The sequence below is a fragment of the Ixodes scapularis genome, unplaced genomic scaffold (assembly GCF_016920785.2).
Source record: "Ixodes scapularis isolate PalLabHiFi unplaced genomic scaffold, ASM1692078v2 PGA_scaffold5__190_contigs__length_132052651, whole genome shotgun sequence".
Taxonomy (NCBI): Eukaryota; Metazoa; Arthropoda; class Arachnida; order Ixodida; family Ixodidae; genus Ixodes; species Ixodes scapularis.
Window position 1 is genome coordinate 62,949,750 of NW_024609880.1, and position 72,089 is coordinate 63,021,838.

Sequence of the window (72,089 nt, forward strand, 5' to 3'; positions counted from 1 at the left end):
TCGAGCGTCGCGCGCTCGGGGCGAGGATGAACTGGCACTTTCGAGAACAAGAAAGCAGGAGGAAAATTACGTCTGGTGTGAGAATGAACGCGAATCCTCTAGAAGTCCGTGACCAAGCGTTTCTTTATAGACCCTGCGGGCGGCAATATGACGAGTCGTACAAGGTTTTTTAAATGATAAAATAATATTCTCCCTTTTAGTTTTGTGCGGACTAATAGCATGAACAGAACATATGAGAGAGTTTGAGCAGCAACATTCCCATGTGTGTTTTTGTTTTTTAGCTGATGAAAACACTTAATTTTTCCCTAACACCGGTTGACAAGGAGACGTAGTGCCGTTTTCAACGCGGCAATTCACCAAGTAATTTTTTTTCTAACACGATCTGAACTAGGGTTCAGATCGTGTTAGATCACATATGTTTGCACGAGTTGGGTGCCCTTATTTCAAAGGCACTACTTGAGAACACATTAAAATGAACGCGATTACTAAATTCTAAATCGAAACTTGCGACGCCGGAGTACGCTCAGCGATTTCTTCAGTTTCGTTTGGGCTACATCAGTTTCGAGCCTATCTCTACATGTGCAAAGCCGCGGTTACTTAGTTGTTCATGATTCCGAATAGAAAGACGATTCGGCACTAGCTTCATTGATGCAAAGAGGAAAATCAGTACCTCACAAAATTTAAAATACACACGTTTATAGGCAGCCGGCAATGCCCAGGCGGCGCCACGAGAGTACTGCATTCAGCGCCACTAGCGGAGGCGTCTCTGTTAAAGGGGTGGTGCAATGATATTCAATTGGAATGTTTTTCCCTTTACACGAGCTTACTGGCACTAGTGGGACTCAAGGATACTCGCACGCAACACCACTGACCAAGAAACTCCTTTGTTGCGCTGTAGTTTCGAAGACAAAACCGAGGTTTTTTTTTTCAATCTCTCCTTCGCAAAACCTGATGACGTAGCTGGGCGGTAGCAGTACCTCCCAGTGACGATATTAGAATGCGGTTCATAGATTGGACCCGAGCATGGCGTCGTCACTCGATTTGGGCTCGTGATAATCGATAGCTCGAGAAGCATTCGGGTAGTGTCCCGTGTCCAATCGCTGCAATGACGACAACAGCCGAACCATAACAATGTCTGGAACTCAGCGCGTGTCCTGTGCCTTGCCAACTCCAGCGCATGGCTATGATCAACATTGGTGGCATATAATCGGTTCCAGATCACGTGGCCGCTTGTTCTGGCTGCGAGTTGAGGGGGTGAACTCTGCTCGTTTTTCTTTATTTTTTTCTGCGACTTGGATTGCGTGTGGTGAAAAACGAACGGGTATTTCACAGGTCATTAACGTCAGGGATCCGTCCTAAGCGGTATTTGCGCAAAATACAAAAATCGTTGCATCGCCTCTTTAATGGGGCGGCCAGTTTGCCCGCCGGGCCGTTGCGAACGGCGGCGACCCCGATTTCAGCAGTCCCCGTGTGCACCTGCGTGCCATGTCCCTGGTTCTTTTATGCGGTTTTTTAAGGCCATCGGGAGCCTTGATAGGTCCAAGTGTTGAGAGAATATTCTAGAGTCGACAATTGGACACCAGTTTGAGTTGTCTTCACTACTTGTGGCCGCCCGATCGGTCTGTGCTTCACTCGTCTGTAGGAAGTGACACAACACAACGAGAAGGCAGCGAATGGGTTTATTGTACATCCCGGTTTCCCAGTTTCGAGAGCCGGCAGTCCGGACCCGCCGACCCTAGTTGTCGCCCGTCGTTCAGAGCTCACAGTCGGAGCCCGTGTCCAGGCCTGCGGATCGCACTTCCCACGCCAGTGCTGCGTAGGCTAGCTGTTCCGGGCTATCACAGCCAGAATCTCGCTGCGTAACCACTCCGGGATCGTCGTGGACTAGGCCAGTATGATCAGGGTTCGCCGCTTCCGCCGGTCCTGATCCGAACTTCGCTGGTGGAATGCTCCCGGGAATCGCCATGGACCAGACTATCCAGAACGGCTCTATCGTTCCTGCCCGGCCCCAGCCTCGTGCAGCACGCTCTTCCTCTTTCCTCGCCGGCTGGCCCCCGCTCGCGCCTCGCTCGCCGTCCTCTCCTCCCGACGCCCACACACACTAGAATAAAATTTCGGTAATTATAACCGAACTTTGCATGCTACAGAACCGTACGCACATTGCAAAGCCTGGTTAAAATGGCGACAGGCAACAAAGTGTACGCGTAAGAAGGATATTTACGCTTCGCACGAGATTTTTCTAAGCAAAAACTTTAGCATTCTGCTTTCTGCACGCCGTCACTTTTGTTACCAGACTTAGCATTCAATTTGGTTGCTGAAACAAACAAAACTTTGTACAACGAAAATCCACTTTTTGAAAACTCGCAGGTTTGGAAGGTTTTGGTTGCGACCACGCGTGCCCAACGGCATTAGAAGTGCCGGAACGGGCCGACGGGCCTTTCGCTTGAAGACCTGATCGCCCGATTCTCGACGTCACAGCGAAGCAACAATCGGCCCGATTGTTCCTATCGTATTTCCCTATGCGGCTGTCAAAGCGACTCGTTATACAACTTGTATAAATATGTTATTTTGCCGAGTAGTCCGCAAAATGAGTTCGTCCGACCACTTTCCAAGCCTGTACGTAGATTTTCGTTCACTCCCCCCCCCCCCCCCCCAACAGTTTCTGTAAAATTCACTTACTTGTTGCGTCGCACTGCAGTAATCCGGTACTGTCGCCGTGTCGCTTCCCGAGATCTCGAAGGGAAACTGGGGAAGTGATGAAGTTCGACGCTTGAGTCACCTTCGCGACTGTGGCCGTCTTTTATGCAGCAGTAGTAACATTATGTTCTTTTTCGACCGCCGTAAGTTGCAGGTTTCTGCCTTGAGTGTCTGTCTGCATTAAAAAAATATAAACAAACTCCACAGCAACACTTTCGCAATGACACAGCGATGGGAAAATAATTACAATATTTTATATTTAAACTTTTGGCGAGCAATTTTTCTTACAATATTTTGCCACCAAGGGGGGAGGCACAACGGAGCATGCGCGTCGCTTCTCCTGCAAGAACGACTGCCGCTTCCCGCAGTAATTGGATAGAAAATGCCGTACAACTGCGATTCACCCACACGATTACCAGCGACCTCCGCGCGTCCCCGTGCCCCGTTGTTCGGCAGCACCATGAGCTGCAGAGTGAATTATACGACAGTATAATATGCGGGACATTTTGAAGATTTGGGAATTTCTTGCGGGACGCGGGACACGAGCCCTCAATGTGGGAAAGTCCCGCGAGTCGCGGGACGGGTGGTCACCCTATCCTACGATGATTTCCCACCAACGTGCCCAACTATCCCTTCTCATATGATAGTTGGAAAGGTTGCCGCCATCTATGAGCGACGGCGGAAAACAAACTGGTTGTGTGCCTGCCGCTCTCACTTATAGATGGCGGTAGCCGTCCAGGTAGGTTTGGGTCGACATAGCGGACCGATCCTGGGGAACCTAGCCCTTAACAACTCCGCTGTAAAATCGCATCCCGTGGAGACCAGCGCAAGCTTCCTTTGCGCGGATGTCTTCCCTTCGTTCGTTTAGTGTTCGCCCTTGTGACAAGGAATGTCGCAATCTCGTCGGGGTGTATGCTTTTCTTCACGATGGCGTGACAATACAGCAGTCACACCACCATCGATGCGATACGCTGTGTGAAATACTCGAGTGATCCCACCGCCGCGCTGCCTCACCGGACTCGGCCTCCTTCCCCGCTCTCTTTAATAAACGAAGAATTCCAACTTGTATGGCGCCTTCAAATCGATATTTATTTATCCGCGAAGCTGGTGCCCTCGCCGAGTCTGGTCGTTATGATCAGTCGGGGGGAAATCAGGTAAGTAGCAATTGCCTTGTCTTACCAATGTTACACATTCTTCTGCCATCACCTAAAACAACATGAAGTAGGAAATCTACCAACATCTCACCTCGTGCGAGATAACAAAGGTACCTTAGCCGCCTCGGGACGATGTCATCACGTTCAAGGAGCAACCAGCTCGCGCCCGAAACCGACGGTGTCGATGTCGGCATATCGGCCAAGTCGCTGTGCAGCACGGTGTAAGATAATAATCTTCAGGTGAGGACAGCGCGCTCATCGCGCAGCGCAGATTAAGTTCGCTTTTCACTCTCTCTCTCTATCTCTCACTATGGTTTCAAGTGGTGCCGGCAGATGACTCGTCGACCCGTGGGCGGGGGCAAAGACGGCTCGTGCCGCCTCATGCTCCACACGCGCAGAGCTCCAGTGAGGTTCTCGCTCGTGCATAAAGACCACGGTGTACCGGGGTGTCATGGCAACGAGATATCTTTTTTAGATGCGGAGCATCTCTTGCTCGGGTCTACGTCCCGCGGCGTCGTAGTCCGCACTCACACTACAAATGCGCAACTCTCCTCCTTCCCTCTCTCCAACAGCTGCGCGTTACTCTCTCCGCTCTCTCTCTCTACCAGCTGCGTGCACCTCACTTCGCGTGCGTTGGCTTCTACTCACACCGCGCGCGCATGCGCAACTCTCCTTCTCTATACTCTCCTTCAAGTGTGAATATAAGCAGCGGTAGCGCGCTGCGCGCGTTCTTGGGGAGGAAGTGGCCGAGTGGGTTAACGCGTCTCAGCTCGGAGCGTGGAGCGAAAGCTTGCGCTGGGAACCTTCTGGGTTCGATCCCCGCCGCCCCCGCCCGTTTCGATCTGGATGAGTTTCGTACGGGCACGCGTTCGTGTGATCACTACTGCGTACGTGATACACGTTAAAAACCCCAGGTTAGCGGTTGTACTGCACTGGCTAAATTTTTCATCTACAGCTAAGAGACCGATTACCCGTTGAGGCGCATCTCCATCAAGGCTGTATAAACATAAAGAGCAAAACCAAACTGCGCGCGTTCAGTTCACCGCTGTTAACTCCACTTCCCTCCGTTCTTCCGATAAAGTGTGATGGAAGCAACAGTCCCGTCAGTTAGTGGGTTGGCGCAAGCAAGCGTCAGCACCACCCCACAAACAAACAGCAACGCTACGTCCACTGAAGACAAAGCTGCGCAGCGAAGGGCACGCGACGCTGAGCGCAAACGCTTGAAGCGAGCGGCAGACCCTGAACTACGGCAACGAGAAGCGGCGTCCATTCGTCAACGTCGAGCGGCGGATGCTGAACTACGACAACGTGAAGCAGCGGCGGTTCGAGAACGTCGAGCAGCAGAACCTGAGGTTCGGGACTGTGAAGTTCAACGTAAACGTACGAAGCGAGCGGCGGAACCCGGCCTTCGAGAACGGGAAGCCGCGTTGGTTCGTGAACGTCGAGCAGCAGAACCTGAGGTTCGGGACCATGAAGTTCAACAACGTTACTAACACCGTTAATAAACACCGTTAATAAACACAGTTAATAACGATCCGCGATGCTCCGCATCACCCCATGGTTCCCCTCAGGAAGATGGTGTAATTTTTCGCTCTCACGCAGTTTCGCCGTTTGGCCGCCGGAGACACTGTCAGCCGCGGGCACGGTGGCCGCGGAATAATGCAGCCTTTCGGAAGCTCGTCAAACGAACACTATCTGATTCCTCGCGCCGCGCGTTCAGCCCCGCCGTGTCCTCACCTAAAGGGTGTATCTTACACCGTGCTGTGGAGTCAACGGACTACGTGTTGTCATAGCGCTGCCGGTTCCGCTAACTCCTGGTGATATGTTACAGTCCAAGGGCACTCTACCTAAGCGAGGTAGTGACGCGTTGACGCCAAGCGCCAAACGTTCATAACTACGGTATGCTTGGCCCTAGGAAGGCGGATGACGTCATGGGCAAGTAACTGGCAAGATGATTACACCCAGATGCACCGCGCTCTTCGATGGCTGATATTGAAGCGGTCGCCAGAATCGAACATATAGAACGAAAAGTACATCCATCCGTTTGAAATAAGAGTATGCAATTGTCATTAGCAGATAGAGTTGATCATACGAACGTGAGAGTTATATTTTAAGTTTCGATTCAGTATTCTTTTCATTTTGGTTATACCTTGGCTTTCATGGAATTTATGGTCCCTAATTGTCAGGAAATAAAAACCGAGGACACCTAAGCACCTCTCATGAGTTGTGAATGCAAAAACATGAATATCATTTTTCCGCTCCCTTAGTTCATCTGGGGTGTACTGGCGTGGACGGCCACCTTTCGCAACTGCCGTGTTTGCGGCCGCCGATGGTATACAGGGTGTCTCAAATAGCGGCCAGGCTCATTAAATCGACCGCAAAAATCGGTTTCTTAACCTATCGCGCTACGATTTTGGGCAACGTTGCCCACAGATGGTGCACTTTTTCTATAAAATTTGCAAAGAGCAAACTTACCTGAGGAAAAAGGAAAAAAAGATAAAGGCTTAGCTTCTATGGAAACGGAGCGAAGCCGCCGGTTTTCAAACAATCGGGCGCTGTTTGGCACGGGCGACAAGAGATGGTGCAAGCGTTCGCAACGCCAACTGCGCCAAGAGCAGGCGTCAGATAGCGCCAGGAAGACGGCTTCTCTGAGGGGTGGCATTCCTTGGAACTATGACGCGTCCAAGCCAATAGCTATCTAGGAGATGTTTCGCTGGGAATTTCTTTCACGTTTTGTTTTCGGTTACAGACGCCACCGGTTCCTCTCCATGGGAGAGTTAATGCTTTCGCATCAGAACAAAATGTTGGCCCAAAGATTAGAGCTACATGTGTCGGTTGTCGTACGGCGCGTATAGGAGCATCGCATTGTAAAAATTAATAATCAGGCGAACAAAAACGAAAGTATATTAGCTATAGCTAGAACCGCCATAGACCTGATTTACTTTACTGTTTCGAAGGGTTAAAAAATGCAAAAAAGCTGTCAATCAAAATCTCGAATCATCTAATGAGATTTTGCTTGGGATCCCCAGTTGGACGGAACCGCGAAACTGAAAGCAAACTCGCACCATGCAAATCAGGCGTAAGCTGTTCACGACCCTTCTGAGTTTATTGGTTATCATACAAAATCTGCACTTGAAAGTCACTTTGCCGGAAATGTTAGAATAGCAGCCGCAGTTTCGCTAAAAAAGAAACCTAATACTAACGTTTTCTTAATGCTTCTAAGTCATCGCACATAAAATGTTCTGTAAATGACCCCTAATGGAGGGTCACGCACGTGGCTACGAAGTTCGACAATAAGAATTGTTCGTTGTAGAAAACCGTGCGTTTCGCTCAATTCTTTTCTAGGTTTGATGAGGGAACAAACGGGGCAGGCTCGAGAGTGACCACTGCGTTTTGTGGGAAAATGTTTTTAGTATAACTCTTGAAAAAATTTACAACATACAATTTTTTTTTTTTTTTGCTACTACGCATTAGCCCTTTATGCCGCCTAACTGTTAGGTCCTTGTTCATCGATTCAAAATTATCAAATGACCTTTTCTAAATGTCAGCATATCCAGGGCTGATATAAGCCTCTCCGTTCTTTGGATGCATCTTTGAGGAAAGAACTTTACAGAAGCGATGCTTGCATTTCTTTGTCTAGTTTCTGCTTTGCTAGCATTTTCCGATGCAAAATTATCAAAAGAGAAGAGGGAAGAACTGCAAGCGAAGAGTTCCGTGAATGCTTGGTTGGTACGTATCTTGTTTTGTTGAAGTCCGCTGGGTTATAGGCTGAAATGGCATATGATAAACAAACCTCGCCATGTATTTCTTTTTATTTGATAAACACCCTACATTGATCTGGGAGACCGGCTTTAGAGTGCGTGACACTAGAGCGCTGACGTTAGAGCGCGCGACACAAGGGCGCAGCGACAGTAGCGCGCTTGACAGTAGAGCGCATGTCACTAGAGCGCATGACCAGTTGAGCGCGCGACATGAGAGCGCACAACCAATAGACCGATCTCACCAGCCAGTTTGACTCCGCCACCGCTGCCGTAATGCATCGAGGGAGCTTTAGTCTTTCTGCACGTGCGACAACCTCGCTGGAGCTGTGCGCGTGTGGAGCATGAGGCGGCACGAGCCGTCTTCTGCACTGCTGCCTGCCTCCTGCGAACTAAAGTTATGGCGGCGTCACGCATGCGCCGAACGCTTAGTGAGATCGGTCTATTGAGCGAGCACCGCAAAATGTGTGATGTACCCGCGGCTACACAGACAGAACAAAATTCTGAAACAAATCACATTGGTGATTTTTGATTGATTGAATATGCCTTTCATAAAAAAATAAAAATAAAACGGGAGCGACTCCTTCTGACCAATTGTTTACTGACATCGGAGAGAATAAGGGAAAGGGGAGTGTAGCATATGTACCGGGAATGTTTGCAATTGGAGATTTCTTCACGGTGCTACGGTGCGCATCTCGGAGAAGTTTACTTTTTGCTAAATCTGGTCTATTCTCGAAAGGCATTTGGGCACCGATCTATTTGGTGGTTATTTGGACGTCCCTCACATAATCTGAAAGAATATTGTGACGTCCATGACCGTAATAAAGACAGCTCACCACTTAAACAACTATCAGGAAAAAGATCATCGAAGGAAAGCTCAGAGTAATTTTATCGAATGCAGAGCTTTCCAGCCCTTCGACGTATGCAGGAAAACCTCCCCTGCAAATCTGTGAAATATATTTAAAAAATGTTTTGTGTACGGTGTCGACGTCACCATCTGTTGTTGATATATCGCAATGTTAAGGCAATGCCCGTTCTGTATGTCTCAGAAAAGAGTCTACAAAGAAAAAAGACTTGTCTATCACTTTGTCCATTCTTTGCATTCTATAGAACCATAGCTTCTCCCCCTTTGTTCTTAGAAAGCGGTTCAATCTTCTAGGGCCGGACGAGAGTGCTTTCATTCAGGAATGTACGAATACCAAAGATTTCAGAAATATATGAATATGGAAGAAAAAAACCGCAGCACAGACAGAAATAAGTTCGAACATAAAAGTTTTAGATGTGAATAGACCCTGAAGTTCAACACAAGGATTAGTGCCGCGGGTGGTAAATTTAAAGGATTAATTGTAGGATTCGTAGGTCAGCTTTTTTTTCAACAAAAACGTCCCCAGAGAAATAGCGCCAATGCGTCAATATCTCTCGCGGCCAAAATCCGAGGAGCGCACAGGAGACGGTGACATTGACCGCATTAGCAGGCCGCGTTTTTGCACGATGCAAATGTGTGCACACACACTTGTTTTGTACAATTGTCATGTGTGACAGTATGAATGGTTGGCGTATGACACTTGGCCTGACAGCTCCTTTCCCGAAATTGATCTTGAAAACCCCAGAATACGGGGAAGCATGTTACATGTTGCTTCTTTCTTTTTTAGACATTTTAAAATAATTTACAATAAATATGAGTGAGGTTGGTGGTGAACTTTATCAATTAAGATCAAAGACCTAATGAAGCTTGATCAGCTGAAGCGTTTTTTTTTTCTGTTGAAATGGACGCTACAAATATTCATGTTTTTTTTTTGTTTTTTTTTCAGCTTTTTGTAACACTTTTTGGTTTGTCAGATGCCAAAATTTCGTCAACTCATTTCGCAATGTCCTCTCTGAATGCTGTGGCGTTGATCCTCGCCTATTTCACATAAAACACGCGATGTCCGAACAAGTGCTGCAGAACCCAGGGATCCTGGGTTCAATCCCCACCCCTGCCCGTTTCGATCTGGATGAGCATCTATACCGGCGTGCGGTCGTGTGTCACTACTGCGTGGTGCACGCTAAAGACCCCAGGCTAGTGGTTGTACCGCACTGGCTAAATTGCTCATCTACAGCTGAGACACCAGACGCCCACTGAGGCAGACTAACTTCCGGCTGGGTAAACATACACACAACAATTTGGTTTTTGCGAACAAGTGCATCGTCGGTCGGGTCGGGCTGCTGGCGGTGGACTGGTTGTGCGCTCTCGTGGCGTGCGCTCTAATGATCTCTCGAGTCGCGCGCGCTAACGTCGCAGCGCTCTCGAGTCGCGCGCTCTAACGTCGTGGTGCTCTACTGTCGGCGCTCTTGTGTCGTGCGCTCTAGTGTTGTACAGCGCATTGATCTTTGGTTTCCAACTGGAACGTGTTCTTTTCTGGTCTTCTGTATTTATCTTGTCCCGTAGAGCGCGCCAAGTAATGTCATAGCTTTGTAATTCTGTGCTTCACCGTAATCCTGGCGGTATAATAGCAGTGGAGGTTGATAGACACCCTGTCCAACTTTACCTCTCCGCTCTGCAGTCGGCATGTAGTCGCAGACGACACCAATCAAAATTTGGGTAGCCGAAAGGTCAGTCACGTCTGCGTCCACTTAAACTTGCCATGCATCGGTCACTTCGAGGGTTGGGTGGTATAAAAAAACTATCCACACCGGTGCGAGACGCGCTGCAAAGCACCAGTCTTTAGAGACGAACTTTGTCATTTAAGTATTGAGTTGTTTTTAAGATAGAGACATGTCAGTGTCTCTATCTTACATGCAAAATTATGAATAAAGTAACTTGCAAAGTAATGAGCGAGAAACGTTTGCGCGTGTGCGTAACAGACTCTAACGCTTATCAAAGAAGTTGTACGGTAAATTTTGTCAATGTGACATTTCAAGTCGCATTTCAGTTCCAGCAAAGCATTAGAACAACATGCTCGGTATTGTCAATTCTATTATAGTCTAACAACTGCACTGTTACGTTCCCGGTAAGACCTGTACACCATAATAGTACATTATTAATTAGTGCCATCAAAAACATCAAGGCATGTGTGTTCCTAGAACCGTCATATTTCTGTAATTTTTTCTTAGGGACCACTTCTGCAACATATTTAGTTTCTGGTCACCATCATGAAGACCCGTAATATTTCCGACGATGAGCGGCGGACTCACAGTATCCACCTAAATTAAAATTGCATTGTTTAGACTGATGTCTGTTTCCGTCAGAGGTTGCATCTCTCCAGTTCTGTTTGTAACGTTAGGGGTCCCCCAAGGGAGCGCTTTAGGTCCTCTTTTGTTCTTGGTGCACATAAATGATATTGTATCAATCATTGACGCAGGTGTCCATATACGTCCTTTTGCGGTCGATTGCATTATTTTTAGAGAAATAACTTCGAGCTCGGATCAGTTATTGCTAGATCATAGTTTGCATTCCGTTGTATCATGGTGCGATACGTGGAAAATGAAGCTTAACTCTGCTGAATCAACACTTTTACGTATTACAAAAAAGAAGCAACCCTTTGAATACATTTATAATATCGCGGACACCCCGGTTACTGTGGAGCGAGAATGTAAATATCTTGGTTTAATTATATCGGACACACTTTCTTGGTCTCCTCATATAAAACATATCTGTACCCCGGCATCCAGGAAGTTGGGTTTCATTAAAAGAAAGTTGAACGACACTCCGATTCAGGTTAAGCTACATGCATATTATTCATTAGTCAGATTCAAGTTGGAGTATGCAAATATCGTTTGGGATCCATTCGCTCAGAAAGATATCCGGAAGTTGGAGATGGTGCAACGTCGAGCGGTTTGGTCTATTCACGGAAAGTATAGAAGGCTGGATTCACCATCTCAACTTATGCAGGCTAACGGAATACAGACTCTTTAGGCCAGAAGGAAACTAGCGCGGTTGAAATTCTTGTTTCATCTTCAGCAAGGACAGACTCGCATAGACCCATTGCCATATATTTCCCCTTTAGTGTCAAGAGCTACGTGGCACAGACATCAGTTTTCACTAACACCCATTTTTGCGCGTACTAATATGTTTAAGTTTAGCTTTTTCCTTCGCACTATTAGCGACTGGAACGGTTTACCTCTCGAACTATTTATCGACACCAACTTTGTAGAAGGTCTCGAGCGTCTTGATAACTGGCATATTTTGCTTTGTACATTGGTGCACCTTCATCTTTTTCGCAAGGACATTAGGATTGTATAAACCTTCATCCTACATGTGGATAGGTCATTTTGTATTAGTCAGGGTGTCGAACCGGAACCGAACCGAACCAAAAACCGGAACCGAACCGGTATTTTTTTCGGAACTGAACCCGAACCCGAACCGTTATATTGTTACCGCGATGAACCCGAACCGGAATTGAACCGGAAAAAAAAAATAACGGTTACCGGCTCATGTCAAAACGGTTCGGCCACGCGCTGTTGACAATGAATGTGCTATCAATGCCATTTGTTTTTTAAGTGCCGTCAACTGACACACACCTCGCTTACATATTTTTCTTCCCCACTCAGTCTTAGGAATATAAACGCTGCATCCATGAATCTTGACAAACGCTGCATCCATGAATCTTGACATAGGAACCAGTATTGCGCTTGTCGCGGCTTGCACGGAAAAAAGAAAATTGGAAAACTGTGCAAAAAAAAAAAAAAAAAAAGATCGCGTCATGGGATTTTATTTTTCTACAATCTCGTAAATCCTAAATGCTGCTGTGTGCTCATTTCATAACACGTTTCTAGAACGCGCGAGTTCTTGAAGCTTGCTTCCATCGGAATGAGAAAAGAAAAGGCTGTAGAGTTTGATAATAATGCATCCGGTTTCGTATAGGCACTTAGAAGCTAACATATTTGTGAGACAGCGAACTCTTCTATTTTAATATTTATCCTATTACGTCCTTCTGGCGTTGCGTTCGGTGAAGTGTTTTTCATATTCCGTATCTTGTTTAATTAAGGGTCTAATTTGAGTTACCGAAGGCTAGTTCAAATGAAGAAAGCTGTATTTTCTCCCCACTGTTCTTTCAATTGCTTACACGCCGAGGTGGCGGGATAGTTAGCGAGTTCTACTTGTAAGTGGGTTTGTAAGGAGGTCGCAGGTTTTACAGCTACTGCGTCGGACCCAATTCGATGAAGTCCGAATGCGTAAACGTCGGTGAGGTAACCTTTGAGTGCACATAAAGAAACCATTCCTGGTAGAAATCCCTGAGCCTTACACTACGATGTATCCCGTTTCGTATGTGCTGATTTCAGATGTTTTATTTGTAATTTATTTTGATGTTGCAATTTGTCATTTATAATTTCCGAACCGGTTCGCGAACCGGTTCAGCGCCCCAAACCGGTTCGCGGATCGAATTAGTCGAACCGGAACTGAACCGGAACAAAATAAATTTACCTGAACCTGAACCGTAACCGAACCCGTATTTTTTTCAGTTCGACACACTGGCATGATGGAATTACATACTGCTTGATGCTTGCTTTCGCCCCCCTCCCCTTTTTTTAAATAATATATCCTGTATATTTGCTAGTTAGTTGTAAACCTTTTAATGTCGTGTTATTTGCTTTCGTTGTATGTGTGAATGTATATGTTGTATCCCACACCTACTTGGGCCTTCAATGGCCTGTAGTATCCTCTAAATAAAAAAAAAAAAGAAAAAAAAGACGCGTCTTATACTTTCGGAAAACACTTAGTGTTTACCAATCTCTCTCATGGCTCAATTCGATCCTTAGGAGGACCTTCTCAAGCTGAGATGCTTGAAGTACGCCACTGGTCATCCTTAGAGTCGAGTCTAACGCCAGAGAAAGTTGGTGTGCGTGGAGTAGATAAAGGATGAATCTCATCATTTATACGCTTAATTCCATCTTATGATTAGCGTTGATGCTGATGAAGCGTTTGAATATCGGCGCTCGAGTGCAATTATACGAGAATTTAAATTGCATTGCGTTGCTATTTCATTTCAGCTGTTTACTGAGAAACATACACATTACCTTCTGTATCGTTCCATAGAAAACGATACTGCATATGGAGGATTCAAACCCTGTGTTAACATGTCATTGAAAATGTGTTGGGACGGCAGTCTGGTCCTCTGGTACAATTTCTATTATAAGGATATCCCTGCAAATGACGTGTGCGTATAATCTTTTATCGATTTTTAGAACAAATGCGCAGCGGTTAGAACAAAATATAAAACATATTTACGCGGTCGTTTTTGTTGCTTGTTCAGCAAAGGTTTGTCCAAGGGGTCGCCTTTACAAAAATATTTACTGACTTTCCACAAAATATTTGTACATTATAGTGTATAGAGACTCTATATATATACAACAGAAAATGTATCCACTTTTTATGCACTGTTTATAGCTTCTTGACATATTTTATAGACTTTCAATACAGCTTAGCGTATTAAATTAGGAATTAATAGCATAAAAAACAAAATTAGACATTATTTCTCTCCTATATAACAAAAATAGGTAAGTATTTGGTGTTAAACAAAAAAGAAAACTTATATTCTGAACAATAATTTTATGTTTTGTTACAATAAGTCCACTGACACTTCACTTTCCACTTGCCGCGTGCACATACACATGAGAAATACAGACGCCAGTGAGCACTCATCATACTAGTAGTTTAAGGGTGTTGACTGCTAGACCGCTATATAGAGCAGGAACTCAAACCATAATTGTAACCGAAACCGAAAATCGTTTAGGGACGAAATTCTTTCAATGACCGTAACCGGAACGAAACCGTTATTTGAAATGTACAAAAACAGTAACCGTAACCGTAAATTATTTACCGGCAACCGATATTAACTAATATTAACTGAAAAATAAAACTATTAGTTTTCTCAAGAATGGCCTCGAAGATGGATCTTGAAATGTGGCCATTAGACAGAGTTACCGTCAGCGAGTGGTGCACCGGGTAATAAATTTCCATTCAATCTAACTTTCGGATTAAGAATACTTCGTTGGAATCACTGGTCCAGCTTATAAAACCAAGTATATTTTAAATCTTTTACACTCCTACAACCGCTATCTACATTCAGTATGTGTCGCCTTCAGGGTATTAACTAATAAGTTAGAATTCTGAGATGTCCATCCAACTCGTTTCTATAAAAACCACCAAAGTTCCTGACCTACTGTAGCTATGAAGAAACCAGGTAAATTCAACATCATGCAGAGCTGGCGGAAACCAAAACCTGGTATTCATTTCGTCTGAAACGTATCGTGAGTGACGATTTTGGAGCAACACAGAAAGAAGAAAAATGTCAGAGGTTTTACATTGACGTTTTGCATAAAGTCCACGGCCAGGTTAGAACAGATTGTGTGTCGGCCCCATGCCGTCTGCGCGCGCATCCTCGTCGTCCTAAACGGGTTCTGGCACGCGCCACAGCAGCACCGCTACACTATTAGAGAGTTTTAGAATAGGGGGCCCCAACGCTTTGGGTAACCCAAAGCTTTGGGGTACCCAACGCAACGACACCTCACGCAGCGTGCTTATAGAATAGGGTTTGTGACGACGCAACGCGGCACGCTCGCCTTTTTCGCATGCAGCGCCATTGTGGACAACGAACGAACTTCTTAACAGTGAAAAATTATTAAAACGCAAAACGTTTCCGCCGAAACGACACTTTATTGTGGCTTGCGGTTCAAACAATAGGGAGGGTAACACCAGTTGGAACGGCACAGCAAGGCCCATCTGCCGACCGTCTCTGAATCAGAAGATTTACTTCTCTGGTCAACAAGAGAGTGCACGCCCTCAAATACCAGGCTATCATGTGAGCCAATGGAATTATCTGAGAACTGGACGGGCCATTCTCCGGTCACAGGCACGACGCTGGTAGGCGTAGCTTCCTGTTAGCTCATCCTGTAGCTGAAGCAGCACGACAGTTATAAAGAGTTTTATAATCGGGGGTCCCAAAGCTTTGGGGCCCCAAAGAAATAGGGGCTCAGCACTGCGCATGCGTAGAACCCAAACTCTGTTTGGGGTTTTGGGTTGGCTCGCGCCCCCAACGTGAAATTCGAGAAATAACGTGGGGCCCCCAATTGCTTGGGGCCGGGTTGTATGGGCAAACATGGCGGCGCCCTTTTCGCTCGCTTCGGTGCAAATTCGTCATGGTCGCTGCAGTATTAGCCAATTTCATTGCCAATGAATAGTGCAACCGGCTTTCGCTTTGCTTAATCTCGCTCAAGTCACAAAGAATGAGCGGTGGGCTCGCCCCATTTTAAAGATCGTACCTGATTCTCGCCGTTCCTAAGCCTAAACATACGTCGTAACTGTTGACATGGTGACGTATTGCTACTCCGCGGCTAAAGGCTCGTTCACGCAGACCCGTTTCTTTCTTTTTCTTTTTTTTTCACGTTAAGTTACGAAAAGTAACCGGGAAATCTGTGCTTCGTGTTAAACTGTGCCAGCTGCAGGTCGACCCGGTCGCGGATGGCCCGCGTGGGGAAATTTCTTCCGATTGCTTCGGGGACCCTTTCGGCCATTCAAGTCCATCTCCTGGAATGGAATGAGTTAGTGGCATACACTTCGCGTAGCACATAAATGTCATCGTCGATCGAGAAGCGAACGCGCGCAGGAGCCTTCTCTTCCTCCATCTTCTTTTGGCCTTGGATCGGCCTCGACTCGTTCGGCCATCCCATTTCGGGAAACAATCCAATCCGTAGCGCTCTATTTTGGCGCTTGTTCTCGTATATAGTAACATAGAGAGTTGAGCTAGCTTGTACATAGAAGACATACCTAAAACAGCGCACAAGTACAGGAGGAAGATAACAAAACACAGGAAGGGGCGCTGACTCCCAACTTATGTATTGTGAAAGAAAGAGAAAGAGGAAGCTTCAGATATGAAGCCCACGTTGTTGTTTTTCTTTCTTCTTTTTTCTCAACTTTTTTTTCTTCGTGACCTTATAATGTCAGTTTTCTCCTTTTCCACTGCAACTTAGTAATTTATATGTTTTTATTCTTTCTTCTTTATACCTTGTTTGTACGCGTGGGCTTCATGTCTGAAGCTTCCTCTTTCTCTTTCTTTCACAATATATAAGTTGGGAGTCAGCGCTCTTTTCTGTGTTCTATTTTCTTCCTCTTTTCGTTGCGCGCTGTTTTAGGTATGGCTCGTTCTCGATATTTTTGGGTGTGCGCTTTGACCATATGCAGCCGAAGATTTTGGCCTTCAACTATGCCGAGACTGAGACGAACGCGAGCGCGCATACTCTGCGGGCAGTTGCACTATTTAGATCTGAGCTGGAGCGACTTTGAAGCCTTGAAATACTTGTTTTCAAGATGCAGGTATCGTGCCACCGAGTAGCAATACGTTGCCATGTCAATGGCTACCGCGTATGTTTAGGCTTAGAAACGGCCAAAATCGGGGACGATCTTTAAAATGGGGCGAGCCCACCGCTCATTCTTTGTGGTTTGAGCCAGATCAAGCAAAGCGAAAGCCGGTAGCACTATTCACTGGCATTTAAATGGGCTAATACTGCAGCGACCATGACGAATTTGCTCCGAAGCGAGCAGAAAGGGCGCCGCCATGTTTGCCGACGCAACCCGACCCCAAGCGCCAACCCAAAGCCCCAAACAGATTTTGGGTTCTGCGCATGCGCAGTGGTGAGCCCCTATTTCTTTGGGGCCCCTAAGCTTTGGGGGCCCCTATTCTAAAACTCTCTATTATCTCTCTGAGGTTTTTTTTATGTTTCTTTTTATGGCGGTTCATTCTGCCAATCGCCACGTTCCATAAAAGATAGTTATTTTTGCAGGCGTCGTTGTCGTTGCCGGTGCTCCTCGGCACACTCACGAATTTCACGCCAACGTCACAGTTCCTCCGCAACACCAAAATCCAGCACATTGGCAATTTTGAAGTTAATCCGCGTGTAGTATCGCGGGTATTACCGCGTGAGCAGTAGCAGTATTACCGCGTGAGCAGCAAGACGACGATACGCGAGCCCGCCACGCGGACCAGAGAGCGGCACGAGCAGGGACTCTGGAGCATGCTGCGGTTCGAGTCTATCCTAGTCTATCCTATCGTTTCTGCCTTATTAAGTACGTGAGTTTGTTGTGATGTAGCGTTAACCTCCATACATAACATTTGGCGACGAGGCTAAACAACGGCAAGGAGCATGGCAACGAAAGAGAACGCATCAGGACCGGCACTTGGACGTCTGGAGAAGTTCGACTGGCGGAAACCGGAGTCTTGGCCGCAGCACATTGAGCGACTCGGGTTCTTCCTTTTGGTGAACGGGATCGTGGACAAAGTAGCGAAGCGGACCGTCTTCTGCAGCGTGTGGGCCTTCCATATACGCCTTGCTATGATCACTCTGCTCTCCGAAGACACTAGGTGACGTATCTTTTGAAGTGCTGTTGGCCATTCTAACGAAGCACTTCGCACCGAAAACGTCGGTAATTGCTCACCGATTTACGTTCAACAAGCGTTGCCAACGTCAAGGCGAGTCCGTGGCGAACTACATCGCGGAGTTGCGTCGCCTCGCTGAACACTGCTAATATTTATCGTTTTTGGGTGAGATGCTCCGCGATCGTTTGGTATGCGGGGTCGGCGAAGAAGCTGCACAGCGCCGTCCTCTCGCCAAACCAGACCTCGCCTTCACAAAGGCTCAGGACCTTGCAATCGCGGCACAGTATGCCAAGAAACGTACGCAAGAGATGCGTGACCTTCATAGCCCGGAGGCGGCTGAAGTTTGCTACATCGAGAGAAACATCTTGCATAAAGCGCCGAACAGCTCATCGGCGCAAGGCAACTACCCTGGCAAGGTTAAGACACCTCCAAGCTCAGTTGGCAAATGTTGGCGCTGCGGTGGTACACACGACGTGAGTAGCTGCCATTTCGCACGCGCCGTTTGCCATTTCTGTGGCAAGAAAGGGCACATTGTATGTGCCTGCCGCTAGAAGATGGCCAAGTCCAAAAACAGCGCTTCGAAAGCGGGATAAAGCTATAAGCTGGAGTTAGACAAAGCTTCCAAGGTGGAGTATCACCTAAACTTCGTTAAGCCGGCAGAAATAGTCGAAGTTCAAGTAAATGGAATTTCCATCTGCATGGAAGTAGATTGCGGAGCGGCTTGTTCAGTCATCGATCTGAGGACAATGCCTCGCCTTTCGTTCAGATTATGTCCTGAGAGTGATTTCTGGTGTCATCAGTCCCTTCTTTGTTAGTCCATAACAAAGAAAGAGACTGATGAGAACAGAAATCACTCTCAGAACATAATCTGAACGAAAACTGACGGTTCTCGGAAGTGTTAATGTTCCTGTAAAATTCAAAGGAAAGGAGCACGCGCTACCACTGCTGGTAGTGAAAGGAAGCGGCGAAAGCCTGTTGGGAAGGAACGGGCTTCGAGCACAGGGAATCAAAATTCAAGGAATTCATCAGCTATCCGAGTCTCTGCCCCGGGTGCAATGACTGGAGAAGGAATTTCCAAACGTCTTCGAGTCAAAACTTGGAGAAAGCAAAGTACCCGAAGTTCACATCGAGCTCAAGCCAGACTCCAAATCAAACTACCACAAGCCTCGAGCTGTTCCGTTGGCACTTCAACCAAGAGTGGAAGACGCCATCACACACCTAGTACAAAAAGAAATTCTGGTTCCAGTGAAGAATTCTGAATGGGCTACGCCAGTCGTACCTGTGGTGAAGCCAAACGGCAAGATACGACTATGTGGTGATTATAAATGCACCATTAATCCAGTATTGGAATGGGAAGATTATCCACTGCCAACAGCAAAACAGCTGTTAGGTAAACTGGCAGGTTGCCGGTGGTTTTCCAAGTTGGACTGGAAGCAAACCTATCAGCAGCTTTTTTTTTTTTTTTTTGATGAACACACGTCCAACCTGCTTACACTGAGTACTCACAAAGGACTTTTTAGGGTAACAAGGTTACAATTTGCTGTCGTTACCGCTGCAGCTATTTTTCAACGTCGCATGGAGCAGCTGCTAGCCGGACTACCGGGAATTAAAGCGTTCCTTGTCGATATCCTGATCGGTGGATCCGACTCAAGAAAACATGACCTTCGAGTCCGTGCAGCTGTACAAAGAATCGAAGAGGACGGACTTCACTTGAACCAGAAGAAGTGCGCTTTCGGAGTAAAAGAAGTGACGTTCCTGGGTCGCAAGATAGACCAAGACGGGGTACACCCAAAACAGGACAAGGTGAAAGCAATCCATGATGCACCTGCGCCTAAAGGCAAGAAGAAGCTTCAAGCTTTCTTAAGACTCCTGAACTTTTATAATCGCTTCCTGCGTGGACCTTCAGACGTGTTGGAGCCTCTCCACCGACTTCTAAGGGACAGAGTAAAATGAAGTTGGCCATCCAAAAAAGCAAAGGCCTTCAACGATGCAAAGAAAGTTCAAGAGAAAGTTCTGAACATTCAGCATGCCTCGCAACCCGGTGTTGTGTCCATGAAAGGCCTAGCTAGAAGCTACGTCTGGTGGCAAGGACTAGACCAACAGATCGAGGATCGTGTTCGATGCTGTACGACTTGTCGGGAGACGCGAAATGCGCCGGTTCGAGCTCCAATCCATTCATGGGAATGGACGGTGAACCCATGGTCCAGACTACACATGGATTTTGCCGGCCCTTTTGAAGGCAAGATATTTTTTATCGTCATTGATTCACACTCAAAATGGGTCGAAGTACGTTTAGTAAAAACGACTTCAGCGGCGGAAGTCATCCGAAGTTTAAGAGAACTGTTTGCGACATATGGAGTGCCGGATGTGCTGGTTTCCGACAACGGAGCTGCCTTCACTTCGGCAGAGTTTCGAGAGTTCGCAGAAAGCAACGGTATTCGACTTTCGCTTGTTTCGCCGTATCATCCAGCTTCCAACGGCCAAGCTGAAAGGATGGTTCAGAAAACGAAGAAGTCGCTGTCACGCCTGAAGGAAGGAGACTGGTCCACAAGGACATCAAGAGTTTTGATAACTCAACATGTTCTACCTTCCACTACTACTGGGAAAACCCCAGCCGAGCTGATGATGGGACGTAAGCTTCGAACAGCTTTAGACCTGCTTCATCCATCGTCGGCAAACCGCACGATTGAAAGACAAGAGAAGATGTTCATGGACCAGAGGAAGAAAACGGTCAATTTTCAGAAAGATGCGATGGTCTGGGTAAGGAATCTGCTGTCGCCCCATTCTAAGTGTTTGGCAGGAAAAGTGATGAAAAGTTGTGGACCTCTGTCCTACAAAGTGCTATTGGAAGGTGGTCGCGGATTCCGACATGTCGATCACCTGCGTTCACGTTGGATGAATACGACATTGTCCTCGGCGTCCGAACGCGATGCAAGTCTCCGCGAGGAAAGGGGAAGAGACCGTGAAAACGTCTTGGAGACAACCACGCATGCGGAGTTGGGAACAACAATGCCCCATACGAGTGACTCTCCGGAGCAGCTTTTGGATGCCGAGTCCTCCGAAACACCAATATGCGAACCGGAAACGCTTGCCCGTCCAACAGCCGACGCTGAAGTGCCAACTGGTCGTCCGACGAGAGTACGTCGAGCACCGCGGTACCTTTAAGATTACTATGTAGATTAGGACACCTGCGGACTGGGTAACGATTCCGGGGGAAAGGGATGTAGTATCGCGGGTATTACCACGTGACTAGGAAGACGACGATACGCGAGCCTGCCACGCGGACCAGAGAGCAGCACAAGCAGGGACTCTGGAGCATGCTGCGGTTCGAGTCTATCCTATCTTTTCTGCTTTATTAAGTACGTGACTTTGTTGTGATATAGCGTTCGCCTCCATACATAACAGCGCGGAGACTTGTCACTAGGCCGCCACTAGCTTCTGTTTTCGTCACCCTTGATAAAATGTCTGATCAAAATTCTGATGCCGGCACAGATCATATCGGTGCGAAACATCACTGCACATTTGCGTATTTTGAAAATGAACACCGAAAACGAAATACGCCGGTAAGGCCAAGACCCGGAAGGAGATGTAACGTTTTGTAAACGTTGCTGCTCATGACCTCCTCCACTGAAAGGCCACAACAACGGTTAGAAAAGCATTCGTGTTCAGCGCGTACTTACGCGCCATGATGGTGTGAAGATCTAGGATGCCGATGTGGCCATCGACCAATGGAAGATGTCCGTTTCAGGCTCAGAGAGTGAGAGTATAGTTGTGGGGGACACGTCGAAAATCTAACTTGTCTTCTCGGGAGGTCAGGCGTAAAGATCTGAAGCTTCAAGTGGTCCAGCCGCGATTCTATGGCTCCGTTAGACGCCGGCGCTGACTACGTTGCAGATGATGTTCTTCCCGACAGGAGGCTTTCCGGGTAGCATTGAGGTGCCATGCCAGAAATCCCACTTCTGAAAACAATATTACTGAGTTTAATTTATTAGGTGTTGACCATGGCCAGATTAGAACAGATTTTGTGTCGGCCCCGTGCCCTGTGCTGGCGCATCCTCGTCGTCCTACGCGCCTCAGAGTATTTGTCGCGGGACTCTGAACGGGAGCTATTCGAACGTCAACACGATGAGCTCGAACATCCACAGACGCGCCACGAGATCGCTTCCAGCATCACTGGAGCCCTCCACCTGCTCCCACCAAAGGTATAACTTCTGCGGGAATCAGTTTTAGCGGAGCCACCAACGCGATCCGACTACCTCCGGTGGAGCCCCCGCCGCCCATTCCTGGAACGAGGGCCCGTGAGGCCTACGACATTTTGCGCGAATCCGCCCAGAACACACGAAGTCTGTCCACGAGAGGCGCCCACGAGAACCGGCATCTCCACCCGTATCTGTTCTACTGGGACGCCATGCTCCCTGAACACCAGAACCTCATTTTCGATAGACTGGAACTCTTTCACGTTGTTGCGAGAAGGAAATGAAGAACGGCTATTCAATTCCAGACGTAGAGGCTCAAGGCCAAGGTCTTCAGAGAGCACCCCGACCAGCTACTCAATCACCCTCGACGCGGACGCTGCACGGATCGTGCCCCCGCAAACACCAGCTACTGCCCAGGCAATAATTTCAAGAGGCCCCCTAATCCAAAGTGAGTACGGCAGCGACCCTGGGTCTTTGAGTCCCACCAGTGCCGTCATCAACGGCACAGTATCCTCGACGCTCCTGGACGTCTTTCCTGTCGAGGATGCTCTCGACCACGCATTTTGCGAGGCTGGCGTCTCGGCCGACCTTGCCCGTGCTTGGCCTTGGACCGAAGAAACCGACCCATTGGATCCGAACTCGACGACTTCCGATGCTAAGCGTATCCTGGAGTGGCTCAGCAGGACCAACAGTGTCGAGCCCCACGGCGATGACGACCTCTTCGACACCTACGATGGCGAGGAGGAAAACCAAACCAATAGAAAGGTAGTCATTACAGAGAAAGAAAGCGACGTCGAACGCTCCAAGTCGAACCTGCGTTGCACTACCTACACGTCGAGAGCGACGGGACCTCCGCCGCCAGTCCGCCCGACCCAGCAGGCACGTCAAGTCGACTGGCGGTGTTTAGGGAGGCATTTATTTTTCACGGGCCGACCAACTTCGGCGTACTTCCCATTCGCTGCACGAAGAATTCTTGACTCACGTCCCACTCCCCCCCCCCCCCCCCCCCCCGGATCAGGTTTCAATGATCAATGCCGCCACAACCAACATGTTTGCGGCCAGCATCATTGAACACGCCTCACGTCGCCCATACCTCAACCCCGTCTTCCTCGAATTCAAGTCAGCCACCGAGTCCCACTTTGTTTTAGACTGCGCCGCACTTACTCCTCACCTCTCGACACCTCCGTTCCGCGTTACTCCGCTAGCCCAGGCCATAAAAGCAAACTCCCTCCTGCTTCAAGCATATATTGTGAAGTTCGACCTTGCCGAGACCTCTTATAATATCACGCTTCGTCCTTCCTCCCGCAACCTGACCACACTTAGAGTAGGCCGCCGTTACTACCGTTTTTGGCGTATGCCCTTCGGGATAGGCCCGGCGCAGTTTTACATGCAGCTCTTGGCACACCCATTGCCAGAAAATACGCGCGCGTGGACTCTGGGCTTGGTCTCACATAGACAACTCCTTGTGCGCCCATCTCGACCCAGGCAAGCTGGCGTCTACGGTGCGCCTCCTCGTGGAGGACTTGCTGCGGTCGGGATTTTGCTTCAACCTAAGCGAAACGAGCCTGGAACCCACGTGACGCATTGATTTTCTTGGGTTCAGGAACGACGTAGCCGTTGACACCATTTCGCACACGCTAGAACGGCTCGGAGCCATTCCTCGTGTCCTTCGCTCGCTGTAGCGCCCGCTTCCCCTCAAGGCGCTCCAGCGAGCGGAGGGTTACTTGGCATTTTACTTTTCTCTCTATAACTCTAGTTTTTTTTTTGTCTCTTGTTTGACAGAGTCTCAGACAAAATTTCTTTTTCATCCATTTGGCTTCCTTTTCTTCTGCGTGTTTGGCCGACTTTGCCGCACTGCCAACTGCTCCACCTTCCCCCGCTACCCAACAACACATAGACACATGCCTCCGAAGTCGGTTTTAGCGTAGTTGTCGGCGTCTGTGCGCAGGCGATCATCGCCCCTCTGCCGAGGCGAATATACACGTTTCCAATGTTTACAAAACTCACAATGCACACGTGCTAAATTACGGTCCCGCAGGCGCAAGTTCGTCGCTTCGGACAGCGAGCAAATCACACGCCATACGCACGAACACTGAAAATGGAACCGGCCAGGAGCCGTTTTTTGGATAGGCCCGGCTGGTACCCCATGAGTTCAAGCACGTGCAGCGTGCGCGTGATTATAGCTTAGGCAACATAGAAATTCCACGGGCTTTCCCGCACGAGCAGAGACATGGAGGCGGCCAGTGGCCTTGGTTGCAATAGACCGATCTCACCAAGCGTTCGGCGCTTGCGCGAGGCAGCCATAACTTTAGTTCACAGATGGCAATCGGCAGTGCACGACACTGTTCGTGCCCTGCACGCGCAGAGCTCCAGCGATGTTGTCGCACGTGCGAAAATACTAAAGTTCCCTCGATGCATTGCGGCAGCGATGGCGTAGTCAAACTGGCTGGTGAGATCGGTCTATTGTATATACCTCCGGGAAGGACTCGCCGTGTTGTGGTGCACGTGCATTGCCGAGAAAGGGACTCGTCTAGACACGGACAACAGAGCTTTGGCTCTCACGCTGCGCCGTGGCCATGGACGAGCTTTGCTTTGGGCCAGAGCCGTATATGTAGAGAGTTTGGCCCTTCGTTGGGAAGTATAGGAGACAAATGCGGAGGCGCCATTGGCTGAAAGCGGGCTGGGCGTGTTCCAGGGCGTCTTCAGAAATTCGAATGTGACCAACCAGAAGCCGGAAATAATACCCTGGCGGTGGTCGCGAGAAACAAACCTGATAACTGCAGTGAAGTGACTCTCGATGGCTGAAAATAGGGTACACGTGATGTTTCAATCACGCTCATCCAAAAATGATGGTGGAAGAGTGCGTCTAGCGGAACGATCGACATAACCCGTACGCCAAGCGCCGAGGGCCGGGAATCTGCCGTCCGAGCGGTCACGCTCTGCCCGCGCAAAACAGAGTTGAGCGGCGCATTCGTTTTTTACACCTTTCTGCATGATCATAATGAAAACAACACGTGCAGCCTATTTTCAACCACAAAGAGTTACTGCACTTCACTCTTACGCGCTTATTAAAACCATATACAAACATAAACCTTTGATCAGAACTGTTTCTCGCTACCACCGCTAGGGGATTCTTTTCGGCTTCTGGTTGGTCAAGAGAGCATGCTGAGCCCTTTTTCCGAGTCAGACGCACGCCCTGGCTCTGCCCGCGCCTCCCATTGACCAAACTCTCTACATATACGGCTCTGCCTTGGGCCAGCGCCGTGTATACAGAGAGTTTGGTCAATGGGAGGCGCGGGCAGAGTCAGATCGTGCACCAGACGCAGAAATAGGGCTTGGCGTGCTCTCTTGGCCAAGCAGAAGCCTAAAAGAATCCACTAGCATTGGTAGCGAGAAACTGTTTTAGTCAAAAGTATATGTTGGTATATGGCAGGGGTGGCCAAGCTGCGGCTCGCGAGCCGCATGCGGCTCTTCGCTTGTTAAAGTGCGGCTCACGGCTCTCTCCCCTACCCCCCCCCCCCAACCCCCCCTAACTCCCCCCGACTCCCCCGCCTCCCTCCCGGTCACACGAGTACTTCTCCAAAATGAGAAACGGAGCGCGTTATAAATCGAAAGAGAGGTTGCGGTTTGGTAATCTTGTGCTACTGCTACATTACGTACAGTGTGACTTTTGACTCGCATAGATTGAAAGTGGTTCCAGTTTCGTTTATTGTTCTATAAAAAGATTTTGCTCCCCGCACCCCCCGCGGCTCTTGAAAGTTTCTCGGTTTTGTTTGCTGCTCTTAGCCCAGGTCAGCCTGGCCACCCCTGGTACATGGTTTTAATAAGCGCGTAAGAGTGAAGTTTAATAATCCTTTATGGTTGAAAATAGGATGCACGTGATGTTTCGATCATGATCATGCAGAAAGATGTATGAAAAAAAAACTGCGCCGCTCGAACTCTGTTTTACTCGGACAGAGTGTGACCGCTTGGACGGCAGTTTCCCGGCCCTCGGCGCTTGGCGTGGGGATTATGTCGATTGTTTCGCTAGTCACATTCTAGCACCGTGATTTTGAATTACCATGATTGAAACATCACGTGCACCTTATTTTCAGTCACCGAGAGTCACTCCAACGCACTTATCAAGTCTGTTTCTCGCGACCACCGCCAGGGTATTATTTGAGGCTTCTGGGCCCGTTTGCTCGAAGTGCCAACCGCGGCTAAAGTTAGCCGCAGTACCTAGGAGAGGGATTTTGAGATCACGCGACTGGGCTTGGTAGGGATGCGGGGAAACATGGCGGTGCCCCAGTGAGTGAGCGCCGCTCGCTTTGGAACTAATATGTCGTTGTAGCTGCAATATCGGGCGCGTTAGTCAGCAACGAATAATGCAGGAGGCTTTCGCTTTGCCTTACCTCACTTAAACCGCAAAGCATAGGCAATGACATCGCCGCATTTTTTAGATAGTATTTCGATTCTGGGCATTCCTAAGCCTAAATGAACGCAATAATTGTCGGCATGGCAACGTCTTTGGAAAGCGGATTATTGATATAGCACACAAAAGCAGACAGCGTCCCGACAGAAATTTTTTTTTTAATTATCCAAGCATCGCGAGGAGAATGCTGGAAGTGTAATTCTACGTTTCACGCGCGCTGGCCTTCCTCTTATAAAAGATTTGAAGTAAAAAATCATAATAAGGCTTTAACGAACGCGCGTGCAAGGCAAAATTTGTTTTATACTTTTTGCTTTAGAACGGTTACTACTGCAGACGCCAGCACGTGCGACGCGTGCAACTACAGTCGTAGCATGCACCTCGGTGCTTGGATAATTTAGAAAAAAGGTATGTTGGGACGGCCGTCTGCTTTTGTGTGCTATCAACAATCCACTTTCCAAAGACGTTGCTATGCCGACAATTATCGCGTTCATTTAGGCTTAGGAGTGCCCAGAATCGAAACACTGTCTAAAATATGCGGCGATGTCATTGCCCATGCTTTGCGGTTTAAGTGAGGTAAAGCAAAGCGAAAACCTCCTGCACCATTCGTTGCTGACTAACGCGCCCGATATTGCAACCACAACGACATATTGTTCCAAAGCGAGCGGCGCTCACTCACTGGGGCACCGCCATGTTTCCCCGCATCCCTACCGAGCCCCAGTCACGTGATCTCAAAATCCCTCTCCTAGGTACTGCGGCTAACTTTAGCCGCGGTTAGTGCTTCGAGCAAACGGGCCCTGGTTGGCCACATTCTAATTTATGAAGATACCCTGCAACACGCCCAGCCCGCTTTCGACCAATCGCGCCTCCTTAATTGTCTCCTATGCTCCCCAAAAAATGGCCAAACTCTCTGCATACACGGCTCTGCCTTGGGCTATTGCTGATGCCATTTTCAGGGCGCTCAAGGACAAAACCCACTTTATTATCAACATCATCATCATTACTTCTGTTCTCAGTTGTTCTATATTCGCTTTCTCCTTCTCTGATCGCCTCGAGCACGGGTGTCCGCGCTTGACATTCCCGAGAGCAGTAGCTCAATAAATCTGTCCCCGAAACTGCCCATCTTGTCCTCACAACGTGGTGGAGGTGTTTTATTCTGGACGTCCCCGACCTCTCGCTACAACCTGGAGCTGCGACACCGGACGCTTGCTACAGTCACTACAACCTCGGCGTAAGCGAAAACGCCTACCACGTCTTCTTGCTCGATGACTGACAACGTGCCGATGCCAGTTTCACCACTAGCTGCGTGGACTGCCCAAAGCCGTCAATGGTAACCCAAAGCCTTCGCCGGTCGTCGTGACGGGGACATTGAAGACTGGATTGACAGCTTCGAACGAGTAAGCAATTACCATCGATGGGATGAAAACATCAAGTTGGCAAACGTCGCTTTCTAAGTCGTATATGTCGCCAAAATGTGGTTTTTGAGTCAGAAAAAAGAGACCCCGAACTGAACAACTTCTACCACCAAGATTCGTGAAATTTTGGTACTCCACCAAGTCGCAAAGAAAACACGAAGAAGCAGCTCCAACATCAGCAAAAACGGAATGAAGAAAAGTACACCTCTTACATCGAGGATGTCCTGACGCTTTGCCGAAGAGCTGATGCTGACATGCGAGAGTCAGACCGCGTACGGCAGATTCTGAAGGGCATCGCGGACACTGCGTTTAACGTCTCTCTAGTCCAGAACCAAACTTCAGTATCACACATTACAACCGTATGTTAACACCTAGATGACATGCGCACTGTACGATTACGTCATCGACCTCAGGTTGTTAAAGACCCATCGAAACGTCAGAACTACGACAAAGTATTAGAGAAATCGTTTGGGAGGAAATAAGAAAAACTGACCCCCAAAGCGCCTTTCACGATAGATCACGTCGACCTCTCAACCGACCAAAAAGTACTCGTCCAGGAGGAACTGGCGAATGCTGTCCACGTGTCAAGCCAAGGCCACAAACGTACGTTCAAATGGCAACACGACTATTGACCACTCCTCAGATGGTGCCTCAGCCACAATGTTTTCCTTTACGTACCATGGCTCTAGTCACTCATACACCCTCGCAATATGCATATACCGTATTTACTCGAATGATAGCCGCGCTGTTTATGAAGAAAACCCGAGGTTTCGTTTTTCCGTGGAGCACACGGATTGCCAATCACTGCATGACTCCAGCAGCGTCTTCGCGTGAATATTCCATCTGTGAAGATTGCATTTGTATGGAGGATCGTGTTTTCGATCTGGTTATTCGCTGTGTTTTTATGCGCAACGCGATGAGTGGCTGTATATGTGCTTCGCGGGAAAGCAGAAGCAAGGACCTTGTTCATAAATAGTGCCGGCTAATACTCGAGTAAATACGGTATATTATAATATAATATAAGCACACCCGACCGGATGTTGGGAGGCCCAACTTCAAATCCTGGCTCCGCTGTTTAGTTTGGTTCACGGTGGTTTCTTTAACCATTGATCAATTCGATCAAATAAGATTTAGTTATGTGCATATTTTCAATGAATATATATATACCGTAAACGACTTAATTTTCGCGAGGACCTAATTTTCGCGAATTTCGCGAATCGCCTACGATTCGCGAAAAATAGGTCCCACTAACAATCCCGGGAAATGTAAACGAATTGGAATATATATCCCACCGCGTCGCGAAAATTAGAACCCGCGAATTATTCTAAGACTTCAGCTTTGACCAAAATCGCGAAATATTGAGCCCGCGAAAAATAAGTCGTTTACAGTATATATACCTTTTTTTTTTATTCTTGAAGATTTCTTTTAAGAAACGCCATGAAAGCTACACTTATGCGGTTTGTGCGAGTGAGTTATACGCCAAGGTGGATATTATGTGGGTGGCTAATCTTTGCAATAAGTCAGCTAATTAATTAAAATTCACTAATTAACTTTTTAGTTAGCGAAAATAGACATATGATTCCTATTAGAAACTTGCTGAGCGTTATCGAAAACCACTAAATCAGTCATTTTCAGAAAGACTTTTAGCACGTGAGAAGCATAGTAGTGCACTAAAGTTACCACTCGTGGAGCACGTACAAGGCTAGCGGTTTCGGTAATGCGCCCGCGCAATTTTTCCGTCTCTTACCTAGCCCCAGCTTTGTACCTGCTCCACGGGTGGTAACTTCAGCGCAATACTGCGCTTCTCATACGCTCAAAGTCTTCATAAAAATTACTAATTCAAGGGTTTTGGACGACGCTCAGGAAGTTTCTAATTGGAACCATATGTCTATTTTCACTAATTAAAAGGTTACTTAGTGAATTTTAATTAATTAGCCGAATTATCGCAAAGATTATCCACCCGCATAATGTCCCGCTGGGCGTATAACTCCCTAGCAGAAACAGCATGAGTGTAGCTTTCATGGCTTTCTTTAAACAAATCTGTAAGAATAAAAAAAAAAAAAACGCTATATAAAATATAGTGCGCCCGCACCTTTTTTCTTTTTCCTTATATATAAATGCACAATTTATCTGGCGTCACAGAATCAGACAGCGAGAGACGCGCGCTTTTATAACCACATGCATCAACATTTGCACGACAAAGAAGACTAGGGAAAGGAACGAATAACACAGGGCGTATTTTAACAGCTTTCTGTGCTCGTTCTTCTCCTTAGTATTCCTTGTTTTGCGCTATTGCATTCACATTAGAGAGTTCTAGTAGATCGTTCCGATACCTCCGACAGCCCCGATAACGATACTGTGCATGCGCAAGGGATGCGGTGGCGGAGTATCGGGTATCGTTAACGGAGTCATGGGAACGATCTACTAAAACTCTCTAATATGTTTGACTTTCACTAACTATACTCCGCTTCACGATAACTTGGCGAACTGTAGAAGCTACGGCCCCGCGACCCAATCAGAACGTCGGAGCGCGGCACGTGGCCCGACGTCACGGGAGCATTTGGGTCACCACGCCAAATCCGAGGCGCGAAGCTTGCCACCGAGAGGAAGCGGCTGTCGTCTGCTAGGAAAGAGTTGTCTGCTCCGAAACCAACCAACTTCGGATGAACGGCCACCGCAGCAACATATCTCACACTTTAAAAAAAGGGTATCACCTTACACCCTTTTGTCCCATATGATGCACCCCAAAACTTCGTTTCGACGTACAGCGCCCTATAGTCGAACAGTAGGCCCCAAAGTTTGCGAGGGGCTCTATAACGCTGCGATATAACTTATTAAATGGCTAAAGTACGTATCAAAGCCAACAAAAATGAAACACGGAGGTTTTCGCAGTAGGGCGAAGAAAATCACGAATATTATTATTTTTTATTTTTTTTTTAAGGACAGAACGAGTTGGTTGGTAGGGATAATTAAACTTGAGAAAGAAAACAAAAAAGGACGGACAACCACAAACTTCCAAAGGGAAGTTTGTGGTTGTCCGTCCTTTCTCGTTTCGCGACCCAAGTTTCGGAAAGCGCGGCCCGTCTCCTTTCCGCTACGTTCAGCCGTCGAGACGGAGATTGACCGACTGGAACAGCTAGGAATTTTGGAGCCTACGCAATATTTTAACTGGGCCACGCAGTGGTGTTGGTGAGAAAGAAGGATGGAAGCATTAGTCTCTGTGGTGACTACCGCAGCACCGTGAACGAGGCCACGAAAAGGGCGTCTTATCCTTTGCCAACAACAGGCGAAGTGTTGAGCAGTCGACGGGGAGGAACTGCATTCAGCACCCTCGACCTAGCGCAAGCCTACCAACAACTTCACGTGACTGCAGCTACGACTGAGCTTAGGGTGATCACCCGTCCCGCGCGACTCGCGCGACTGTCCCGCATTGAGGGCTCGTGTCCCGCGTCCCGCCAGAAATATCAAAATCTTAAAAATGTTCCGCATTTCAAACTGTCCCAAAATTCACTACGCAACTCACTGAGCTGCCGGACAACGGGGCACGGGGAAGCGTGGTGGTCGCTGGTAAACGTGTGAATCGCAATGGTACACCGTTTTCTATCCAAGCATTGCGGGAAGCGACCGTCGTTCTTGCAGGAGACCTGACTCGCATCCACCGCTGTGCACCCTACCCTCTCTTTAGTGGTAAAATATTGCAAGAAACAATTGCTCGACAAAAGTTGAAAAATAAATTATTGTAATTATTTTCAAATCATCCTGTGTCAACGCGAAAATGTAGCTGTGCAAAAATGTTTTTTTTTTTTTTTTGTGAAGGCGATTACACAAGGCAAAAAATATTGCAACTCACAACGATCAAAAACAACATAAGGTTGAAATTCGTGTAGGAGCACGTTGGTAAAAATGAGACAACAAATTAGTCGTTAGTTGTTTACACAGCAGGAGTTTTGTCTGCCAGAACATGGCGACCATTGTTACCCGCTGTATATAAGCAATTTAGCCAGTGCAGTGCGACTGCTAGCCTGGGGTCTTTAACGCGCACCACGTAGTAGTGATACACGACCGCACGCCGGTACGATGCTCATCCAGTTCGAAATGTGCAGGGGTGGGGATTGAACCCAGGCTGCCTGGGTTCTGCAGCGCGAGCTTTCGCTCCACGTGCTCCGAGCTCGAGTGCGCTAGCCCACCGATCACCCGTAAAAATAAGAATCGACAGAAAACAAGAAGCCGTACAAGATTTACTGCATCTTCTTTACTTTTCATGCATTGAGTTCTGCTGGAGTCGATTTTATGTTTTCAACTTGTACACATTTATTAAAATATGTGGCATTTAAACTTAAAATATATTCTTGGGGGTGAAAATTATTTGAGCTTCTATATAATAGGCTTTTGTACACGACAGGGTATTAAATGTGCTAGCAGAGTCACATTTTGTGGCGTGTGTTGATAAATTACATCGAATAGTTCTTCCTTTCCATGTTGCTTTTAAACCTGAAACTGGGGCAGAAGGAGGAAAGAAAATGTTTCCTTGTTTTGATCCAGTTTTGGGTTAAAAAGCAGCGTGGTAAACTTCCAACAGCTCGACTGCGCACTAAGTTATTTTTTGTAGTTGCCGCAGTCGAAACATAATACCATTCTCCTTTTACAACCCCCCCCCCCCTTCCCCCCCCCCCCCCCCCCCCCCGGGTCAGCGTGTCCCGCATTTCGCTAGCAAGGGTGGTCACCTTAGCTGAGCTGCTCACCATGAACACAGCAAAAGGACTGTACAAGGTGAAGAGGCTTCCTTTTGGTGTGGTAGCAGCTCCAGCAATATTTCAAAGGTTCATGGAGACCACCTTGAGTGGGCTTACCGGTGTCTGTGTGTACCTCGACGACGTCATTGTCAGTGGTGCCACGGAACAAGAGCACAAGGAACGATTGTCAGCCGTGCTACAGCGACTGGCAAAGGCAAACTTGCGTCTCAGCAATGCTAAGTGCCGCTTCAGTGTACCGGTAGTACATTTTCTGAGCCACAAGATTGACGCTAAGGACATACACACTGCAAATGAAAAGGTACAAGCGATAGTGGAAGCACCCGCTCCGACTAGTAAGCAGACTCTGCAGTCATTTCTGGGCATGTTGGCCTTCTACGACCGTTTTTTAGAACAGAGAGCCACAGTAGCATCCGTACTGTATGAGCTGCTACAGAAAGGCAGTCCGTGGCAATGGGAAGAAAGACATCAGTGGGGTTTTGAAGAGCTCAAGAAACTGATCCTGAAGACTCAGTACAGTCCTGGCTTGCTACGATGAGAGAAAGCCACTACTCATCTCGTGTGACGCCTCACGGTACGGTGTAGGCGCGGTGCTAGCCCAGCAGGACCGTCAAGGCAGGGAATTGTACGTATGGTTGGTTATCTCATGAACTTTTCCCGAAGAGCTCGCTGCTCTAGTGGATGGCAATGTTGAGGCGGTGGACGTTCATCCGAAGTTGGTTAGTTTCGCGGCAGACGACTCGGCACCGACAGCCTTCGCGTCCCAAACATTAGGTGCTGCTGAGCGCAACTACGCTCAGCTTCATCGGGAAGGCCTTGCTGTGGTGTTTGCAGCCAACCAGTTCCACAAATATAATGCGGTACGACCGGTAACCTTCGTGACCGACCACCAGCCACTACTGGGAATTCTCGGACCGCAGAAACCGGTCCCTTAGATACCTTCACCCCGCCTGACACGCTGGTGTTTAAAGATTGGAGCCTACGACTACGACCTGAAATACCGAGCCGGCAAATTGCATCAGAATGCAGACGCGCTAAGTAGCTTGCCGTTACCCAATTGCATCAAGGAACCTCACGCTCTTGGTGACATCCTCATGTTCGAAGTCCTTCCAAGTCCGCCTCTTACAGCCGAGTTGGTGGCAAGATTAACGCTGGAAGATGCCATCCTGTCCAAACTTTACAGAGCGATTCAAGAGGGAACGGTACAGACACTGAAGGGAGACGACTTCACCGCTTATCACAGAAGAGCCACGGAGTTAGCAATTCAATGCGGATGCATCACCTGGGGCGCAAAAGTCGTAATTGCCAACAGCAGCCCGCAAGCAAGCAATGGCACTGGTCCACGCAGGCCATCGAGGAGTCGTGGCCATGAAAACCTGTGCGCGCAGTTATTTATGGTGGCCAGGTTTGGATGACGACATTGAAACAACTGTTGAAGCATGCGAGCCATGCCAGCGCACACAGACGAATCCGGCAAAAGCTCCGATTCCTTCGTGGACGAAACCATCAGCACTATGGCATACGCTCCATGTAGATTTTGCTGGTCCCTTGGAGGGACGAACCTTTTTGGTAGTTGTGGATGCCTATTGTAGTGTTTCAGGGGCTATACTGCATTAGGATATATGCGCAGGAAGGCGTACGGTACGACGACGATGGCGTGGAGGGCAGCGGCGGCCCGCGGCCAAGCGGACACGCCGAAGGAAAAAGGACACGTCCAGCCCCGACGAACGCTGCTACACTTCTTCTTTATTCCCGCGAACAAGGGCGATTAAAGGAAAAGGGGCACCCTGGTGGCGATTCATAAACTCAATTACCACACCTATACCAAGTGGGTAGAGGTGAGACAAGTAGCTCCTCCCACATCGGCATTGGTCATTGATGTACTCCGCTCACTGTCTGCGACATTTGGGATACCACACAAGGTGGTGTCAGACAACGGAACAGCGTTCGTGTCTGTCGAAATACAGGACTTTTACAAGGACAATGGCGTTCAGTACGTAGCGTCGGCTCCATACCATTCTGCTACCAACGGGTAGGCAGAGCGATACGTTGGCGAGCTGAAGAGAGCGCTGGTCCGAGAACCGTTTGCTTCGGGGGACCCGAGACTTTCACGGTTCTTGTTCCGTCAGCATAGTACGGTTCACCAAACAACAGGTGTTACTCCAGCTAAGGCCATGTTTGGTCGGGAGCTACCAAATCTCCCCGATCGCCTCGTACCGATAGCAGAGTCACCAACAGTAATAGAGAAGTTACCGCGAAGCAGGCAACTCCAACCTGGAGAAGAAGTAATGGTTGCGCAGTTTCTGAAGAAGCCTAACTGGATTCCTGGCATCCTAGTTAGACCAATGGGTCGACGTTCATGGCTTGTTAAGTGTGCAACTGACATCACTCGCCGACACTTGAACCAGATTCGCAAACGTCGCCTTGAAGAAGATGCAAATAATGGGGCATCAACGACGCTCACATGGGCATGGGCAGGGCAATGAAGAACCAAAAACTACGGCACTAGAGAGGCAGCTAGACAGAACGACTCCGCGCAGATCTAACCGGACGAGACGGCCGCCTCCCCAGGTGCCGCGCCTGAGAGGGGAGAGGTGTTATCTCCAAGGGGCCAGCCCAATGGCACTTGGGAGCAGAGGACAAAAGACGATGAAGTGAAGACGTTGTTCGACGAGTGCGTTTGTCGCCATGTTGGCGTTGCTCACCGTGTTCCGATAATAAACGGAATTTCTAAGTAAACAGTTTTCCTCCAGCACGTAAAAAAAGAAAAACTTGTATTTTTTTTAGACATTTATACTTACCAATTTAGATATGATAAATGAACCATCTAAAGCACATTGATGTACAGTTACATGGCACTCTGTTCAGTGGCTTATGCAGGGTGTCACAAAAGAAAATTTACACGGTCTTTTTTACCGCAAAAATGAACTAGACATCGCCGGACGCTCATTCTCCGCCTAAAGGTAGCCCTAGAGGTCACAACCAGATGCCAAAGTTTCAACCCGATCCGATTACTTAATCAAAAGTTATAAGTGATTTTCTGAAAATTTCAATGGGAAAATGGCGGCCGACGGAGTTTTCAAACACATGGGGCTCTATGGCACCAGAAACCGAAAACAGGCGAAAATGGGCTCCATTTTCCCATTGAAATTTTCAGGAAATCACTTATAACTTTTGATTGGGTTATCGGATCGGGCTGAAACTTTGGAATCTGGTTGTGACCTCTAGCTCTACCTTTGGGCGGAGAATGAGCGTTCTGCGATGCCTAGTTTATTTTTGCTGCAAAAAAGACTGTGTAAATTTTCTTTTGTGACACCCTGTACATACGATTTTTTACACCCCCGTAACACTCGAGAACACCCCGTACATTCACACTGCGCAACTGTAAATCAGTAATGTGAGTGGTAAGTGCACGCTCGATCGACAGTCACCTGATCGGTCGTGCAGGGGAATTTCTTTGCCGAGCAAGAAAATCCGCGTGCGAAACGCGTCAATATTCAGGTGCACGCGTGGAGAAATTTATCATTAGAAGTGTCTCGTTTCCTTCAGAGTCTCTGCTAAAAATAAAAAAAGGAAAAGAGAAAAGGATTAAACATTTTATAGTTACGTGCCTTTCCCTACCTTTGTTTATGTTCTGGGGGACTGAATGCAAACTTCTAAAACTATTTACGTATCGTGGCTCAGTTTTGATTAGGTGTTATTAAAGTTTCGATTAAGTGATTGCACGAAAACTATTAAGATATACTATAAAAGTAGGTTTATGGAATCTTGAGGAGACTAATATTTGTCTTGTATGGTTCTTTGCATAATGATGTTCGTTTCATTGTTTCGTACCGTAGCTGGCCAGATTCCTATATGTGGATCGAGGTGAAGCCTTCTAGCGAACAAAAGGACGAAATGTAAATTAATTACGATTATTATTATGGAGGTAAGCAATTACTGATATTGTTTTACACTTAGACATTGAGTTCAATAGCGTTATTTTTAGTTTATTAAATCGAGAAACGTATTCTGCTGCATCGCGAAAAACAAATATTTTGACCGAAATTAAACTGCATGCCCAGAAAAACTCCTGAAGCATGCAGCCGCTCTGCAAGAGTAGGGGTCAAGCTTTTTTAGATAAACAAGCAAAGACAAAATTATCAAAATATACACTTATCTTCCTAATCCTCATAATCACAGAGAGCACAGAATATGTGTTGTGCGTGGATTATGCGTGCGTTATTATTTTTTATTCTTGGTTACCTAGAGCTCGGGGTAGTTTCATGCGCGTTGGAAAAAAGGACGACGAAGTGGCATGAGGAGCAGCAGCGTTCGCTTCAGCTCCGCTAACACCACTAAATTCCTGCCATCAACTGGGTCCCCCGACCCAAATCTTTTACCTAAGGGCGGCGACTCATCGAAAGAATTCCAGCAGAACCAAATGTAGGCGAGTTTTTCTTTTAATTCTCACCTCGAGATGCCGCCGTAGGCCCGGACCCCGGGTAGGCAGAACTAGGCCTGCCCATCATCTTGCATTCTGAACATGGCGAGTACTGAAACAACGCCGATCGAAATGTGCACCGAGAACGACGAAAACAATAGCATGGAGCTAGTGACCAACAAGAACAACGCAAAAAAGGTGATAATTCCAGCGAAAATATTACAAAAGTCAGGACCAGGACGATAGTTTCGAGATCAGCGATGACAATATTAACAGTATAACTAACATCAGCGATAGTTCTCCTCCTGAAACGACAAACAGTTGGACGCGAGTCACATACGAAAAACAACAACCACAATGGGGAACCCACCTTGAGCGCTTTGACGAACCAAAGATTGTTATTGTGGTGAAACCGACGACGCAAACCAGAATATCGAACATCTCATCGCGGATCCACATGGACCAACTGAAACAGCCTTTTACAATTTCTTGCAACATAGACCGACTTAGCTACGATCCCAATCACAGTAACAACACCATAGACTTCACTGTTTACAGTGAGGCGCACGGAGGAGACATCCTCCAGATAAGCACTCTGACGCTGTGTGACGGCACAGAGGTAGGGTTCCAAACATACAGATCCACCACGGGCCTCATGCCCAGAGGAGTAGTACACGACGTGAATGCAGAGTTCACAGCACAAGACATTGTCGACTACTCAGACTCTGACTATTGCAATGTCCTACATGCAAGACCCATTGGGAGGAGAGGCACATTTCTTCTTACATTCGATGGAAATAGAGTTCCTAGGAAAATCACGCATCGCGGAATACTGTTCAGAGTATACACGTACAAACCAATAGCCGTCCTGTGCCTCAAATGACACGGCATCGGGCATAAGGCAGCTGTCTGCGTGAGAGAGCAGAGATGTAGATGTTGCGGTGAACCTCACCCAGAAGGAAAACAATGCGAAGATGCGAAGATACATATTGCCCTGACTGCCATATGTCGGGACATACAGCCTTCGACCCCAACTGCGAAACCAAAAAAAGCACGGACGCAAAGCTACAAAGAGGAGCAGAGGCAATGACACAGACAAAGAGCAAAGCAAAAAATGTGGCAAGTGCGTCTCTATGGAAGACGATGGCAAATGCCCTGCACAACCAGGGCACACTTAGAGGAAGAACATCCTTTCACCAGAATCGCTTCTCCCCCTACAAGACCTCAACAAGTTCCCGCCGCTGGAAAACACCGGCAGTACCAAGAAGGGCCCCACCGCCTCCAACTGCACGACATACAACCAGGATCTACCAAACGCCAATCCCAACATGGCCAAAAGAACATCTTCAACGAACAAGGCATCAATCGAAGCCAAAGAAAATCAACTAAAGGAACTTGAAAGACATGTAGCCCAGCTCAAAGCGGAAATTGAAAAAGACAAACAAGAAGAACGTGCCAAGCAACGCAGACAAACAGAACTGGAAAAAAAGAAGCAAGATGCAGTCTGGAAGACTGTTGAACAAAAGATGGTGCTAATTCCTTCCTTCACAAAGAACCAAACACCATCCGAAAACCCGCCGATCTGCGCGATTACCCAAGCTACCCAAAAAGGGAATTGGGAAGAGAAAGTGCTGCGCTTCGTGAAAACACAAGCTCAGAAAACGCAACAAACACAGAAAATACTACACCCACAAATTCAGCAACAAATACAGCAGCAGCAATAGATGCAGCAGATGATGTCGCAATTTCAAATCATGTTTATGCAGTTCCAGAAATCACAAGTACAACAATGCAGCATAGATGATACCTCCACCCCCACCCAGGATGCAGAACAAACCATCTAGGTATTCCCGCAGGAATAAGACACTCGATTTTCGCCAATGGAACTGCCGGGGCCTCCAAGTTCGCAGGGCGGAACTCAATTTACGACTTAACAAGAACCTAAAGATGCACTACTATTACAAGAGATAAATGGGGACAACATCGGTCTTAGAGGATACAGAAGCTTCACATCACCCTCAATCATCCACAAAAGCGGCAAAAAAGAAACAGTCCGAGCCCAAGTAGCGGTGTACCTAAGAAGACAACTTCCATATGAAAAATTACACACTACTCAATGGTGCAACCAAACTTAAGAAATAGTAGCAGTCCGCACAACAGATAATGACATCAAGATCATCCTTATATCGGTATACTACAGACCAGCACTTTTCACGGACGACGAGCACAGCTGGCTAACCACATCGTAATTGGGGGTAATTTCAACGCATGGAACGCGGACCGGGGACAAGACCAACCCAATGAGAGAGGCGTCAAAATTCAAAAAGAATATGAAAAAGCAGGGCTCAACCTACTGAACGACCCCGAAATTAAAACCAGACTCGGACAAGGGCCCTAAAAGAAAGACACAGCACCCGATTGAACCCTTGCACCACAAAAGTCTATAACAACCTGGAAATGCGATAATAATGACCCATGGGGAAGTGATCATTTCCCAATTCACATAACACTAGAACTCGGAAGCAAACTTAAACAGAAAAGAAAGCGCAAGACCATCATTTCGGATGATTTCAGAACAATCATAAATCAAGAATACCACATAACTAGCTTAGACGAACTAACCCACGCTATGAGAGAAGTATCTGGAAAAGCGACAATTCAGAAAGCAGAAAACGGGGATGACCCAAATCCTGACACACACCTTCTTTCATTATGGCAACACAGACAGGAGTTCGTTGACAAATATAGAACATCCAGAAATCGCAAAGACTTAACCGAGGCAAACAAGCTTGCAAAGGAAGCACAATCTTACGCCAATAAGTTATGTATCGACAATTGGAGCGACCTATGCGAATCATTCTACGAGCACATGTCAATAACACGAATGTGGACTGTTTGTAACTCAATGCTCGGAAAAAAAAGGAGTAGGGAATCCCATCCAATATAGCCCTACGAAGCAACAAAACGCTAGAAGAAGTACTTGAAGAAACGGGCCCACTTTTCTTCCCTCAACCTGCAACCAAGCCGAACGAAATAATCTACACCCCAACAGTAGTGGAAGACCAACACCACTACAACTGCGACTTCACCGCCTGGGAGCATGAAGCAGCAATTGCAAACGGCAGGACTAGATGTGCACCAGGCCCTGATCAAGTAACCAGCAGTATGTTGAAGAACCTTCCTGAATTTGCGAGAACTGCGCTATTGGAGCAGATCAACGTCATCTGGAAGTTAGGTGAGATGCCAGAGGACTGGAAGATGGCGTGGGTCGCACCGTTACCAAGACCCGGAAAAGTCTCATTTTGAAACATTTGAAACATTTCTTTATTTCCATCAACGATGGGGGAAAACCAAAGGAAAAAAGCTGCTATTTGCAGCTTGACCGGCCCTTTGGTACCCCTACAAGGCAAGCAACACTAACACAGAAAAAAAAAACAAAAAAAACAATAGAAGGTATGTTTTAAGTATTATACAATGCAAGAGATATCATTTCTGCCCACTGACATAACATCAATTCCTAATGATGCGATATGATTTAGTAGCTCGGGAAGTGCATGTTTAATTCTTTGACGTCCAAAGTTAGTTCGTGATTGTGGTATATGCCATGGATGTATCTGACGTGTTTGACGAATGGAATCGTGCAAATGAAGGTCCGCAATAGCGAGAAAAGTATCATATTTACCTTTCATGGCAGACTGGAATGTTAATATTAATCGTTGTGGATACATTTTTGAAACGTCAAGTATGGAGTACTTCTCAAACAGTGGCAAGGATGGAGAGGTTGAAGAGACATTAGCTATGGCTCGTAGAGCTTTTTTTTGCAATATTCGAAGCAAGTTTAAGTTCGTTGTGCCGGTAGACCCCCACACTAGGTGCGCGTAGCATAAGATGGGATAGAATAGTGATTTAAAAAGTTGAATTTTGACACTTGTGGGTAAAATGTTTCTATATTTATTTAACACACCCACTATTCTAGAAAGTTTAGTGCGAACGTGTCTAATATGGTCGTTCCAAGACATGTTATAAGAAAAAAATACACCAAGAGTTTTTACATTTTCAACATATTGAATAATATCAGTGCCATATTTCAGAAGAGAGGATGAGGTTGCTTGAGTTCTGGAATGTAGTTGGAATATTATAGCCTTGCTCTTGCTAGCATTTATATGAAGGGAATTGTTTATGCACCAGGTTTTTAATTTTGAAAGGACATTATTTGTTTTGCTGATAAGACGTTCACTATTTGAATCAGAAATGATCATACTTGTATCATCTGCATAAATAATAAAATCTACATCAGAGTCAATAGCAACTATATCGTTTATATAAAAAAGAAATAAAAGGGGACCTAGAATGCTTCCCTGGGGAACACCGCAATTAATGTTAAGCAAAGAGGACCTATGCTCGTTTATGGAAACATATTGGCAACGGTTCTCAAAATATGACCTTAACAATGAAAATGAAACTCCCCGAAAGCCATACGAAAATAGCTTGTCTAAAAGTATACCATGGTTGATGCAATCAAACGCTTTACTAAAGTCAAGGAAAACGCCAATCGTTGTTAACTTTTTTTCTAAAGTATCTAAAATAATTTCTTTTTGGTGCAAAAGGGCAGACTCGGTAGACCTAAATTTTCTAAACCCAAACTGAGATTCTATTAATACATTATGATGATCTGAGAAATTTGTGATCCTTGAGTGCATAAGCTTTTCTAAGGCTTTTGAAAAAATAGGAAGAATGGATATTGGACGATAGTTCCCCATACTATTTCTATCTCCTGCCTTAAACAGTACTGTTACTTTTGCTGTTTTCATGCCTGTGGGAAACACACCCGACGAAAGAGCAAGGTTATAAATATGTGTTAAACAAGGCACAATGAGGTCGACAACAAATTTCACGGGTTTAATGTTTATACTATCAGCATCGCAACTGTGATTGTTGCGTAAATTATTTATCGTCGAAAAAACTTCATATTCATCGGTAGGATAAAAAAATATAGTATCACAAACTCTAGGTATATTTTGTGCTGCATCACTGCAGTAGGTACTAGACCCAACGTTCACAAAATAACGATTAAAAGCATCTGATAGTTCAGAACCGCACTTTTCCATCCCATCAATAACTAATTTTTCTATTCTATCATTGTTAGTATTTTTGCCCAAGAGAGCATTAAGTCTTTTCCAAAGCAAGTCAGGATGCTTCATACATTCAAAATCAAAAAGTTGGTTATAATAGTTTCGCTTTGCACGCCTCAAATCTGCGTTCAGGTGGTTTCTCAGTAACTTAAATTCTGCTAGTTTGACCAAGTCTCGCGATTTTAAAAATGCTTTATATAAGCGATCTTTGGCACGCATTGATTTTAAGTGATCTTTAGTAACCCAGGGTTTCCGGGCACGTCTATCGGTTCTAACCAATCTTAATGGAAATGAGGACGTATAAATACTTTTAAAAACCTCAATAAATTTGTCGTAAGCTTTATTTATGTCCTTTATGCCTATTATACTGCTCCAGTTCGCGCTCTCAACGTTTCACAAACCTCAAAACACAAGACCAATATCCCTGACGTCGATACTGTGCAAGCTCGTCGAAAGGATGACGCTCGCTAGGATCGACTGATTCACGGTTAAGAATGGTACATACCACCTGGCCCAAACGGGATTCAGAAAGAACTTGGGAACGCACGACACTCTAATACTGCTTAGAGAAACAATATTGAAATTCACCCCCGAAGCCCACAGTACGAGAATGTTGGTGGCTCTAGACATCAAGAAAGCGTTTGATTCGCTACCACACGACGTAATAATCAAGACCATGGACACCCAAAGAATCCTGGGAAGACCGCTTAACTTAATCAAGACATTTCTCAAAAATATAAGATACGTAATCAAAGTGGGCAAAGATCAAAGTTGCACAAAGAACAATGACACTGGAGTGCCGCAGAGTTATGTCCTTTCCTCCATGCTCTTTAATCTAGCAATGGCACCGCTAGCTTGAAAATTGGACGAGGTAGAGACACTCCATTTTACTATATACGCAGATGACATCACACTCTGGACTACACAAAATAAGAAAGAAGAACCGGTTGAAACACTGCAGGCAGCACTTCACATTATAGAGAGCTTCCTAGCAGAAGTGGGCATGAAACCATCAGCCGATGAGACTAAACTTCTGATATTTGGTAGAGAAAGAGACAACACCAACCCCACTCTAAAGTTCGACGAGCAGACAATATAAAAGAGTGACGAACCACGTCAACACCAAACTCAATCCCGACAAATGGATCAAAAGACAGCGCGACACATCGAGACACGGCACCTCGATCATCAGAAGAATAGCGAATAAACATGGCGGAGCAGGTGAAGGAACTGCCAGAACGATAGTTCATGCGGCACTCATACCGAAAGTCATGTATCGCTGTCGCTTTTACACATTGACACTGCATCATTGGGCCCGTCTCAAAACCCTGATGAACGACGCTAGAAGATGTATCTCGGGTCTTCCGAGACAAACAGGACTGGGAGAACTACACAAAGGCGTGCCATTTCTGTCGCTGAAAGAATTGGCCTCCACGCAAGAACAAACACAAAAAGTCAAGACGCAACACACCAAGCAAGGCAGAGAAATCGCCACACTACTTGGTTGGAAACTCGAAAACAATGCACCCATATCAGACCAACTACCACCATGGGAGAGGATCGACATAGCCCAATCGGCCCCTATTGACGACGTAAGTGATCGAAAGCGTCGCTGTGGTCGGTCCACCACAATTGCCCGAATGCTGACACTGACGTCAGCAAAGGATTTCTCATCGACGGAAAGAAGAGGGATGTAAGGACTCCAATTTTGACGGTGTTAGCAGTTGCTTTGAGAGCGCAATGATTTCAGGCTTCCACCATGCCCATTACAAACACCATCGAACTTGTTGTTTACAAGGTAATGACGTCACAAAAGGTAACCGAACGAGGGTGCCACCGAAACATCTCGCCGCTAATACCACAAAAAATTAACGGCGAAAAAAACAAAGAAAGACGGCGACACAAGGCAATGAAGCACTCCGAGGAAGTAAAAGCCATCATCGAATGTAACGACTCATCTACCATCGTCTGCTACACCGACGCAGCCTTCAGTGAGCGAGGAAATGCTGCTCTTGCGTGGTACGTTGAAAACACGAAAACTACTTGCACAAAACATGCACCGTACTGCAGAACGCCGCAAGAGGCTGAGATCACGGCCATTGAAGAGGCCCTGAATGCATTTGGACAAGAAGCCCAATGCGGCACGAGCATCATCATGTTCACAGACTCCCAAGACGCCAACCGTTTACTGAAAACGCATCAGGAAACGTGCAAGGCGATTCGAAATATTACGACTACGGCCATTAAGCTAAGGATGCGCGACATCCGAGCCTCGGTACGCTGGATCCCGGGTCACGAAGGGATCGAGGGCAACGAGATAGCCAACGAGGCAGCAGGAGAGTTTACTCGTTCCTTCCTCCGCTGCTTTCAATGCCACTCCGAAGCCCCCGAGCCCTCTCGAAGCCATCAAAATCTACCAAAAACGTCACAACAAATCGAGTCTCCGAAGAGCGAACCTGACGGCTTTTACGACCCTTTTTGGGAAATTAAAGCAGCCAAGATCGCTCTGAAGAAAAATATCGGCAAGCACAAAGACGTGGCACGGGAAAGCCTTCACAAGCGATTCCGAAGGCACGAATCCGTCCTGCTAGGAAGACTCCATGCAGAAGCGGCAATCACCCCATCAATAACGAATAAATGGGCGGACGCTAAAAAGAAGAAGAATCCGAACTTTGTACCAAAACCAGACCAGTTCAAGTACTGCCTAGAGAATCTTAGGGCAGACACTCAACACTTGGTCTGGGAATGTTCAAAGCTCGGCCAAAAACCAAATGACGCCCTGAGGGCACTCAACCATGAAGACAAACCTTCAACACTCGATGAGTGGGTAAACCCCACAGGAGACTCCGAACGACGCAGCCTCATCCTCCGATCGCTGGTCGGCTTTCTCAAGACGGCCAACCTCGGCAGAGACCTTAGCTGCCACAATTACAACCCTACGCGCTTCCATCATCCCAATAACCCTCTCCCCACTGGCCCTACCATAGTGTAAACCGCCAGTTGAATTTCATTCTTAAAAAAACGTTGTCTGATCTGACCGTCACACTGATATGGCGCGTGTCTTATCAGAATGATTAAGGCAAATTAAAATGTATTCAGGATCGGAGTCGCCTGCCCGCGCCGACAGTCGCCTTAGTCCAGCTGCTTGTGCTCTCGTTCGCCCTCTCCTCGTAACGTCGAGCATAAGCGCCGGGCTGCGGATCGCAAGGTCTGAGATTCCATCTCAGCCGCTCGTTCAACCTCGGTAATCGTAGTTTATCACGCTTAATTACGATAAAGTGTTACTAATCATATCTTAATTACGCCTTCTAGGCTTTTTACGCTTTTGCATTGCCTGTTATTGCCTATGTATACTTCATGATTATTTGGTCATGTGACGGTCTTTTGTGGCGTTTGAGTGAAACGCTTCTCGCAATAAATCCACCCCTCAAACATATTCTACGTCAAATTTATTTTAAAAAAAAGGACAGTCATTGAATACAGTGGAACGGTGCAAGCCGCAGGCGAAATAAAACCTAGTGAGCCTTTGGGACAGAGAATTTCCCCGATTTGTTCGCTTTGTGCTGGTTAGGAAAGCGACTAACCGGAAGTTGATTAAACCGATTACCTTTATAGAAACAAAATACTGACTGTCAAATAAGAGTCTCGGAGTTTCCCTTGATAGGCATGATATCGCCGATTTTTCAAATTTAGTTTGAGTAGCAAAGTCAAAAAGAGCATCTTATAATGTTGACATTGTCAGCCGTACAAAAACATGCTCGGTGGGTGTGATATCTGTAAATAAATTATCTTTAGGTTACAAGGATTATCGGCTGCTTTTTACCGACTACAGTACCTGCTTCACCTTACAAAGGGATTACGATAAAAGTAAGCAATAACTGTTTTTTCTACTGCGCTTAATTTGTATTATGCTTAATATTATTGACCTGATCAATTATAAGCACTTTTGACTAGAAAAGTATAATCAAAATATTTGTGGAAAACTCGTTCTTTGCTATATACAGTAGAATGTAGAATCGAAGACAATGTGTTTGAATGCTACGCTGAGAAGTCAATTGATAAAAATAATTCCGTTATTTTTACTTCATTTAAATGCCGTTCATATTTAGTTGCTGTTTTATTCAGTTCGCTCCATTCAGAAAAGCGTTTCATAACCCAATAAAAAGGAATATGACTTGCCATTTGCAGCATAAATATTTTAACCTTGAAGTTTGAACCTGCAGATGTCTCTTTTCTACATTACTTAGCCTATTTACAAAAGTCATAATTGTGTTGCACGCGACAGATAGGTTTTCTGTCACCGAGTCTGAAAATGGGCTTGGTAATCAGCTTCTGGAGTCTTATAATTTCTGGTTCGAACTATATGCCTTCAAGCATGTTTTGCGCACTGTTTATGCGCCCCGCAAAGTAGCTCTTACAAGATTTGGTCGTCGGAGGAAGAAGCGGTGCTTTTGGCGTTTGAAACGTGCACGTCTTGATAAGAAAACACATATCTAATCAAAAACACACCTAAATGTATCTCAGTGATGTGATTGCTCCGCCAATTGCGCCAAAATGCGCCAAGTGGATAACCCTGCCTACATCCTGCTACATTTTGCCAAGCATGGTAATCTGCGCCAAACCTGCGCCAAAAGACCAATTTCGGTCGCCTTTCAACACCGAAACTATTGTGAGCACAGTAATTGAGCATGCGTGTGTAATGTGGCGCAAGCGGCCGACCGACACAAAGTACCCTGCATCAAATGCCCTTTCGGTTCTGCATGGTTTTCCCGCCATCTGGCGTTTCGCGCTCTCGTCGTCTCGTAAATCTCGTCTCGATTTTTTTTTTTTTTTTTTAACGATAGACGAGGGTGTGTGCGGAGGCTCCCACGTTATAGCGTTTTGGATGCTAGCCTTGCCGTCATGCTGTGAAACAAAACCTCGTTTTTGCGCGGCGGGAATTTTTTTTTTTTTTTTTTTTGTGAACTGAAGCATTTGCTTGTGAAAGCAACAGCCGTGGGAAAACTATATTTGGTCTCTGCCTTCTAGTCACCATGGTTGCGCGACGTCGGGTGTTGCCGTCCTCACGTCGCTGCAGATATGGCGCTTTCTATAAAATGAAACTAAGTACCGCTGCATGTTCATCAACATTCCTGTTCTTGTTTAAATCATACTTTACTACAAAAATCCTTCATCAACTCAAAGTCTGCTGTGTCGAAGTATTAATTACCTAGATTTCTCTCACTGGGCTTATTTTCGAGAGGGACCCGGTACGTGAAAAATCTGCCGCGATAAGAAAGTTGGTGATGACAAGTGACCTAAAGCAAAGAAGGCATTGTCTGCGCTGAACCCGCACAGCGCGCTTGTTTGTCTCGAGTTCAGTCGTTGCACAAACCCAAAGCGATCCAAGAACCTTTTGACCCTGGCTTGCGATGTCTTGCATCTATGCGCGCTAGTTCTTTTTTTTTTTTTTGCGCGTTTGTGTGTGTGTATTTAGCTTGTGCCTTGTTTGCCTGCCTGACAATAACGCGCCGCTGGACTTTTTTTCGTCGTATGCTTGACAGTTACAGTTTGCACACAATTTCGGGAATCAGTTGGCGACGGAGCCGGGACGCTTGCAATCCATTGTTTTACGTTTGCTTACTTTTGACGAAAATCTGCTACGTTTTGGGAACCAGTAAAACGGTGACAAGCGGCATTTCGGAATTGCTCGGCAACGCCTACAGCACTGTACACTTGTGGGATGTCTCAGCAGTAAGAACACAAGCAGCGACTTCCATCACAACACGTCACGTTAGAACACTACACAGGTCATAGCACAAAGTGCCCTTCATTTGTACAGCACTTAAGGCCACGGTCCCACTGAATGTGGCAGTTTAGGTACTTTTTGGCAGGTCATTACTCATCTCCTTTTAAATACTGTTTTGTGGGATTGATCTCATTCGAAAGGCAATGCAATCCTCTTTCATTTGATATTATGTATGTGTTTGTTTTTACTGTTCATGCGCATTTGTAGCGTTGCGAACATGATGGCGCGGATCCTCACTTGCTCGGCTAGTTCATGTTTTATGAACGTTCCATCAAAGATAACACGGTTCCAATTTAGCAGTTTTGTTAAGATGATGTCGGAGCAGAATGTAACGATACACTTTTTTGGTATTTGCACTACTTTATTTATTTCATCCCTCCAAATATTGCCCTAAAATTGACATCTTTCAACACAAATATGTTTTAATAACAAGCGCTAGGGCAATAAAATTAGCTACAGATGTAGTGCTTATAATTGGTAATATGCAGAAAAAATTTTATGTTGTGTAAAATTTTTTTGTTTAGATATCTTATATCAAACGTAGCACTTTTTTGTGCTTCGAGTCATGGCACTTCAAATGCCGCTGAGGAAATAATTAAACTATGATAAAATCTTTTATAACATTTAGAGTTACAATGGTTGCCCAAGAGCTGGACGATGGCTTTTTTTCATTTTCGAAGTCCTAACGCTCCAGGAGCGTTTCAAACTTACCTGTTTTGACGCATATCTTTTTGGACATCAAACAGATTTATTGGCATCTAATAATATTTATTGTTTGGAATAGATATACATTGCGATGTATTAAATTTTCACAATGATCTTGCTTTGGTTTCTTAATAGGTGTAGAGCTTAGCTAATTTTAAAAACAATTAAAAACTGTTTGGGTGTTTTGTTGCGCTACCTGGCGGATGGCAGAAAAAACTAAAAATTTCCGAGGGCGGCGTTGGCGTCTGTATCATAACCAATCTCCGTGTCTTTTACCCTCACATTAAAAAAAAAATATATTGGAAGATTTACTATCGATAACTGAATTGTTTAAGTACTGGGTCAGGCTAATAAATCTAAGACAAATAATTACACAAGCGTAGCGTGATATAATGTGTTCATTATTCGATATGATTGAAATCAATAAACAATGAAGACGAAGAGGAAAAGAATACACCCGAGTTCACTTTATGCCTAGAGTCACTAAATGAGCTTTAAATTATCGGCACTCCGTTCCCCAAAATTGTTTTGGGCGCCGCCATTTTGGGTCTTGCTCGGAGCAAATACAAATGCTGCTCATGATCCAAAAGTACGACCCCCTCAGCATTAGATGCGGTGCTAGGAAGCTGATGCAATATTGCAATGCTCTGTCTTTGCTTTTAGAGGAGAAGCAAGGGTGGCGACGGATGGTGAAAGGAATGGGTGGGATGATTTGTGTCAAGCTGGTCGCTGATTCGGCTGCGAGCATTGTACGCCTGGAACCTCCGATACCGCAACCCTGGAACGCCCAATACCACACCTCATTAAATTAGGTGTGGTATCGGGTGGGCATAGAGAAGAAGGGATTTTGGTACGCCGGTCTAGTCCCAGTGACTTTAGCTTTGTATAAGGAGTCAGGACACAACTTGCTTGAGATTGTTGAGCAGAAGCGTCACATTTTCGCTGTCACATGGCAGATTCCTGAATGACTTGCCGTGCGGTGGTTTGTTTGTTGAGCTCCGACGCTAGTCGAATCGGTGCATGGCGACGAAGAGCATAAGCGACTGGGGGCTTATTACCACAACATGGGGAGCAAGTGGCGTTATTGAGTCGGCAGTAGACGTGCCTTAAATTAACTCTATTCGCACATTGCTTGGCGGCTGCATTTGTAGTTTCAAAACAAACGTGTTAATCATTGGCACTTAGGCCTTAAAAAATTTAGGCCGGATTTCTAGAACTTCGAGCTGTGGTCAAAGAAGTTCTGGGACTGATTTTTTAGCGTAAAAAGAGAGGATAGCACAGCGATGTGCGTGCAGCAGTCGAAGGCCGGAACCTTGCTGCGACATTATACCAAAGGGCGTCGCTCTGTGAACGCTCGAAACTGGGCTACACCAGTTTGCTTGACCACATGCACAACCATAATGGCGATCTCTCCATATAGACCACAAACTAAGGCGTGAGAGAGCATCAATTTTACGTCGAACTCGACAAATCTAAAACGAACATCTCCAATTATTTAGAAGGCTTATGTCAAAAGCAGTGTGGTGTGCGAGGTTTTTTGAGTGGCAATTGAGCCTCAAGAATGGCAGAACGTCAGCGCAGTCAAGGAGAGGTCGGATAAGGTCGCCCTACCTCTCTTTGTCTTTCAGGAGTGTTCTGTCATTCCTGAAGCGCGAGTGCCGCTTAAAACACTGCGCAATATTTACTGATTTTCGACACAAGCCTGCTGAATCATTTCAAAGGTCTCTGATATTTGCCGAGTTTGACGCAGAATTGACGTTCGTCCTCGGGCTGGTTTGCAATCTGCGATAACTCACAGATTGGAAGCCAACGATCAACAAATTTTATTGAATACCAACGTTCTTATATAGCAACCGTTATGACTGCAGGCCGCTGCGTCACTGCATGCCACTTGCGTGACAATGCACTTTGGTGCAACGATATCTCATTCCTCCCCCCAAAATCACGCAAACAAAACCATAGATGAAGCCATGCGCTCGCGCCAGTAGCTTTGACAGCGTTGCACACTAAGTATGAAACAGAGTATAGGTGTCTTGACGCCATTAAAATGCTTGCGCTTTTTTTATTTTCTTGTTTTAAAGGGAGGGGCGGGGGCTGCGGTTTAGATAACCATTTGAAAGCTCTAGTCTGCGCCAACGTTAGCGTAGACGTTTTTTTGTTTTTAGCACGTGTTATTAAACATGTGCTAAAATTTAGTGCGCTATTCTAGAACTAATAATAATAGTTTATTTTCCTTGAAGCATGGTGGAGCAAAGGGTAAAAGCCTCAAAGGAGGCTTGACCAGCCCTCGGCCCCGTACATTGGCATTGCAGCAAAAAGAAAAAAAATTATATATATATATATATATATATATACTCGTGGAGCAGGTACAAGGCTGGGGCTAGATAAGAGACGGAAAAAACGCGCGGGCGCCTTACCGCAATTGCTAGAAGTTTGTACGTGCTCCACGAGTAGTAACTTTAGTGCACTACTACGCTTCTCACGCGCTCAAAGTCTTTCTGAAAATTACTGATTTAGTGCTTTTCGATGGCGCTGAGCAGGTTTCTAATTTAAACCATATGTCTATTTTCATTAATTGAAAAGTTAATTATCGAATTTTAGTTAATTAGCCAACTGATCGTTACGATTAACCCCCTATAATATGTCCCCCTGGCCGTATAACTCATCTCCACAAGCAGTATAAGTGTAACTTTCACGACTTCTTTTTAAATAAATCTGTTCGAATTAAAAATGAACACCCGGTATATATATATATATAGTATATAGTATATGCACCAGATTACAAAACAGTTATTAATCGCCTAAACAGATGGCATGAACAGTCGTTGCAGACAGAAATCCGAAAAACACAAAAAGAGTGCATTCTATATAGCATAAACAAATTTAAAGATTCATTTGAGTGGAAGTGTTGTAAGTTGGGCGAGTTGGTATGATGACATGATGTCCCTGTCTTTGTGTGCGCTGTTCTGTTCATCATGTCATTTGAGTGGGGGGGTAAATTACTGCTACAGATAAAGAGAACGCAAAGCCTTGAAGGAGGTAGTGTCAATGTAAATTTCTTTTTCTAGAAGGAAATTTAACAGTCTTGGTATGGTATATTGCAACATTTGCCAACCAGAGTTAGTAGAACAGTAGACAACCTTCCAATACTCCATGTGTCGAGTTAAAAGGGTACTCCGCCGATTTCTTCATGGTCCCCCATTTGCTTGAAATTTTGCTAAACTCGCCAAACAACATCGCCAAAATAGTATCCCAAATATTAGGTAAAAATATTTTTTTTCACGAAGTTATTGAATTTACAATTTTGGTCCTTACCGTGTTTTTCAAACTGAAAGTTTCTACTGGCAACAACGGAAAAGTGACGTCAGTGGAGGTGCAGGGGTTCACTCTTTGGACTGTAGAATTCGTTCCCAACTGATTCGAAGCAGTTTCATGGTGTCAAATGAATGCTTTGGAAGCTCGCTCCAGTCCCCGCGCTCCAGCACGGAAGAAATGATTGGCATATTTCGAAACATATTAACATATGTTTCAAAAATATGACTCCAAGACTTTTAAAATTACTGACAATTTCAATTGGCGTAGAGTCAAGCACAATGCTTCTTTTTAGATTTCCGCACTTATTCTTGGGTCGAAAAATGATAGCTTTAGTTTTATCAGTATTAATTTGTAAGCAGTTATCTTTTGCCCATGCCCCAAGTTTGGACAGAGTGTCATTGACGATTGTGACAAGATCATCGCTATTTTCTGAAGAAAAGAATAGGCTACTGTCGTGGGCATGTATGACAAATTTTGCAAGACTTATGTTTAAAATGTCATTAATGTACATATTAAAAAGAAACGGTCCAAGAATGCTCCCCTGTGGGACGCCTGAGTGAATAGGTTTAACGCCGGAAGAAAATTTGTCAACACAAACATATTGGCAACTGTGTCGCAGGTAGGAACGTAGAAATTCTAAAGGTGACCCGCGGACACCGTAAAGCTAAAATTTTTTAAGTAAGATGTTATGGTTGATAAAATCAAAGGCTTTCGGGAAGTCCACGAATGCACCTAGAGCCTGCTTTTTTTCCTCGAATTCTTTTAAAATATATTCGTTTTGCTCTAGTAATGCTAATTCGGTCGATCGACCTTTCCTAAAACCAAATTGGGCGGGAGTCAGCAGGTTATGATTATCAAAAAATTGAACTAAACGTGTATGTATTATTTTATCTAAGCCTTTGGAGAATATGGAGAATACCGGGAGGATAGAAAGGGGTCGATAGTTGTTGAGAATATTTTTATCGCCTTTTTTATGTAACACTGCCACTTTTGCCATCTGCATCTTTTCAAGAAATAACCCCCTTGTTAAGGACAGAATAAAAATGTGACACAAACAGGCTGCTACTAAGTCAAGTATGTATTTAATAAGTCGACTTTGCAAATTATCACAGTCACAACTACTGCTATTTTTCAGTTGCATAAAAACTGAGCAAACCTCAGAAATTGTGACGGGTTCAAGAAAAATGGAATTGTTATTTCTATACTCTAAGTAACTGCGAAACGCATCTGTGGTAGTATTGTCACTAACTAAGCCTGCAAAGTAGTCGCTGAAAGTGTTAGCTAAAGAACTACCATTCAAGTACACCCCTTCATGGAGAATGCTATCTACAGGCTGCCGATTTGGAACGTGATTTAAAACGGAGTTTAATTTTCTCCAGATAAAATCCGCACGTGTAGATTGCGCCTTTAAAAAGTTTGTGTGATACACTGTCTTAGCTTTCGGTAGTATTTTTGTTAATTGATTTCGATATACCTTAAAACTTAAAAGCTGAGACGGTTCTCTAGTTTTAAGGAATTTCTGGTATAGGCTAATTTTTTTTTCTCAATTTTCTTCAACAATTCAGGCGTTATCCACGGCTTGCGGATCTTTTTAGACGCTTTCAAGGTTTTCCAAGAAAAATGACGATTGCAGATAGTTGTAACTTCCCCCAAAAATGTATTATACGCAAGATTAACATCCTCGCAGTTGTATATTGGACTCCAATTAATTTCAGAGATATCGGCTTTTAAAGCATTTAATCAGTTGTTTGTTATACCTTGAAATACAAATGTTCCTGTGTTTCTAACTTTTTTTATATGGTTTGGTATTTAAGCATAGGAATATTGGAAAGTGGTCACTAATATCATAACTTAGCGTTCCGGATGTAATCTTATCAGGCTGTGCGTTCGTAATAAAAAGCCGTTTACAACTCCCTGTAACACCGAATTGGAGCGCAGCTCTTGAGGAGGAGGAGGGAAGGGTACTGAGGGTTACCTGTTCTCGGGGCGGGGGAGCGGGGGGGTCATGCGACCTTGGGGGGTCACGTGACCCCCCAGAAAAAATTTTCCGCTAAATTTCGCGGGGAATTTTTTCCGTTAGATTTAGCGGGGAAATTTTTCCGCTAGGTTTAACGGGAACATTTTTCCGCTAGACAGCGGGGAATTTTTTCCGCTAAATCTAGCGGGGAAATTTTTCCGCTAGATTTAGCGCGGAATTTTTCCCGCTACATTTAGCGGGGAAATTTTTCCGCTAGATTTAGCGGGTTAATTTTTCCGCTAGGTTTAGCGGGGCATTTTTTCCGCTAGATTTAGAGGAGATATTTTTCTGCTAAATTTAGCGGAGAAATTTCCCGCTAGATTTAGCGGGGATATTTTTCCGCTAGATTTAACGGGGAATATTTTCCGCTAGATTTAGCGGGGAAATTTTTCCGCTAGATTTAGCGGGGAATTTTTCCCACTAGATTTTTCCGCTAGATTTAGCGGAGAAATTTTTCCGCTAGATTTAGCGGGGAAATTTTTCCGCTACATTTAGCGGGGAATTTTTCCCGCTAGATTTAGCGGGGAAATTTTTCCGCTAGATTTAGCGAGGAATTTTTTCCGCTAAATCTAGCGGGGAAAATTTTTACGCTAGATTTAGCGGAGAAATTTTTTTGCTAAATCTAGCGGGGAAATTTTTCTGCTAGATTTAGCGGGGAAATTTACCCATAATGCACCGCGCGGTTACGCCGACGGCGACGGCGACGCCGCTCAAGTCGGAAACGGGCCCCTAAGAGCTGCGCTCTAAAAGATCGATCATTGTTTCACTACACACTGTGACTCGTGTGGGAGATTTAATAACGCTGACACATCCGTTTGTTTCGATTAAAATATTAAATTCACGCTTACAAGTGCTATCTTTCAACATATCGATATTGAAGTCTGCCCCCAAAATTAAACCGTAATGGTTATCATTTACGACCTGTTAAAACCGCTCACAAAACTGAAAGAAGAAAATACTGCGGCCATCTGGTAGCCGATAAAGCACACTTATAACAGTATTCCCTGCTCTCACAGAAAGCACTTCATAGTCTTAAGTGATACAGCAATATTCAACCCAAAGTTCACATTTTATTGAATTATTTACAAGTAACCACAAACCTCCCTCGCGACGAGATGTGCGATTCAAAACGTAACTGGAGTATAACAGCATTTGAAGTACAATGAATGTACATTCATGGCAAAACACTTGTTTCAGCTTTGCAGGTGTGGATGATTGGATCGACGGATCCAAGCAGGATAAACGACGCTTGCCATTCTACTTACAACAAAGCCTTCATTGAGACTGGTACCCATTCGGAGATACCAAAATATTATATCTATAATGAAACAATATGCGGTACAAAATAGTAATACTATCTTTTTTATAGATACGTACTTATGAACCAGCAATGAATTTAGAACTATAAAATAAAGAACTGTCAACGAACTTACGATCTTCAATGGAAGATTCCCTGAAACAAATCACCATGTGTAATTCAGCATATTTGGATTTGCTTCGCGGTTTTGTGCTTTACGAATAAAATAAAACGACATTTTACTTTCTCCCAAAGCTTTTTATCTGGTTTCGCGGAAATAATAATAAAGAAAAATAATTTTTTATATCACACAGCTCCTTCAGACTCCAAAGGGGTTTCACTTTGATGAGGGTTGCATCAGAACAACGTAACAATATATATATATATATATATATATATATATATATATATATATATATATATATATATATATATATATATACATATATATATTTTTTTTTTCTAGTACGTAAAAAATTTCGCCCTTTTCAAGAAGCCAGCCGCCATCTCGACCTTTCGTTAGCCCCCTCGTTAACACTTTGGTTGCGTTTCTGAACAGATCGTAAGACTTATTAGCCAAGTACGGGGTTTGTATTCAAACAACACCTGAGAAAACATTCGAGTACATAGCGTACATACTACAGAAAAAAAGTTACGTTATGTTTATTGCAAAAATATTGTATAGACGCTCTCATTTTGTTTTCAAGAGGGTTGGTGGTTCTGCGCAAACTTGTTTTAGCTTATAAAAACAAAGCTACATCTTCTTATATTCCTATACATATGAACCCATTTTTTCATTATTTTGCTAAATAAATGAACCATCTAATTACGACGCTGTTCTATATTACATCGAAGTTCGTTAAGAAACCAATTTAAGTGTTCCCTTCAAAAGGCGCGCCATTAAGGTGGTTCTATATCACAATTAAGATTCTTTGCCCGCGGTTCACCAAAAAGCCAAAAGCATTCGACATGTGAGCGAATACAAGCTGCCCGAGTGCCATCAGGTCTCCAACCAAACAGCGTCTCACAGCCGCCATATAGGTTCACGTCCAGGAAACGTCAACTTTAGGTATAGGCATGTTTCTGTCGTGCAGGGTGGCACGAGTGCTTTCACAAGACCAGTGTTCTACACGGTCCTCAAAAAAGGGAACGAAATATGGTCCGTTGTTCCTTCTGATTTTGGAACGCGTTTCCGTTACCAGTTCCTTATCTAAAGAGGAGACTCGTTCCTGTTGCAGTTTAAAAAAATGGAACGTGTCGTTACATATACATTACATTAGTATTTTGCTGAATACCATATTTAGTTATATTGAGAAAACTTTTCTTTTTATCTATCCCATCAAAAGGGAGCACACAAATTTAAATGCCGTGATGGGAGGGCACCAGGAGAAAAAAACAAGCGGAAGCAGGGTCTCATTTGTTGATATATTCCCCTTTAAAAATCTCAGCTTTTAACCATATTCATGTCTGTGGTGGGTGATTCAGACTAGCCAAATGTACTCTTACCCCACATTGCACGAGCGTTTTACAACAACCTCACATGTTTCAATTTAACAAAGTTCATTGTTCGAACTTAACATCAGTTGCTCCTTAGGGGGAAGGGGTGAGAGGAGGCCCCAGCAAAATAAAAGATTTTGAGGGGGGGGGGGGGGGAAGAGCCCGGGCTTCATGCACCCCCCCCCCCCCCCCCCCCCCTGGCTGCGTGCCTGAATTAGACCAATCCAGCGTCTGCTTTGAACTTGGGCTGGGCATCGATTAAATATTTTATCTAAATTTTTAACCAGCCTTTAATTTATAAATTAAACGATCAATCGGTCGTTTTGGTTTGCGGGCGTAATACCGCCTAAAGGGCAGGAGTGTATTTTGTCTCTTATTTTTTTCTATGATAAACATTTTAAGTTGGAGATAAACACGTATAGTTCAGTGCAGCCAAAAGACACAATATTAGCTGCGAAGGCATATGAGTTTTCTGGTATTCTCAGACATGCGCCAGTTCCTTGCTTCTCCGCAGTCACCATTGCGGCACTAAACAGGCGCCTGAGATGCGTTAAATCAGGAGAGGCATCACTTTTTTCCCGACCAACGCTACTTTAGACAAGGAAATCTGGCGTTCGCCACCCGAGTTCGCCGTTCGTCATATCTGCTGTAGCAAGACAGAGTGACGCGCGCTCGTATTTCTTTTGACTTGTCGACAACACAATCTTAGAAAAAAGGGTATCAAAAGTCCTCCCTAAAGAAGGGAACGGTCTTGTAACCTATGTTCCCCCATGAAGGGAGAAGCTTTCGTCCCTGAAGCAGGGGAGCAAAGTTCCTCCGCCACCTGCATCTCATTATGGCGGCCCCGAATCGAGCAAATCGAGTTCAATAAAGCTTAACGACGACGCTACGTCTCTTGTACGGGACGAGAGGAGCAGCAAAAAAGAGCGTAACACTAGCTTCCCGCGAACTGTGTTTATTTCAGAAGACAGCTCCCCTCGCAGGTAAAGAAACTTGAGTTTCAAAAGCAGTTACTCATTCTTCTCATTGTCAGCTAGCACTGCGATGTTTTTAAACGGAGACGACCGACACCCAGGGTCTTCGGGAACCTTTATTAGGCACACTTTTAGATACATTACTCTACTACAAGCATCAGCTGAACATATACATTGAGCGCATACACGGCACATACAAACGTCAATACAACAGCACACTAACCCGATCACTACTTCCGAGCTCTGCGGTTCCGTTTTTTATACTCGTTTTGAACGTGAGGAATTTCTCGGTGACCGCTTAAGCTATAAAAAATATTCCCAGCATGTTGATTTTTGTCTAGGAATGTCATACCTCGGAGAGTATTTTGAACGGCTCTGGGGATGAATCTCTTTGTAAAAAGTAGTCACTCATTCCGTAATTATTTGAAAGCCAAGAAATCAAGCCGCTCAAATGCGGTTCAAAGCCATGTGTTTGTTTCCCCGCACGGCACAACGTAGCCAGCATTTCTATTGTAGTGGTTGTTTTTCTATTTATGCTGTTCACGCACGGCTGCAATTGTCGTCTTGAATTAATCTCTGTAGAGCGGAAATTCACTTAGCTGGAAGTGATGCTTCACGGGCAGAGAAATGGCTTTTCGATTAACTTTAATATACAAAAAAGCCGCGACTTGCGGCAGGTGTTAAGTGCACGGAGCTACACCGTGGCGAGCTCGAAAACTTCTAGCGCTCATCCCAGCGCGCCACTTGGAGGGCAGTTTCTCCAGGAACCGTAGTATATTTAAACAGGATGATAAAGTATAGCTTTTTTTTTCCCCGATTTTACCTACCATTTTTTCTAACGCTAAAATTCCAATCTGTAAATATACGTACTTCCCGTCATATTTCCCTACTGTTCAGAAACTTTCCCCAAAGCGCAATCGCTCTCGGGGAGTAAACAACCGACAGTCACATTGGCCACTGTACGATAAGAGCTACGGTTTAGACCAGCGTTCCAACATAACTATGCTTACGTCGATCGATTGCACCTAATCCCTCAAGTGGTCTTGAACTCTTTAAAGCGGAATGTTACCCTGCGACGCTTTGCCCCCTCCAATCACGGCCCGACCAGCGGCATCAATGCCCGACAGCTCATCTTGTTGTTACACCACTACTGATACGCGAACACACGGTCACACCGGCGATAATTCCAGTCTTCTGCTGACATCGCACAACACTGCCATCGCGATGTTGCTGCTAAGTTGCTGAAACGCAGAACTGCCATTGCGATGTTGCTGCTGTATACGTTGCTGAAACGCAGAAATACCGAACCACGTTGACTGCCGGTTGGCACCCGGCATCGGAGAACAGGACCGAACTCAGCACAGAAGGCACCCAGGCACCCGGCAGCAAAACCTGCCTGTCTTGGACGCAGTTTCTGCGATTTCCATGATGTCATCAACGTTGACACATCCACTGTGGACACATCGTTCCGCGTGGTCGCATGGTTCCGTGTAGGAGTGTCGCGAACCGGCCGAGGTTCGAGTTCCACCAGGTTTGACTTTTTCGAACTTTCAGTAGAAAATTCGACGAACCTTGTATTGAGGTTCGACTTCTGTGCGCATGCGCCACAAGCTGGCCAGTTGGCTTCGGATTGGATGGTGATGGCTAAGGAATCAATTAAGGGCAGCGCTGATTGGTTATTTCAGTTAATACAGTACAAACAATAAAGTTATTAACTTCTTCAGTGATTACAATTGGTTCCTTTTAATTGCAACTGTTTATAAAATAAAAAAAAAACATTTTGCATAAAAATTATTTTTCAAACCTAGACATGCTTGTATTAAGGCCTGGCCCACACTGTCCACAAAGTCGAACCGGTCGAATCTGGTGAAAAGTCGAAGGTACGTCGAACCGGTTCGATTCAGTCGAACCCCGGAAGTTCGACCTAAAAATCTGGTTCGGCAAAAGTTCGCGACACCCCTAGTTCCGTGTGGGTTCCGCAAACCGCGCAAACCGGAGGTGGTCATCTTAACCCAGTGTACCCAGAGCTGCTAGTCCTGCTCCGGATCTTCGCTGTTTCTAGCGGCTTCGTTTGCTCATTTGATAAAATTAGTGGTAAAAACGTCAATGCAATCGAAATGTTCTGCACGTTTGGACTGGGAGACGGAATCACAGGCGGCCTTCGCTGCCGCTGAAGCTCAATCAACTCAAAAAACATTTATTAAACAACGTGCGCGGAGTGCTCGAAAAACGAAACCGAAAAAGGATGAGTCGGGAGGGCGGAAGCTTTCTCCCGTCTGCCTGGAGGAGAAAAACGTCTCGTTCCTCCCTTCTTCTCGTGTCCGCTCGGGGGCGCGTCAGCAGGAGAGGGGAAAATGCGCCGTTGCTACATTCCCCCCCCCCCCCCCCCCATTTTCTTTTAGAGTTTAGCTCTCTTTCAATGGCACAGTCCACTTCACCTAGGTAAGTGTCACTTAGAACGGGGGCTACGCCTGAGCCAATACACACACCGAACTTTTTTGCCGGTAGCACGCTTCCCGCCATCCGACTATCATTGACTGCAGATAGAATAACAACAATTCCAAAAGGCTTTCAGGAATAGTACACTAGAACTACTGAAAGCCAGCTCTATTAGTCTCAATGCACCCTTTCACTTATTCCAGCAGTCTATCGTGCGGTAAGGAGAAGAAAAGATCTACATCTATTCTGCAAGCGTCCCTCATCTCCGAACCTCCTGCCTAAAGGTACTCAACAGGGTACAAAGAACTCAAAACCCTAAAAGGGCCCTTGATATTCATAGGTGTCAACTGCTTTTGTATGTAGGAGGCTAATTGCCTTTGCCACGATCCCTTTTCCGTGAAAATAGCTCAAAAAGGGCACCCTCTATGCGTTTTGGAGCTGAAAAACACTGGCAGATGTACAGTATCCGTCTTTCCTACTCTCCCCGCCAGATTGACTGGTCTGAAATTTTTGTCAATGGCCGCATTCGCCCTATCATTGAACATGCACTTCGGTAGCACAACAAATTGTCCCTCTTTGTCTGATAATATGACGCGTAGTTCATTATTTACTATAAAATCCACCAAAGTGGTAATTGGAGAAACCTGTCCCGTTCTTGGTGGTTGAAGGACGTCCACACACTCGGAGATGCACCTTGGCCTGTCCCCTTCCGCTGCCTTTTCCGCAACGTCCTTGGCCAGTGTCAACAACTCAGGAGGGCTTAGGACCGGCTCGAAGCAGAATTCGGGACCCAGCTCTAATGGCTTGCCAATTTCTGGAGGAATCTAGGCATCTCCCAATGTTGTGTATCCGCCCGTCGACAGATTCATCAGGTCTTTCTTCTTTGAAAGTTGCGGTCGGATTCGCGGCCACAAGAAATCCGTGGCGTCCTACGCTCTCTGGCTTATCTCACGGTACAACCTCCGTTGATGGTCAGGGTTTTCCTTTGCAGAAGCACAGGCTACTCTCAGGCTGTCTCGCAAGAATCACTCCTGGCGCCAGTGTTCAGATCGTAAAACACGACACACCCTTTTTGTGTGTCCTTCCAACGGAACCAGCACGCCGAAAATTCCTTTCAGTTTCACAGGACACGTACCACGTCAAATGTGCCAGAAGAAACCCTTGCACTACACACACACTGGGCTCTTAGGTTAACGAGGACGCAAGGATTAGAAAAAGGAACAATGGAGCTGACAAGGAAAGGGCCCCTTGCAAGAGAAATTAACTGTGTGTTGTTGTCTGGCAAGGAACTGGAATTCCTGAACTTGACAATGAGGGTCCAGTGCGGGCCGTAGTCAGCTTCCATGGGTGAAGTGTGCGCGTGCAATTGCATGAAGCAACGTGTGTTTTTCTTTCTCATTTTCTTTGAGTAAAGAAGCTTTGGTGGAAACTCGGTAACACTGTAGCTCGGTCCTCTCCGGTTTGTCTCTTCCTTTTTGTATGTTTTGCGCTGTTTTATTTCATTATGTACAGGCTTTGTCACTATAGAGGAGGCTAAGGGTGAAGACATCCTTTGCCGCACTGAGTGGGCCAGCGCGTGCCGCGGTCGCGCACTCGATGCGTGACAAACGTGGTAAAATGGCGTCTAAGCATAAGCCAAGGCTACACGCTCGAGCTGAGTCACACCGGATTGCACACACTTTAAAAGACAAACAGAAACGATTGGGTGGAAATATGATTGAGTGACACCACTCAAGCAAAAGCGCGTCTGTGTATGAAGGCACTCTAAATGGTCTCTTGCGCTCGGTTTATTTGTTACGACCGGTCGTTTCTCGACAAAAGATGGGCCACTCCAACGTTTTTGGATTATTTTTAAACCTTAATCTAAAAACGTAGGGCCACATCAACATTTCGGACGAGCGCCAGAGCTTCGCGGCGAAGCTACTGAGGGAGCAGTAGCAAGCTCTACTGGTTAACTCCATAGGGCTGGTTACGCCTCGCCAAGTCTAGAGGCATTCCCTTTATTTCACAAAACAAAAATATCATTATAATGCAATTAAATGCAAAGGTGCAAGCGAGCTGGGCAAGAATGACGAAAATGAACCCTGGAGAGGGGTTCATTTTCGTTGTGTTTGTCCTTTGTCCCTCTTGTTCCCCCTCTCCAGGGATCATTTTCGGTCAAAAATATCAAGTAGTCCAGAAAATATTCTCACTGCTTGACCGATCCACAATAGCCATGCATGAAGTTTGATACTGAAACTGAAATCGAACATGAGTGAACAAAATTCTAATTTCCTTTTTTAACTCGTTGTATGAATTTTTATTGTCATCTTGTCACTCCCACCAGCGTTTTATTTTCAAAAGAGCACCTAGAAACGATAAAAAACGCCAAAGCCAATGGAACTGTGAAGTGCCACCGTCGATGCCTGCAGGTGCAAAGGAGATTCATAAATAATAAATAAAAATGTTTGAAGATGCAATACGGTTTAGATATACGATTGTACCGTAATGCTAACACATAAATTTTAAGCAAAGCAATACAAAACCTATGTTCCCTAAAATAAGATCTGAACCAAGGACTGCCAGAGCACAAAAAAAAAGCAACTATTTATCAATCACAATGACAAATCTTTTTTGTTTACTTTATGATTGTTTATTATTGCGGTGGCAGTCTATCTCACGACGACTTCACATTCACGGGACTCGACGCTAGAGACCTGGCGATCTTCTGCCTTCGGAGCTGCTTGTAGTACTGGAACATCTGGTAAAACAGGAGCGCCTTGACCACGGTGAACACGAGCGCCAAGATTATCCTGAAGCCGAGGTAGCTGTCAGGCATCCAGTCCGACGCTCTTTTCGCGAGGGTGACAAAATCGTATTTGTTGACGCCCGAATTGGCGTAGCTGTCATACGTAAGTCTACGGTCGGTGAGCCGAATGGCGAAGATGCCGACGGTGACTGGCAGGGCGATGGCGGTAGAGACCACGTTCCAGGCCAGGAAGATCTGGAAGGCCGCCAGGACGAAGCTGCTGATGCCGAAGTACAGGACGATGTCCGAGAAGCAGTTGAAGCAGCCCTCGGTCCCCTTTAGGAAGTAGAGCGACAGCAGAAAGGACCTCGGCTGGTCCCGGTCTTCCCTCATGGGTATAGCGCTGACAAGTACCACTTCGAGGACGGCAACGGTGTTCAAGGCCAGTAGCACCATGGCGATATAGCGTATCTTTGACATGCCGAGAGCTCCATGGCGATGACGAATTATGGCGGATGGAATCTTCGTGAAACAATTGTCAACGTTCAGGCGAGCTGGGGGGCTATGTTGCGCTTTTTGCACTCCCAGGAGACTAGGGAGAGGGAAGTGACGTCAACGACACAGCAAACGCAGATTGGGTGTTGATTTCGTTTTCTTCTGTCAACATCCAATCTGCATTTGCTGTGTCGTTGACGTCACTTCCCTCTTCCAAGTCTCCTGGGAGTGCAAAAAGCGCAACATAGCACCCCTGGTCTTCGTCTTTGTCGGCCCACGAACGCCGACCACCGATCGGTGACGGTGACGTCCTCAATAACGGACACAATCTGCCCGTTACCATCAAGACGATCCTAGGAATTATTACAAAATTATAAATGACCACATATATGACCTATCCAAAGCACTCTTCTACTCTCCAGCCGTGCCTAACAGAAAGTCTTCGACCGAGCAGAGGCCACACATCTCTTCCGTCAACGTGCCGGAAGAGCACATATAGGAAAATTACTCTACCGCTGCAAGAAACGTGATACAGACCGGTAACATATGCCTTGTTGCCAAAGATATTAACCATATCCTCGAATACTGCCAGAAGTTCGAAAAAGAGAGAAAAGGTCTGGCATCACAGCTAAAAAAGACATGAAAAACGACGACGAAGGAGTACTCAAGACGTTCCAGCAATCTCATCTCGATATATATTCTTGAGTTGCGAATCCCTCCATATAAGTTTGAGAATTTCAAAAGCAAGAAGGGGCATTTTCGCTCCCGGTCCAGACACCAAAGACTCCGAAGCCGCTCGCAGTACAAGAAGACCATCAGAACGACCACGCGGCTCCAGTCTCACCGGAACAAGTCAACGACCATTCATACTCGACGGACCCAAGTACCTATAGGAACAAGCTACCTGATCCTGAAACCAACAATGCTCATAACTAGCTGACATCACTCCCGCACAGCATGAGCCAGAAGGCAATGTCGAAGCTATGGAAGATTCCTCAAAACATCGACGAGGAAGACTGCAATCTTTACACGGAAGCGCAGGTGTCAACACGAAAGCAACGGTACTGCACATGAAGCTTGCCTTATGACAGCTCCGCTTCATCAGACAGCTTTGACTGTCAGTTTTGTAGAAAATTCAGCAATTTCTTTGACAAAGATAAGCAGCCTGAAGCCCTTGCAGGCATTAGAGGCGACACGCGCAACGCCCACGCTACAAGAACCTTGCGCGAGATTACTTCACCCTGTCAAGTGGTCGATAGAGCTGACGAGCCCGGTCCGCGCTCAGCAGCTTTCGGTGTCATAAAGGACGTAACTCAAGAGATCACATACACACCACTGCAAAATGAAATGAGCGCTGAACAGACACCAATTTTACATGGTCGCAGATTTGGCAGATTCGCTATTCTTAAGATACAGTTCGCATCTGTTGTGTATTTATACTTTATATACATTATTTACATAGCAAGCTTAGCGGTCCATAGCCGACCTGGCTGGGCTGGATCCACGAGAGTCTGTTCCAGAGCTGTAGCGGGAGCGCGTGCTCGTTCCCCGCTTCGTGGCAGTTTTCATAGTTGCCAGCACATAACACCCCTCCCCCCTAGGTCACGTAGTCCTTAAGGTACTTAGGACGTTGGCGTTGGAGCTGGGGACAACTCGACCGTTCTTGCGCGGGCGCTGAAGTTGGCAACACTGCTTGGTGCCTTGGTTCTCAAGCAGGCGGAAGTTGTGAAGTGGGTGTTTTCACTGGAGTTTCCTCGGGAGTAATTCGCTGCGCGGAAAACTCCGCCTTACTCGTTGAGAGCGGGCGCTCCTCCACTGGCTAATCAAAAAGTCGTGGCTCGCATGACAAGGGACGCTGCTGTTGTAGCAGCTCTGTTGCGGGCTCCTCCCCTAGATACGTTCTCCACCCCCGATTCTGGATTCGGTCTACGTGTCGCTTCCAAAAACGCCCATCGATGGTACGACTTTTGTACGGCACCGGGCTAGTGATCTCAGTGACGACACCTGGTAGCCACTTGGGGCCTGCTAGATAATTGCGGATGGAGACGGTGTCTTGCAGTTCAAATTCGCGTACACCTTGTCTTCCCCGCAGCGCTTATTTTTCTTGTTTGTCTACCATCTCTGCTTGTAGGTCTGGGTAAGGCCGGTCCAGTGCTGTATGGAGTCTTCGACCCATCAACTATTCTGCAGGACTCTTTCCTGTCGTAGAGTGCGGCAGAATATGTTGGCTCAAAAGGAAACGTGCCAGCTTGGTGGCCATGTCACCTCTTTCCATGTGCCCGAGGATCTGTTTAGTCTCTTGGACCATACGCTTTACTTGATCGTTAGATGATGGATGGTACGGCGCCACCTTGACGTGCCGAATTTGGTTCCTCAGCGTGAATTCTTCAAATTCTTGCGAGACGAACGCTGTTCCATTGTCGGAGACTATAAAATCCGGAACATCATGTGTAGCAAACAACGCTCGTAGCTTTTGACAAACTGTTGCTGAAGACATGGATGCCGTCTGGATGACTTCCAGCCAATTCGTGTGTGCGTCCACCACCAAAAGGAAAACTTTTCTTTGGAATGGCCCTTCGAAATCTAAAAGGGATCCGGGACCAAGGGTTCCTAGCAAAGTCCCTCGGATGCAGCCTTGCGCGTGCAGGTTCCGGCCTAATCTTTTGGCAGGGTAGGCAGGTGCGGACCTTCCTTTCGATATCATGATCAATACCTGGCCACCAAACTGTGCTTCTAGCCAGCGCCTTCATGCGGACGATGCCGGGGTGCATGGTATGCAACAACTCCAAGACGTGGTCTCTAGCTTGCCCCGGAATATTAACTAACTCTACTCCTCCAGAGTAGGCAACCCCGATACTCTGACAACTCATGCTGCCGTCGAACGAAGGGCTAGAACTGGCCCGGCAGTTTCTTTTGAGGCCATCCGACCACCGTCCAATGTAGAACTCTGGCCAAGATGGGGTCGTTGCTCATGCATCTTGCAATCTTTCGAGTATCCCAAGGAATCTCCTGCGCAGTCTCCAGCATCCGGACTTCAAAAAGTTTCTGGTCAGGTGGGCTGTGCTTCTCAGTTAGAGGGAGTCGACTCAGTGCATCTGCGTTCCTGAGCTGATGAGCAAGCCTCTACCCCAGCTCGTAGTCGTAAGCAGACAGCATTAACGACCAACGCAACATCCTCGGTGACAGGACCTGAGGCATTGGTTTTGTGTGATGCAAGAGTCCCAGTAGTGGTTTGTGATCTGTCACAATCCGAAAATGCCGGCCATAGACGAACCTGTAGAACTTCCGTATTCCTAAACCTATTGCCAAGGCTTCACGGCCCGTCTGTGCGTAGTTCTGTTCGGCAGGTGTCATTGTTCGAAATCCATATGCTACAGGTACCTCTCGGCCTTCGCTATCGACGTGCCTCAGCACCACCCAAAGTCCATACGGAGAGGCATCACAGGACACAACTAGTGGCTTGTGAACACTGTAGTGGCCAAGGACGTCCGAAGACTGCAGTAACTTCTTGGCCTGCTGGAAAGCTTCTGCTTCCCGCATTGTCCATTTCCACTTATGGCCGTCATCCAGCAGCCTGTGCAAGGGCTTTAAAATGTGTGACACTCCCCGCAGGTACCTGCTGTAGACGTTTAGTGCTCCTAGGAACGCTTGCCACTCCTTCTCACACTTCGGCTCGGGTGCTTCATGAATAGCTTTCACTTTGTCATCCGTTGGCTGTATTCCTGCCTTGCTGACTTTATAACCCAGGACACGGCAACCCAGCCGTGATGATGTCGCCTGATGTACCACTACTCATGCAGGTTTGCACTTGGTGCCTACTCATCGCTTCGGGCCAAACGTCGTCTTCATCGCCTATCGGATATCGCGCTGACATCGCTCATCTACAGTTGCTACACGTGGCCAACATCTACAGCGCACCTTTCACGGGCACGATGACGTCAAAAGAACTTCAAGAAGCAGCGCCACCACTGCCTATAAAGGAAACGCAAGCGGCTGCGGGCGTCAGTGGACACGGCAACCCAGCCGTGATGATGTCGCCTAACGTACCACTACTCATGCAGGTTGGTGATAGAAAACATGTTTTTCACAGCGATTAATTACCTCTGTTCGACTGTGTTGCCGTGTCCACACACAATTGCTGCTTATGTACGCGATTGTTTCTCTGTAGCAGGCCTGTTGCTCATACTAGCTGGAGATGTGGAGGAAAACCCAGGGCCTATTACGCAAGAAATGTTTAGTGATATGATTCGGACACAAAAGGAGATCCTTGCTAAAATTACTGAGGTACAAGTAAAACAGACTTCGTCGGAAGAAAGTATGCTACAAATGCAAAACAGGCTACTCGCGATAGAAAAAAAACTTGAGAGCGTAGGTGAAACTGAGAACAGGCTTGCTAAACCTGAAAACTCTGTTAGTGGCTATGATGTCGAAATAAATACTCTTGTAAAACAGATTGATGACTTAGAAAATCGTTCACGACGAAATAACCTTATCGTAAGGGGAATTAAGGAAGAGGCTTCTGAAAATGAGGTTGTACTAATGAGAAAAATCAACAATGAGGTGTTTGACACTATACTAAATCAAAAACTGGACTCTATCCAACGTATATATCGACTTGGAAAAAAGATGACTGGTAGAGATCGCCCTGTAATACTTACAGTTAGGGATTTTAAAGAGAAAATGGCTATCATGAAAAACTGTGTCAAACTTAAAGGTACCAAAATTAGCATCAATGAAGACTATTCCAAAAGAGTTGTTGAGCTTCGAAAGAACCTGTGGAATTCAACCGCAGAGGAGAGGAAAAACGGTGCCAAAGTTAATCTGGTCTTTGATAAGCTGTGGCTTAACAATGTTCTGTACGCCTGGAATGAAGTCAGCAATGAGAGAAACAAGTGTCGCGTTCCTCCTGAAGCAAAAAAACGAGTGACTAAAACAAAATGATTCAGCATGTTTTAAAATATTAAACGTAAACGCCAGAAGTATTGCAAACAAGGTTGACGCGTTCGAAAGCATAATGCTAGAGCACGATCCTGAAGTGGCTGTAATTACCGAGACATGGCTTCATGAAAATATCTTAAACTCCGAAGTTACTCCACCGAATTATTCAATAATAAGAAAAGATAGAGGGGGAAGAAGTGGCGGAGTTGCTATTATGATTAAAAATAATATCAAATTTGATGTCCTTGAGGAAGTGCGGGATGTGGAAGCATTACGGATCAGGACAAAATTAAATAACCGTACAGTTTATATTGGTGGCGCGTACAGAGCCCCGAATTCGCCAGTTGAAATGCTGTTAAAACTAAGGGGCTACATGGATTCCAATTTACGTTACGGAGACAACATATTGTTACTGGGAGATCTTAATTTACCTGGGATTGACTGGTCATCATATTCTCATGGAACGGCGGAAGTAGCTAGTTGAGATCAATTATTAGAACTTGTATTTTGCTATAACGTATCCCAGGTCGTAACAGATTACACTAGAGTATGTTCAACAACGTCAACAATTTTAGATCTAGTTTTTGTTTCCGAGAGTTTAAAACCATCTTTTTCGAAATGTGAAACCGAAGAAGGCCTATCCGATCATAGGATGGTACTCGTCTCATTAAATGTTACCCCAGAAAAATCGCACAGTCATTCACGAAAGATGTTTTTGGATTTTAGAAGTGCTGATGATGTAAGCGTACTTGATTGCCTTGAACAATCGTTTGATGATTTTATGTTTCTTTACCAATCAAATGCTAGCCCAGACACGTTATGGGACTATTTTTCAAGCATGACTTTACGATGTATTGAGCGATTTATACCAAAGCGCCCTAAAAAAATCGCGAACAAAAATCCTTGGATTACAAGGGAAATAATCCATGCAAAACGACAACTGAAGAGGAAACGAGCGAGTTCACATGGTACAGGTGTAGAAAAAAAAAAAAACTTGCATTCAGCGATTGAGTCGGGAGCAGAGGCGTCTAGTTAGAGAGTCTAAAGAAAGGTTTTATAATATAACACTTAAAAAATATCTTAGCGAGGCACCTGAGATGTTCTGGCGGTACGTCAACCCTTCGGCTAAGTTCCAGCAGCGTGCCTCTGACCCAAAAAAAATGAAAAGCAAAGAGTGTAAAATTTTAGCACTTTTTTTTTCATCCGTTTTTACCAACGATGATGGAAATTTGCCAAGCTTTAGTGATTCTTCCAGCAATCCTCCCATCGATGATTTAGATATAAGTGAGCAAAAAGTCTTTAACCTTCTACTTAACATCGACTCAAAAAAGAGCCCGGGTCCAGACGAAATTCCAAATGAATTTTTAAAAAGGTATGCTGAGTGGGTTTCTAAATACCTTACTATTATCTTTAGATTGTCTATGAGTAGCGGTTCTTTTCCCAGCGCGTGGAAAATAGCAAAAATTATACCCGTCCCCAAGAGCGGTAGTATTAATGACGTCTGTAACTTTCGCCCCATTTCCCTTACTAATACATGCTCTAAACTTCTTGAGCATATCATATCTGAACATCTACTGGTTTACCTTGAAAAATATGATATTTTATTTCAATCACAGCATGGTTTCCTCAGAGGTCTTTCAACGACTACCCAGCTCATAGGAACTGTTCATGATCTCTCTCAAAGTATAAACTGTCGTGGTCAAACTGATATAATAATCCTAGATTTCGCAAAGGCGTTTGACAAATTATCTCACCCCAAATTGTTATTGAAAATCAGTGCTGTCTTTAAGAATCCAGCCATCACGAAGTGGTTTTTCTCTTATCTTTCATCACGGAATCAGTATGTTAAAGTTGGGGGTAGCAAATCCACTATGTCCCCAGTTGTTTCAGGCGTACCCCAGGGCAGCGTCTTGGGTCCTCTTTTATTTTTGATTTATATTAACGATCTGCGCAATGACATCTCAGTTCTAATCAGACTATTCGCCGACGATTGTGTGATTTACAATAAAATGGAAACATCAGCTGAGTAAATCGAATTAAACTATAACTTAGAAAAAATTAAAGAGTGGTGTAACAATTGGCAAATGGTGCTAAACCCTGAAAAATCAGTCTTCATGTCTATTACGAGAAAAAAAATGTTTTGGCTTATAATTATTGTATTGCGGGTGCTGAGCTTGAGAGAGTAAAAGAACATAAATACTTAGGCTTAATATTTACTCCTGATCTAAGATGGAACACTCACATTGATAACGTATGCATCAAAGCTAATAAAGCACTGTGGTGCCTTCGACGAAACCTCGTTATTGCAACTCCTGAAATAAAAAGTGTGGCTGATAAAACACTGGTAAGACCCGTCATCGAGTATTCTAAAAGTGTATGGGACCCATATACCGTTAAAAATTGCAATAAGCTGGAGAAAATTCAGCGACTCGCATCCAGGTTTATTTTTAATAAATACAGCCACGTTCATTCCCCCACAAAACTATATGAACTTCCCAATCTTCCTACATTTGAATCAAGAACGAAGTATGAAAAGTTAAAGTTTCTTTTTCAGATTATTCATAATTGCGCAAAAGATAAGGAAATCTGAGTACTTCAAAATTTCCTCCATTGAATCCTCAAGACATCGTCATAGCATGTACATTCCGAATCCATCTGTTAAAAACGATTGCTTTAAGTACAGTTTTTTTTCCGAGGGCTATTAAAGATTGGAATATATTACCTGATTCCGCTGTGTCATCTATGTCGCTAAATGAATTTCTGGAGCGTATCACTGATATTATTGTATGTGCTACAAATTAAAACCCCTACAGCTTGTATAAAGAAAAGTTTCACAACTACGAAGTGATATTCGTTTCGTAAACTGCCGAAATAACGAAGCATCTCAATATGTCTGTAACCTTTGTGTATGCTTGCGTGTAACCGTACATGTTTGTTTATTATTGTCCTTTTTTTCCACCCCTGTAATAGCCCTCTGCAAGGGCTGAAAGTATCAATAAATGAATGAATAAAATGAATACGACTTCATCCGCTCCAAAAGTACACTTGTCACGTTTCAGGAGGACACCGTCGTCTTTAATTCGTTGAAGCACTGCTTGCAGACGGGTGTTGTGCTCGGCGTCATCTTTACCGCCTACGAGGATGTCATGTAGAAACACTTGCACCCCTCCCAGTCCTTGCAGCAGCTGTTCCATGTATCTCTAAAAAATAGCGACGGCAACAGCTACTCCGAACGGCAGGCGCGTAACCCGAAAAAGTTCACGGTGTGTGATGATGGTGAGAACGTCAGCTGTCTCACTATCCACGGTCACTTGCAGGTACGCTTAGTCTAAATCAAGTTTGGAAAACTTGGCACAGCCCGCCAGTTTCGCAAAGAGTTCTTCCGTTGTGGGCAGGGGTAGCGTTTTTAACGAACGACAGGGTTTACCGTGCTCTTGTAGTCGCCACAAATTCGCACTGTGCCATCCTTTTTGATCACAGGTACTATTGGAGTCGCCCAACGGGAATGTTGTACGGGTCCCAAAATGCCTTGATTGATGAGCTTGTCCAAGGCTTCATCCACTCTTGGTAGTAAAGCAAAGGGAACTGGACGTGGTTTGAATAATTTGGG

General features: G+C 45.7%; 2 pseudogenes; both read left to right on the top strand.

Moving 5' to 3' along the window:
• The first annotated feature begins 7,469 nt into the window (after positions 1-7,469).
• LOC115311433 lies at positions 7,470-55,460 on the top strand (annotated as a pseudogene).
• An 11,848-nt stretch (positions 55,461-67,308) lies between these two features.
• Positions 67,309-68,482, top strand: LOC115311439 (annotated as a pseudogene).
• Positions 68,483-72,089: the final 3,607 nt, after the last annotated feature.